Source organism: Amblyomma mixtum, chromosome 9 (genome assembly GCF_055824585.1).
Source record: "Amblyomma mixtum isolate Tamu chromosome 9, ASM5582458v1, whole genome shotgun sequence".
NCBI classification, from domain to species: Eukaryota; Metazoa; Arthropoda; class Arachnida; order Ixodida; family Ixodidae; genus Amblyomma; species Amblyomma mixtum.
In genome coordinates this window covers 62,220,766-62,276,878 of record NC_143020.1, presented here as the reverse complement: position 1 = coordinate 62,276,878, position 56,113 = coordinate 62,220,766, and the positions used below count along the sequence as shown (strand labels likewise).

At 44.8% G+C, this 56,113-nt stretch overlaps 3 protein-coding genes across 6 annotated transcripts; all 3 read left to right on the top strand.

The window, feature by feature from the left end:
- Nucleotides 1-2,055: 2,055 nt before the first annotated feature.
- Nucleotides 2,056-34,598, top strand: LOC149329299 (uncharacterized). Of its 2 annotated transcripts, none has more exons than XM_089561941.1 (3): nucleotides 2,056-2,769; nucleotides 28,735-31,951; nucleotides 32,656-34,598. In XM_089561941.1, exons 2-3 carry the CDS (start codon nucleotides 31,870-31,872, stop codon nucleotides 33,294-33,296), a joined length of 723 nt encoding a protein of 240 aa, XP_089418067.1. In that variant the 5' UTR covers nucleotides 2,056-2,769; nucleotides 28,735-31,869; the 3' UTR covers nucleotides 33,297-34,598. The 2 variants fall into 2 exon arrangements, with proteins under 2 accessions (XP_089418067.1, XP_089418066.1); XM_089561940.1 differs by lacking the exon at nucleotides 2,056-2,769 and adding an exon at nucleotides 21,941-25,889.
- Nucleotides 17,308-21,785, top strand: LOC149329300 (uncharacterized). Its single transcript, XM_089561958.1, has 2 exons — nucleotides 17,308-19,173; nucleotides 19,866-21,785. Exon 2 carries the CDS (start codon nucleotides 19,946-19,948, stop codon nucleotides 20,504-20,506), a length of 561 nt encoding a protein of 186 aa, XP_089418084.1. The 5' UTR covers nucleotides 17,308-19,173; nucleotides 19,866-19,945; the 3' UTR covers nucleotides 20,507-21,785.
- Nucleotides 34,599-40,361: 5,763 nt separating the features above from the next.
- On the top strand, nucleotides 40,362-50,175 carry LOC149329298 (uncharacterized). Of its 3 annotated transcripts, XM_089561945.1 has the most exons (5): nucleotides 40,362-41,364; nucleotides 41,696-41,749; nucleotides 44,280-45,370; nucleotides 47,476-47,520; nucleotides 48,192-50,175. In XM_089561945.1, the coding sequence occupies exons 3-5, from the start codon at nucleotides 45,340-45,342 to the stop codon at nucleotides 48,830-48,832; spliced, it is 717 nt and encodes a 238-aa protein (XP_089418071.1). In that variant the 5' UTR covers nucleotides 40,362-41,364; nucleotides 41,696-41,749; nucleotides 44,280-45,339; the 3' UTR covers nucleotides 48,833-50,175. The 3 variants fall into 3 exon arrangements, with proteins under 3 accessions (XP_089418071.1, XP_089418070.1, XP_089418069.1); XM_089561944.1 differs by having other exon boundaries at nucleotides 40,362-41,749; XM_089561943.1 differs by having other exon boundaries at nucleotides 40,362-44,393; nucleotides 45,294-45,370.
- The last annotated feature ends 5,938 nt before the right edge of the window (nucleotides 50,176-56,113 follow it).

Sequence of the window (56,113 nt, the reverse complement as noted above, 5' to 3'; positions counted from 1 at the left end):
ACAAGGTTTGTAGCGCTCCTTGCGAGTCCTGTGAAGATTACCCAGCATCCTGGGTTATGGCGCAGGATATAGGAGACAGCTGTTTTTATTCCGTATAGCTCTGCTGTGCTACAGGATGTCCTACGTTGTAGTCGCCATGAAAGCATTTGGCCTGACGAGGGCACGTAAAGGCTGCATAAAGAGGAGTCGTGAGAAGTTGAGCCATCAGTGAACATGTGTGTCTCTTGCGAATACTGCTTAGCTAAGTAGTTCAGAGCAGTTTGTAGCAGCACAGTTTGCGGCACACCATTCTTCTAAGTGACACCCGGTATGAACTGTTTGATTACAAGAGGTGAGAGAGTCCAAGGAGGAAAACTTGGAGCCAGTAGTTTACGTGGCTGACTGATGGCAGGAAGATGCAATAGCTGCACAGCTTGACCAAAGACGGAATTGCTGTGGGTTGTATGGACTCGGTGCAGGAAATGTTTATTCCCTTGAAGTACATGACGTAGATGGGTTAGTATCATTACCTGTGCGGTGAAGACTTCGAGCGGTAGACATCCTGCTTCCGTGTTCCTAAGGTGGAGGAGCTCCTTGGGAGGCCAAGACAGACAGGTGTTTCATGCTGCCTCCAGTGTCCTCTCATTTGTAGGTGACATTTTCTGCAATACTGGAAAACTATATCGCAGAACACCATGAACATAGGCCTTATAAAGGAGAACCATAGAGCGACAATTGCGGCCCCAGTGCATTCGTGCCATAAACTTGAAGATTTGTGATGCTGCTGCATTCTCGCACGGAGTTCTTTAACATGGGGTGTGCAAAAAAGGTTTCGGTTAATGACAATGTCGAGGGATCATTTTGTCCGTATATAGGGTAGCAGGTTCCCATCAAGAAGGAGCGGATATTTGATCATTTTTTTCCTGGTGAATGCAATGGTAACACTTTTTTCCGGGGAAAGATGCAGTCCTCGGAGACCCATGTACATGGAGGTGTTTAGTAATGTTTTCTGAAGAGATCGTTGCATGGCGTGGCATGATCTGGATTCACTCCAGATGCAGATATCATCTGTATAAAGCGTGATGTATGCTCCCTTTGCTAAGTTTTGTGTTATTTGTACCAGAGTGATATTGAACAACAGGGCTGGTGGTACACCCTTTTCTACTGCGTGAGGCAGTGTTGGGCCATGTGGGGTGCTCATAAACATTTGATGCTCTTTCAAATAGTTTTAGATCCACTTGTACAGGTTGCCTCCAAGTCCAAGACTGGCCAAGGCTGCTAGAATGGCATGGTGGAAAACAGAAGCCTTGATGTCGAAGAAAACAGCGATCGGGGTGCGCCCAGCATGTAGGTTTTATTCAAGTGATGTGACGAAGGCAATGACATTGTCAGTTGCAGATCTGTGCTGACGAAACCCGTTCATTTCTTGGGGGTACTCATTGCAGCTTTTGAGAAACCAAGTTATATGCACTTATGGATCATCCGCTCCATAAGTTTACTTACACTGCGCATGTGCTGCCTGCTCCTTTGCAGCTGCTTTTTTGTGTGCACCACCACGAGGCATAGACTCAGGTGCCTGTCTGATTCATTTCGTTCAAAGAATATAAAATGTATGCTCATGCCACCATCTTTTATTTGCCTGAGTAGTAGTGTTGTGTCTGACTGTTATGTCAACGGTTAAGCTCTAATTTCGATGAAGGCTAAATTCTAGAGGCCAGTGTACTGCGCGATGCCAGTGCACGTTAAAGAACACCAGGTGGTCGAAATTTGCGGAGCCCTTCATTACAGTGTCCCTCGCAGCCCGAATCGCTTTGGTAAGATAAACCCCCATAAACCGTGAAACTATTCATTCAGGTTCAAGGAAATGACATATGCAGGATGTTCCACCTAAGATTTCGTACAGTCTTTAAAAATAGGTCTTTTGAGTTAGACCACTTTTTTCGGCGTTGCATTGCCAAGAGGGAAAGACGACAATGAGCGTGCAGTGCCTCGGTAAGGAGCGCTCGCGCTAGGCCAGCTGCTAAGGCTGACAAGAGACGTTTGTGCTCGGGGTTCGTCCCCATCGGATAAGAGCTTACGCACTAATAGCACTAATAAACCGTCGTACGTGCAAGTTAAGCCGGCTATAAAATTCAAAGCCTGCAAGGATTGCGATCTGCCAAGTGCGATATCGGACCCAAGAGCCAACAGTGTCCAGTTTCGGTTTTTCTTTCGCTTGCGCTGGAATGTCACAACTGCAATAACTGACGGCCACTTTGCGACTGAAACTTTGCAGCGTTATAAGATATAGTTAATTTAGGTTGTCTACATGGTCCTCATAATGTTTATTCGTATTTAAAATGTGCATACGCCAACCATGCAGGTGCGATGTATAAAGGCGCAAGCTGCATCGCGGGCGGCATCATTCAACAATCGCACATTTTTCGTGTGTTGTCAGTTGTGTCAGTTCCTCAGTTTGTTGCCTTACATATTCCTTTTTGTGTGTTGTCAGTCTGTGAGAAGAAGAAGCTTTGCAGAAGAAAATCTGTGCGCATACAGAGCAAGGATAACTTCATTGCGACCCTGTGAACATCACTTTTGCAGCGTGCGCCTGTGAAGACGTGGTCCGTCTTTGTGCGCGCGTGCCGAAGTGTCACCGCGCAGTCACGAGATATTCGGGATTACTTGTTAATGCCTTACGTAACATGAAAGCCGCAGGAGTGTATAACCACAATAACAGCCAAATGTGCTCAAGTGAAACCTGCCGGATTTATTCCTATAAACCTGCTATTTCAACACTGCCATCGGCGGGTAAGTAAACGCAACAGGCTGCATGGCTGTAACGGACGTTAACCTGTCTAAATTCATTACGTGTGTGTATTCTGCCGTGACCGTGTCACTCACTCGGTCGCCAGTGAGCTTTCCATGCTTTGTTTCTCTTGTAGCGGGCTTTAGCACAGACAGCACGTTCGTGGCGATCGATGCCTGCGTTCTTCTGTGTCCGTAATCACGTGGAAAATGCTTTCATTAGTTCTTTCGGTGGTATGCAAAAAAAGTGTTCAGGTGCACTGTGGTGACTTGTACAAACTGGTGAACCATATCCAAAAAGGCGGTACCTGTAGCCAGCAGCCAGCGCCGAAAACTGGTACAAACAGCCACTAGTTACTGCATCTCGCCAGGCTTTTTTTTTTTGTATATACTGGTCGTCCCCCTTTGCATGCTGGTATGGCATGCAAACTGCGTCCCAATAGGCACCCTGCACCCGCCAGGCACCGCCACCGTCGAGGCTGCGTTCAGCTCCCCCGCGCGGCCAATTCCTCGTCCCTGTCAGGAAAGCTCGCCCCGCGACTGCGAAGGGATGGCGTCTGCTAGCGGCTGCCGCTGTTCGTGGAGACGGGATTTCGACCTATTCATTCATGAGGCTGCAAAATTCTTTCGAGGAGCGAACGTCAGGAAAGGAACAAAGCTTTTTGAAGCAGGCCATGTACACAATGTGAAAGAGGTGGTCGTGCGACGGGAGCGAAGTAGCAGCCCGGTGCATTGCGCAGACTAGCATCACTGCGCCACCGAAAACGATCAAATTAACGCTAATAAATATTTTTTATCTAATGCCAGTCAGCGTTGCACTCTCACTCATTTTTTTTTATGTAGCTATCTTTCAGTAGACTGCTTGTAGCCGCGAGCTGCAGTTGCAAGGCAGGCAAATGTAAACACGCTGCTGCCGTTACCGTGTTTTTGGAGCGGTGTGAAACGCTCTCCAAAACAAGCCACCCGCAAGCCTAGGGTGTTCCTGTATTTAGAAAGGCTTACCCTGAACTTTCAAAGACAGCCAGGCAGCGTAACATTGAAGGTAATTAGAAAATTCCAGTTTCTGAGCGAACGGCGCTAACCTGACTTCATAACATTCCTGTTTGCCGCACCTTGGGTGTTTGATGTGGAATACCCTGTTCAAACTACGCCTTGAAATTATGTGCCCATTGTGTAATCTGCCACTCATATTTTGTCTTTTTTCAGCCATTGCCATGCTGTTATTGCTACAACACGTGCGTCAGTATTTTGGTGATATGAGATGTCCAATGAACGAGCTTTTTCAAGCAGAAGAGAATGCAAGCGGCGGCGAAGCGCCTGTGCGCACTGAAACTCATGCGGAAAACATAAAACTTTTTGACTGGGATTTTGCAAAGAAAGATTATCCCGTCTATTTCATGCAGGATTCTTGCAGAAAGCTTGTGCTCAAAAATCGGAATTTCATTGCAAGGTTTGTTTAATTTCTATGCATTTAGCACAAGTGCCCTGACTCTTCGACATTAGGATATATGATTATTGCACTTAATTATCACCCAGTCGTTCAGACGTGGAGGCAAAGATTTATCAGGAGCATGTTGCCGTTGCCCCTGAAAACGTGCCTTTACTGTCGAAAAAGACGCTGGACGACAAGGCGCGAGCAAGGATTCTGCGCATAGCTTGAACTAAGGTAAACGATTATTTGCAGCGCAAAATTTGGGCTTCTTCCTAAGGTGTGACTGCGGGCGAGTTTCAGCGTGGCTTTAAGCCCACATATTGTTGACAGCCAGGTCAATGACCGGAAATCGTGGGTGTAAGAAGAGGGAAGGGTTCCCAGAGAGCCATTAGCAATCCTCCGAATTTGTCATGGGTCAAAAACCTGTCTAGGAGGTAATGCATGAGTCAAGTAAGTGTCTTCCGCACGGGTTTGACCATTGTTTGACCAGAAACCGCGCGCGCGTGTTGCCCGTCGCGATAGGTGGGCCGTCTCCCAATGTCGCGTTGGAAATCCATAAAACCTAGTCCGGGGCGAATTTATATATGTATTATTGCATCTTACAACACAGCAATGTGTCCTGCTGCTATGTGCCATTTTGTGCTCGGGAAGGAGGTGCACAACTGCTTCGCGACGGCGCGCGCAACACAGCGGCAGCTGTGAGTCTGCCCCGCCTTCCTGACAGGGATGCGCGCGCCGCCGCCAGTGGCGTGCGCGTCGCGCGGGAGTTAGATGCGCAGGGTGCCTATAGCCACTACACAGGAATGAAAAGTGAATGCTACCGTAGCATTGCACTAAATGGTCCGCTCTAAAATACAGGGCTGCCTGCATTATTGAATAATGCTGGTGTCGTTTCTCGCTTTTTTTTTTTTTGTGCTTGGCCTGTTTTCTGCGTTCTCTGTTTTGCAGGCACTGGAGGAGCACCAGTAGCCAGGGGAAGAACATTCCAGGGGAACTGCTGCCAACTTATGCAGACTCATAGCTCGATGCTCCTGTCCTGTAAAACAATGTATTGAGCGACATGTTTTTGTACCATGCACCAAGAAATTCCCCACTTCTCTCTGGGCGGTGTTAAGTGTGACGTTGCCTAGTAGATTATAGCGGTTAAGACGCGGGTTCGATCCCGGTCGCGGCGGCTGAATTTCTTTGGAGGAGAAATTCGAGGCCCATGTACTGTGCGATGTCAGTGCACGTTAAAGAACCCCAGGTGGTCGAAATTTCCGGAGCCCTCCACTACGGCGTCTCTCATAGCCTTAGTCGCTTTGGGACGTTAAACCCCATAAACCAAACCAAACCAGATTATAGCGGTTAATGGTTTTATTTGTTTTGTACTGTGGGACATGGTTTATTTGTTATGTGTTGAGGGACGTGTCATTGTACCGCACACCAATAGATTTCCCCTAGATAAATGGATAACTGTTGGCGTCTCCTTTTTATCAGGCCTGTGGCGAGTGCCACCTTGCCTAGTAAGTTAAAGTGGTCAAATGTTTTATTTTCATACTGCCCCTTCTTTATTTGTATGCTTTGGGTCCTGTTCTGTTTATTTGTTCCCATTGAAGGCTGTTTTGTGTATTCTACGGTGTATTCCTTTGGTTTCTGTGATGTGTTGTGCAATTTTTTGATTCTGATCTTTCTTTTATACCCCTGTCACACGGGCACTTTCGATCCTCATTGAGTCAATGCTCATCGAACTCAGTGCAGATCGACGGTTGTCACACGGCCACTTTCAAGCGCAATCGAGCTCGATCCTGCTTGACTCGATGCCGGCCCCTCAAGAGTGCTTGAGGTTCCAAGCACAATCGAAAGCACTCTCGCTCTTACGAAGCTATAAAAATAAACACTAGTTAACAAAACAAAACTACAACTGTTGTTGTTGTAATTGATTAAAATGCAAGACAGAACATTTTCAGGCACTATGCCTGCTTATATGCAAACATATTTATATATAATCTCGGCACCACGCTCCAAGCTTCGCCGTCAGTGTAGACAACAAAGATGGCGTCCTCCTGCTCGTCGACGCGCAAACTGTGGAGCGAGCGCGAGACAGCCGCTCTCATCGACTGCTGGCTAGACCGCCTAGATAATTTGCTGCACCAGAAGAGAAACGTCGCAGTCTGCGCAGAAATCGCGGAGGCGTTGCGGACCCTCGGGTTCCATCGCACAACAGCAGAGGCACAGAGGTGCGTCGCACGTCTGGCTACGGATTTGGCTGCCGCTGCCCCCGACTGCACAGTGTTGCCGGACATCACCTTGTTATGGCTGTTGGAGGAACATTTGGCGCCACCTACCAAAAATGAGGGAAACTTCTCAAGAAGCATTGAAAATGCCCGTGTAGCACCGGATGTTTCGAGCGTGCTCGAAAATCTCGATGCAGATCGAGTTCAATGAGCATCGAAAGTGCCCGTGTGACAGGGGTATTAGTCTGATGGCTCGTTTGCTATTGCGTGCTTTTCTAAGAGTTCCTTGCTTGTTATGCACTAGCTCCTTCAGGTTCACACAAATGTCCTGCCTTCCTTAGTTGTGGTAAGGCCTCTTTTTCTAGCCATCATTTTATTTATTCCATATCTGCTTTTTTGCCTGTTTTTTGCAGGAGTTTGGATATTCAGCTTGATATTGCAACTGAAGCATTCTTATCTTGGTTGAGCAAATCTTATAGTTTTTCATGCACGTTTCTTACTTCCCAGATTGAAAATACTTTATTAGCTATCACAGTGGCGCAGCGGTTATGGCTCTCAGCTGCTGACCCGAAAAATGCGGGATCAATATCGGCAATATCTGCCGTGACCATGTCACTCACTCGGTCGCCAGTGAGCTTTCCATGCTTTGTTTCTCTTGTAGCGGGCTTTAGCAAGGACAGCACGTTCGTGGCGATCGATGTATGCGTTCTCCTCTGTCCGTAATCACGTGGAAAATGCTACGATTAGTTCTTTCGGTGGTATGTATGAAAAGCGTTCGCGGTGCACTGTGGTGACTTGTGCAAGCTGGCGGACCATATCCCGAAGGCGGTACCTGTAGCCAGCAGTTTGCGCCGAAAACTGGTACAAACATCCGCTAGTTACTGCATCTCACCAGGCTTTTTTTTTTGTATATGGAGGTCGTCCCCCTCTGCATGCTAGCATGGCATGCAAGTATTATCTACGTCCTAATAACTGCTACACAGGAATGAAAAGTGCATGCTACCCTAGCACTGCATTAAATGGTCTGCTTTAAAATCAGGGTGTCGAACCGAAATTTTTTCAGGTTCGGTTCAGGTTCGGGTTCACATATTTCGGGTTGAGTTCCGGGTTCGGCTCCAGAGCGGCATTCCGTTCCGGTTCGAACCGGTTCGGACCATACTGAACCGGTTCAAACGGGTTCAGGGCAAAAAAAAAGATAGAAAGTAGATGGGTTTTAATCAACCTTTTTATTCTGTTTAGTTTTTTCTAGCGAATCGATATATCAAAATAAAAATGCAAAAATTTGTGTAATGCGATATGTTCTCACTTTACCCACTTTGTTTATTGTCAGTGGCAAAAAGACGTATTTGCGGCAAGAGCCGCAAAATGCAATGAAATCGAAATTAATGCATATCGGCTGTGTACGCTATAATCTGTCTGATTAGATTTAAGGCGAAAAGCTGGTGGATTCTGCATCTACAAAATCCACCAGCTTGAGCAGTTTCGGAGACCCCGTCGCGCGAGTAATTGGTCATCCTGAAGCTGGAGACAGTCAGGAATTTCTCGTCCGCAGTGCACTTACGCGGGAGCCGACATGACCCCCGCACGCGGCCTCTACGTTCCCGCGCCCTATTGAGAAACGAAGATGTCATGTATCGGCACCTGTATACAGACAGACACCTTTCCGTCACCCCGAAACCGACTTGCCAGTCACCCCCCAACCCCTCCTTTCCTACATGGTACGGGAACATGCGAGAACCCTTGAACCACTCATCTCTTACCCAATGAGAGCCTTTTGGGAGCACTGGCTCTCCCTGTCCAGAGCTTACCAAACATATTTTATTTAAATCATCTCTTTGATATCGCCTTTGTGACTCGTGTTATATATCTCGAGCCCCTATAGCTCAGTATCTTCAAAAACACAGCTAATCGTGGCTTCTCGCTAGTACAGGGACAAATTACAACTGTAGCTTATTATGATAACGTCGACGTCTTTTGTTCTGATAAAAAGAGTGTGATAAAAAAAAACTCTTGGATGGGTTGAGAACGCTTCTTTTCTGCAAATTGGTAACGTCTTCATTGGGATGTTGCGTTGCATCATTCTCGTAAATGCAGAATTCTGCTTGGAAGAAGCTATGCTTACACAACATAGAATTTTTGTAACTTTTTCTGGGGCGCTATCAAAGAGAGCCTGTGCGCCTACAGATTTTTTGGGCCCTCGATAGAGTCTGGTGGATCAGCCGTGCACCATTTGTCCGCCAACTTGTTTCAGAGGATTTATTTTCAAAACTACAAAACAACCTCTTTCTGGCCGCTGTGCTAAATAGGCTACTAAGTGCTCGTCTGTCTTTTCTGGACATGGGCGTGAGAGAACTTTATGCTGATACATTCGGGTTTTTCACTATTCGCTTTTCCTTCGGATACCTGTACGACCTCTCCACAAGGCAAATGACAAAGGTTGTGATCGGTCATTGCTTCCTCTACCCATATATCTGCAGTCTTACCTAGCCTTTTTGATACCTGTGTATTAAAGCGAATTCAGTGGATGTAGTCGAGCCCACTTATAACGGCCGCAGATATATGCTTGCTTATTACGAACGGGTACGGTGCTACCGTCAAAATATGCATAAGGGCAATGGCAATTCGTCACAGATACAACCAAAAACTTTGGCCGCGCCACTCGGTTATAGCGAACGAGGAGGCGTCGTAAACTACTCCCGGAGTTGAAGAGTTGGGCTTCCAGTAAGCGCGGATATGAGAGAGCGGCTCTCAACCTTCTCGACACCGCCCAGAAAATAATATGTCATCCAAAAATGCAATAAAAGGGGACACTGCAGTGCGCAGCGCTAACCGGAAAGTCGGGCGTCTGGAAAACTGTAAACGGTAGCGTAAACACGGTAACGGTATGGTATAACTATATTGAAGCAGTATGTAACCGCCGACCAAGCCCGCGTCGATGGCCTTCGAGGGCAATCATTTCCTGCGTTTTCGCTTGGTGACCAAAGCATCCCAGGCGGAAGAAGCGGTGCGCGTGGTAAAGTGACATCGCCGAAAGCGAAGCTACTGACCATGGTCATGGATCAACTAACAGCAGTGATTTGAGAATTTTGAAAGCCTTACTAGCCATGCTGGTCACGTGGTATGCATTGCCTGCCCACTGCCTGCCAAGTGCAGGCAGCGTCATAGAGCGGGCGCTGCAACTGATACACTCGGCGCCAGGAGCTCTGCACTAATTTCGTCGCTGCATGAGCCCAGGAACGAAACAAGAAGCTCGAAACACACGTGACCAGATGCATGTAGATTTGTGAAAACGCTTCGTTGACCCATAGCTGGCCAGATGTTTCCTCGGATAACTAAGTTCCTGCATACCACAAAATCGCAGAAGCGCGTGCTCTGACGAAGACGTTGAACACCAAGTGCGAGCCCTCCCATACTGCCAGGAATTTTATTTGTGTGGCCGGCATGCCACCAGCTGCCGTGGACACTTCCAACACGATTAGTTATACATAGTCCCTAAATTTGATAGTTGGCAGCAAGGGTGTCGACGAGGATTAAATGACTGCCCTAGATAGCGTGCAAAGAGCCGCTGCAGGCTCTTCTTTGCACAAGCAGGCACGCATAACGCAGTTCTATAAGAAGTAAACGCCACATTTAGCGGCCTTAGTATTTTTGGCTGTTATACAGAGAGTCAACTTACTACGAGCATCGTATATAACGAACGGAATCCGCGTGACCGTCAGATTCGTTATAAATGGGCTCGACTGTAGTTTCAAACGGCCGGTAAAACCTTTTTCACGCTTCAAACATGGACATTACGCGTTAGGCCGTACCTTCGCACCAAGTAGGCGTTTGTGCCGTGGTCAGTGAACTGCTACCTGTACAAGCAACGAGAAATCATTGAGCCACAAAATGGTTTTTTTTTGTCGTGATGCTGTGTTTTTTTTTACATAATTCAGCAATCTGTTAAAAAATACATTGAGATCATGCACTTCACTACAACATTTCTGTCTGCGATGGAAGACTCCGGAATTCCGTGCGAACTCTTCGTGTTTAAGGACCACTTAGCGTGTGGAAAACCCGCATGATGGATGAACACGCGAAACTGCCCCGTTCAACGAAGTCACTGTTCAGAGAACAGTTCTCTTTACCGCAGGAGGAGTATGCTGTGCAAGTTCAGCCTCCTGACTGGTTCTGGAATTGTGATGTGCGGGCGGAGTAAGGGAGTCTTGGTGGCGTGAGGACTTCTACCGAGATCTTTTAATTCGACGAGATCAAGCGGGGCACAAGGAGGGTCAGAAAGGTTCCTAATATGTCATGCAACCAAGATAACAAGAAGCCTAGGATACGGCCGAGTGGCCGAAGGCATCTCTAAACGGAGCTTTTCTGTTGCGCCGCCACTAGTACGAATCCAACTCGGAGTATGAATACTGTTTTAGTTGTTTTTTTCACTGCGTTAGCATGATAGCCATCTTTACCAAAAATAACCACACTGTGTTTGGGGGGGGGGGGGGGGGGGGGGCATGCGTGTGTGCGCGTGCGTGCGTGCAGCCTCCACCCTTGATGCACACCACACCCCGGTGGGCGCACATCCGGGCACTGGCTGGTAAAAATGCACTTTCAACAACCTTCACCGTCCCCCCACCCCCCCATCGCCCACCTGTGAGGCGGATTGTTGGGACTAACTTTCTGCCGCCCTAGTCTCAGTGTCGTCAGCTGTCGGAGACAACGAGCGCTTAAAAAGTAAATTGCACTACCTACTGCGGTGGCTCAGAGTTTAGGGCACTCGGCTAGTTATTCGATGTACCCGGGGTCGAACCCGGCGGCGTTTCGAAGGAGGCGAAACGCAAAAAGGCGCCCGTGTGCTGTGGGGTGTCAGTGCACACTAAAGGTCTCTAGTTGGTCCAAATTATTCCGGAGCTCCCCACTACGGCACCCTATTCTCTCTTTCCTCTTTTACTCCCACCTTCATCCCTTCCCTTACGACGTGGTTGAGGTGTCCATCGAGAAGTGAGACTATTACTGCGCCATTTCCTTTCCTCAAAATCTAACACCACAACGTTGTTGGATCGTTGCGCAAATGTTTTCGTAAATTGGTGGTAAATGACGCAAAGAACGGGAAGGTATTCTCAATAGGTGTTTAAAGTACTGTGCACAACTAATTTTATTGCGTGTTTTATTCTTTCAAATGATGCACTAGATAATAGAATATCTGTATTACCATGTGGTATTCGCGTACGGCCGCTGAATAATTCAGAAAAGAATTTATTTTCCCATGCTAGTTCGGTCTCGGTTTCATCAACCGAACGATGCTATAACGTGTAGTTGAACTTTAGGTCACGTGAGGCGTGGACAAACTGTGATATAAACGCTGATAAGTTTTTCTGAGTCACTACTGCATTTAAACCAGTGTGATTCATAGACTAGTATGGCAACAAACTACGTACTAGCAGTTTTATTGCCGTTTTTTTCACGCCTAATGTAACCTGTATTCAACTACAAGAAGAAATTTGTTGGTCGTAGGCGAATACCACGGGGTGCTCCATGAGCACCAATGTCGAAAGCATCATTTGGAAACACGCAAGCAAAAAATTGGTGTCTATAGAGCTTTATTGAGTTAGATCAGTGGTAACAATTTGATTACAACCATACACAATCATGTAAAGGCGGAGAAGTAATAACTCAAGATTTTTTATAAACCTGACGCACAATGTCTGTTTATGTCTATATCTATTTATGTTTATGTATACGTCTGTTTCGCAAAATTTACTTTTATAACCCTCATCCCAGAGACTCGCTACTTCTGCCACCTTCATATATTTCTTCCCTCAGCGACCATCAGTTCAAGGTTGAAGTGCCAAGCAGTCGCACCAACTTTCATTTCGCCTCATTCACCCCAAAACAGCTAAGGAATGTAACCACCCTCCTGCTTCCATCGGATGCGTTACAAACTGCCAGGTTAGCCGCCGCGGTGGCTCAGTGGTTATGGTGCTCGGCTGCTGACCTGAAAGACGCGGGTTCGATCCCGGCCGTGGCGGCTAGAATTTCTTTGGAGGAGATATTCTAGAGGCCCGTGTACTGTGCGATGTCAGTGCACGTTAAAGAACCCCAGGTGGTCGAAATTTCCGGAGCCCTTCACTACGGCGTCTCTCATAGCCTTAGTCGCTTTGTGACGTTAAACCCCATAAACTAAACTAAACTAAACTAAACAAACTGCCAGGTTAGTTAAGAATGCTGTTAGCGATTCTATAATCTAATTCCGCTGTACCAATATTCTTCCTGTATATTTCTTATTGCTACCCACTCCTCTCTGTAATGCTTCGGCCTTGCGAATAAATAAATAAATGCTTTAGAATTGGTGCCAGTACGTTACAGAAGCATCAATTAGGTTTCTTCCCAGACACCACACTTCATTCAATTCTGTTGCCGCATATACTGGGTGCCATTTTCGCACTTTCTTGCCGAGACAGCTTCGGATGGGTAAACCTATGTACTAGACTGTCTCTTTTTGTCTGAAAAAAAAAAAAATTTGCCGGGTTGAAAAAAAGTGGGGCTGAACCGAGTCCCGAACCGGTTCGGAGCGGTTCCTTTGAATCGTTCCGGTTCGGGTTCAGTTCCAAGATGGCGAAAAAAATATGGGTTCGGTTCGGCTCCGGTTCCGGGTGAAAATTCGGGTTCGGTTTCGGTTCCGGTTCGACACCCTGTTTAAAATACAGGACTGTCTTCATTATTGAACAATGCTGGTGTTGTTTTATTGTTTTTTTTTGTGCTGGCCCTTTTTTGTGTGTTCTCGTTTTGCACCCATTGGAGAAGCATCAGTAGCCAGGGGAAGAACATTCCAGAGGAACTGCTGCCAACTTATTCCAACCCATAGCTTGCTGCTCCTGTCCTGTAAAACAGTGTATTGAGGGACGTGTCTTTGTACCACGCACCAAGAAATTCTCCATTTCTATGTGGGCAGTGTCGAGTGTCACGTGGCCTAGTAGATTATTGTGGCTAATGGTTTTATTTGTTTTGTACTGTGGGACGTGGTTTATTTGCTTTGGATGAGGGACATGCCTTTGTACAACACACCAAGATATATCTCCTAGATAAATAGATAACTATTGGCATCCCCTTTGTTTCAGGCTTGTGGCGAGTGCCACCTCACCTAGTGAGCTAAACTGGTTCATTGTTTTATTTTTCTACTGCCCCTTCCTTATTTGTAAGCTTTGTATCCGCGTCTGTTTCTTTTTTCCATTCAAGGCCATTTTTTTTTTGTATTCTGTGCTATAATCCTTCAATTTCTGTCATGTGTTGTGCAATTTCTTGATTCTTATGTTTGTTGGAGTCTGATGGCTCATTAGCCATTGTGTATTTTGTAAGAGTTCCTTGCAAGTTATCGGCTAGCTCTTCCAGGTTCTCAAAATGTCATGCCTTCCTTATTTGTCATTATGCCTGTTCTAATTCTAACCATCATTTTATTTATTTCATAGCTGATTTTTTGTTAGTTATTTGGGAAAATATTTGTGCTTGGAAGTCTCCGATGAAAAGATTGTATAAAAGTAAGACAGCGTTGTCTTTGCAGTGCAGTTGGGTATTCAGCTTGAAATTGCAGCTAAATATTTTGCTGGTTGAGCAAATCTTGTTGTTTGTCATGCACGTTTCTTGCCAAATTGAAAATACTCTATTAGTCACTACAGTGGCACAGTGGTTATGGCGCTCAGCTGCTGACCCGAAAAACACGGGTTCAATCCCAGCCGCAGTGGTCACATTTCTATGGCGGCGAAATGCTAGAGGCCTGTGTACTGTGCAATGTCAGTGCATGTTAAAGAACTCCAGGTGGTCAAAATTATCCAGAACCCTCCTCTGCGGTGCCCCCATAGCCCGAGTCATTTACAAACGTTAAACCCTTTGAAACCAAACCAAAATACTCTTTTGAACTTGGTTTGGTTGGTTGGTTGTCATCCATCAGTATTGCCATATTTTTATGTTTAGTCATACCTCCAAAGTGACAATGGAGAGCATCTTCCTGACCTACGCACTTTGTTGTCGAATGCCACAGTGGTGACTATAGGCCACAGCGAGAGACGTGATGTGGCGTCAGAAGTCAAAATGTTTTTGTAGAAAAGCACAGGGTTGCATTGTAAGCTGCCGGTCTGGCAGTGGCATGGTTTCAAAACCTTAATGTTGGAAGCCCCAGTTCTCCTCCGAAATCCCTGCAGCCGCTTACATGGCCAGAAAGCATGGTAAGCGCCTGATCACTCATGATAAATGAAACTGTGAGATAGCATTTAATATTTCTGCAAAGCCAGCAGCGACAATGTATCAGTATTCAAAGTTTATTTCACAGCTTCATATCTCCTCCATGGTTGGTAATCTGCTCATACCTTTCTGCCACTTTTATATGTGTGTGTAATCTCCCATGACCAGTAACCTCTCACGAGCAAGCATTTACTTAAATGCCTCCTGCCATGGCGGCCAGTTTGCTCTCAATCTGGGGGGCAGGTTGTGATAACATCACAAGGTCACGTGACTCAGCTGGCTCATCTGCCACCTACGTTGCTGCTCTGGGGATTATTCATGGCCAGCAGTGCCAACGACAGTGCTGGTTTTTCTATGACACTGGCTTCTTAACGGGGTCGCATTAACAAATCATAGTTCAAGCATCCACGGCACGTGGTGATGGACTGACCACATTAATCAGATTGCTAGCGGTATGGGAAATGCTTTTACTTGGCATTCAACAGTTTCATCAGTGCACACAGCTAGGCTATGTTGTGGTCCACCGGAATGTAGTCCTCCGAGGAAACATCTGGCCAGCAATGCATCAATGACGCGTTACCACAAATCTCCATCTGTCTGATCAAGTGTGTTTTCACGAGCTTTGTTTATTGTCCGTATGCCCATGCAACGACTAAAGTAACATAGCACACGTGACACAGCATGTATCAGCTGCCCTGTTGTCCGCTCTCTGACGCTGCCTGCGTGTGGTAGCAGCACAAAAAATGAAGAGGTGGACTTGGCAAGCGGAGCATATCACGTCACCAACATGGCCAACGAGGTGTTCAAACTTCTCAAATCACTGCTCTTTTTTATTATTTTGTTTCTAGATGTTTGCCATAAGGCATAATGATAAAGCGGGAGAAAGTTAGATGAAAGAGTGTAAACAAGCCTCGCTTAAGAAGTGGCAAAAGTTCTCGATAAAGTGATTATCGTGTGTCCACTTGCGATAGTCGCCTGCAACGTCCCATCGCAGGCCTACCTTTCTTAGGAAGTGTCGCCTCACGGAGGCTGTAGCCATGGGGAGATGGTTTGCTTTCAAAATTTCCCTTTCTCTTGCTTCTTTTTCGACTTTGGATGCTGCCTATTCAGCGAGTGCACAGGCCCTTGTAGGCCGTCCAGTTACGGTTTCAAACCTGCCTTTTTATTTCTTTGTAAGGTCGTCATGCTCTTGCTACAACCAAGTGATGCGGCCAAAGGTGTGTTGTATCTGAAACATACTGCCATTGCCCAAGGCATACTTTGACGGTGGCACCGCACTTGTTCATACCAAAGCTAGTGTTTGTTGTGTCTGTGGCAGTTATAAGTGAGCTCTACTGTATTGCACATGCATCAAGCCACAAACACAAGCAGATGCTTTTAAAACGGGCAGGTTCGTGCTGCATGATACGTGCTCTATATACAAAGCATATCAACAATGCGGTTGTGGATTTGGAGACTCCTGCTTAGAGTACTGTGCTCTGTTTCTTTTTTCAGACATGAAGACCAGTATTATGAGGACAGGGTAAAATGTGCCTGAGGAACAACATTCAAAAGCAATGTACTGCTGCGAACACGGGCAGAGCCTTACTTTCACTTATTTGCATCTGCAAAGTTAGGTTCATGAGAATCCACCTGGATCTGCCAAGAGAACTAGTCCGACCAGCCGGACTGACATGTCAGGCATTGTTAAAGATATGGCAACTGACTTTGCATTTTAGCTGGTAGAAAACGTCAGTTTCAAATTTCTTTATTCGCAGTTAACAGCACATTGCCAGTTGCACTTCTTTTTTTCTATCCATATCCTTTCACATTTTGTGCCTAGAGTAGAAAGACTGCAGAAAGTGTTCTCAGACCTGGATTTTGTGCATTGTCATTTACACAAGAGCACACACGTTCCGATGCCTGTGGCATTTGTGTTCATTCTGAACTGACACTCCTTTGCTCTCTGTTATTTTTCAGGTCATCATTGATAAACCAATGCGTACAGGGTTCCAGAGGAAGAAACCTTCAATACCACCCCTGCCACCCTTTCATGACTCCGTTGCTTCATGTTCATAACCTGGAAAATTGCATGCGCAGTGACCTCAGTGCATTGTGTCCTTTCACAAAGTGGGTTGGAAATGGTTTTGATGCAATTGCTTGAATTACAGGGATCCTAATAACGAGGAAAATGGGCATCACCCTCAAAAGAAAAGTTTTGTTTGGTGAACTGGTTTCATGAACAATGTAATTCTCTCTCCAGAAATGACAACAGGCTTGCTCAAAGGAGCAGGAAAGAGGGTATAACGGATGGCTGCATAGTGGTCTCTCCAGTTACTGATTTTGAGGAAGCACTGGGTCCTTTTTGTTCGTTTTGACTCGATAGTGGTTGAGCAGAAACCATTGGTGTGCGTTGGTTGAACAGTTTAAACTAAGCTTTTGGTGTGATTCCCGTTTCTGTCATGGTACCAACGAACACCTGACCACGTACAGCTATCTAACGCAGCTTCCGAGCTGTCTACTCCTGTGACATGCACTCAGTAGACGTATTAGAATCATTATATTTGGTCACTCGGTATCAAGCACCAAGAAAGGATTACGCCTGTCATGCGTGGCCGAGTGGTCTTGCAGCTATCTTAGACAAGCCAGGCACTCCACGTAAAAAAGGTGTGGATAGAGGAGAGGATACTGAATGGCCATCTTGCATTCCACAAGACAGTGAATGAAATTGGCATATGTTCCAGGGTAGTTATAACATTCAAGGGATTTTGCATATTTTTGGAAGATAGCCTGTGCCAGTGCCTGTAGGACGTTTCATGTCATTTTGTAAAATAACTTTGAGAATTGAAAAAAAAAAAAATAACCAGCTGGTGCTCATCTTAAATTAGGGAGATGCATTGGCTCCCAACCATTGTGCTCGGTTAAAAATACAAACGGCAAAAAATGAAGCCTTTATTTTGGTGCAAAGTGGGGTGAATCTGACTCCATCCTATTATTCAGAGATCAAAGCAGGATCTCTGGAACTGAAGAGACGGTCATTGCGAAAGACGTGCGAGATCACATGAAAGAGAACAAAATGTAGTTATGCTGGACATTGTGTGGTTGCTCTGATAAGTGTGCAAATTGATTATTTCATTTATACGATATTCTTTTATGTTTTTCTCTTAAAGCAGAAACATCAGGGGTGATTATTGCATGCACTGAAATAATTTGCCTTTTGGTGCGTGTATTGTTGACACATAAATTTTTATATTGATTCTTGTTCTGTATAGCCGCACATATTTTCAAATGCTTGCTGTTGTTCAGTGTGACTCCACCAGATTGTGCTCTTGCTTTGCCTGCTAGTTGGGGCTTTATGAACTCTTGGGACTCTTCAGAACCCTGGCTGTCAGTATTGTGTGAAGAATTCTACATGGCATCGTATTTGCCGCCGTTCACTGGCTTATGGGCATTTTTATGGCTTTGCTAAAGAGTACGCTATGATTCCTTGTGGTTGGTCACTGGTGACTGACCTCACTTTGTCATGTGTGAAGCATTCCTGACTCTGTCCAAGCTATGTTTGTTGCTGTGTGCATTTACCCTGCATTCTGACATCTTCCATTCCGTTTTGAGGCTCTTTTAAGAGCAGGCAATGTTTGGGTGTATGGGGTGGATCGTGACAATGTTTTTTTTAGTTTTCTAATGCTTAATGCTGTTGTGCACATTTGTAATTCATCAAGTGTGGACTTCAATTCGTGATGATTGCATGTGCCTTGAATTATCTTTGAGGAGGAAATTCTTTTATTATGCGAAGCCATTCGAGAAAATTTGCTTGCCCAGTGTTTCTGTACAGCTTTGTCCTCTATGTATGCTTTACCCTGTTGCCCATGGCAACACCAGATTTACCAAATTCACTCATGTAAGACCCACATGGTTTTTTTTTTGGTTTTACCGGAGTTAGGTCCTGGAACGTGTCAGGTCTTCATGCCTGTCAAAATGCCTTTGAAACTGATTTAGTGTTGCAGCGATTCTGCTCGGAATAATGCAATAGGTGATGACAAGTTATACTTTTATTCTTTTTTATTTGCTGCATTCACTCTCCGTGCATCAGTGGCATAGTCATTGGAATGTGCACCTCGCATGTAGGATGTGCAGGGTTGGAATCTCAGTACTAGCACTGGGTACCCACCAGTGATGCAATGCGCAAGCTTTCCCTCTGGCTTTTGCTGGGTGCAGTGCTTGGAAATGGGCCTTTAACCCCAACCTGCTTCGAAGAAAGTTCCTTGAGCTGTGGCCCTCTTTAGCCAAAGCTGCCCTTGCACCACCTAACTTATTGTCATCATCAGCTTTCACTCTCGTTACTGTCTGATGAGCTCACCTCATCACTATGTTCCCTGGGATGTACTTTTTCCGTGCCATGTATGGTGTTGGAAAAGCCTATCCATTTTCACTCTCATCCACGTAACACCATGTGATTTAGTTGCACATGTAATCCTGTGTCTTATATAACTTGTCTTTCATACGCAGGCTTGACCACCAGAAGCCGCATATACGGAGAATTTTCCGGAGAAAACTCGTCAGGTTAGAATCTGCAGTTTTTCTCCATAAATACATTCCTGAAAGTTGTCTTTCAAAGAGCAGTATGAAGGATACAGAAACTTCAGTTCATAGAACTGTGGTGAATAAAACTGGTGAATTATGATGATATTTGTCCTTAATATCTGGAAAGTTGTTTTCCGTAATATATGAACTATTGACTAAAACTGTCACCCCTGTGAGTTCTACGCATTCATGTAAGGTGTAAAGGTGTCTAGGCCTCATCAGGTATTTAGCCTTTGGCTTTTGCTTTCTCTTATAGCCTGTCTGAAGAACAAATAAAGAAAAAAATAGCAGTATGCTTTGTGTTAAACATGGCTAAGTGCCATTTTTTTAGTTATTAGGCCCACTTGGGTGTGCTTAGGGCAGGTTTTGTTGTGATGGCAGTAATTCAAGGGCTTTGGATGGATTTCAAAGGCTACCCTATTTTGTTGGCAAGGATGACATTTTTTTGCAGCTGAACTTTTTTAAGCTGCTTGCAGAATTCATTTTAGGGATATCTTTCTTCAGGCCTGAATTTTGTTTAAGGCCGACCTATTGAATAAAACTTTTCATAAACATCCACAGCTGTTGACGAATATGTCTGCCACATTGATCTTTTTTTTCCCTAGCTCCGGGTCAGCTGTGCAATGTTGGTTCCTGCATTTGATTGAAAGTATTCTGCCTTTATGATGCAGGTTCTATCTTCAGAGAGACCGGACATGGCTCACCTCCTGTGCAAGATTCAGCCAGTCAAAGCTGCGTAGTGAGCCACTGCATGGAATCTGCGCCTTCTGGCAGGGGTAACCACAGGGGTAAACCTGCAAAAAAGAAGTTGTATGAATGCACGCACTGCAGCAAGGGATTCAAATACAGATCTCAGCTAGTGATGCATCTCCGAGTCCATACAGGTGACCGCCCATACCATTGTGATGACTGCGGTAGCAGCTTTGCACTAAAGTCCCACCTGGAGTCACACCAGCGCACTCACACTGGTGAACGTCCTTACCATTGCGAACACTGTGGTAGGAGCTTTGCACACCAGAACACCTTAGTGACTCACCAGCGCACTCACACAGGCGAGCGTCCTTACCATTGTGGCCATTGCGATAGCAGCTTTGCACAGAGGACCAACCTGGTGGTGCACATTCGTACCCACACTGGTGAAAAGCCGTATCAGTGCCAACTGTGCCCCATGGCCTTTGTACAACGTTCAAGTCTTGAGAGTCATGTTAGATCCCATAAGGGCGAAAAGCCCTACCAGTGTGACTTGTGCCAAAAGAGATTCCCTCACAGGCAAAATGTGGAACGGCACAAAAAGGCTATTCACAAAAAATAGCAGTGGTTTGGGATGCCCTTAGTCAATATGTTTTGCTTGCTACCTTTTTATATGCAAACTAACGAGATTCTAGCTGAATTTCCTATGAAAGGTGTTGGTAGCTTACCTTCATCATTTTTTATATTTGTAAGTTTTATTCACTTTTATGGAGTTTTCAGAAAATGACATTTGTTGTTCCCTTAGACTGCACACACACTCGCTCTAAGTATTTCCTGAACACAGAGTAAGCCTGCTATGCTTGTAAACTCTCATGAATGGATATGAAATCACGGTCATACGTGGATGGCATCGCTTCTTGTTGGAGAGAGAATTTCAAAAACTTTGTACCCAATATTAGAGAGAGATTTAGCACACCGGCGACGTAATATCATAGATGTATACCGGTTTACCGCAAATTGACTATGCATGTGCCATGGCATTTGTGCACCCAGGCGAGGTCACTGCGCATTCGGAGCGGGCGTGCAGTAAACCAGTCTACGCTACTACATCTCCGCTACACTAAATCTCTCCATTGCCTGTGCCATTTGTCAGCCTGTTAGTGGAGTGGTTCGGGGGAGTAAAACATGCACAACTATTTGTTGTATTCGTGCAGTCTGAGGGCGTATTTTTGTAACATTGCAAATTCACTTATTAATATCATTGAACCTCTTTTTTGTTTGTATGACAACACAGGAAAATCTGCTCTTGTGTTAATCTTTGTGAGTTTATTCCAGCAGTGCTAGTGGCAGGAATGAGGGGGGAAATTCAGGTGTCTGACGTCATATTGATATGTCTTGTGTTAGTCTGCAGTTTTTATAACAGTTCTCTGTTCTTTGGTACAAAAGCCAACAAAAAGGGTTCACGAACGTCTACATCACCATTTCACAGAGCGCTATCTCTGCTGGATATAAATGGTGTAATATTTCTGGAGCATTATGTTCGCCTCATTTTTAATCTGTTTTTGTTGAGAGAACATCAGCTGTTTATGACCATTTCATTTTGGGCTAGCTTCTGTGTTGTGTTTCTTGCAAAGGCCTTATTTTTTTACATAAGTTGTCCATGATAACTAGCTGCACAGGTCGTTGCTGCTGGAACAAAAAATGCTGTGATTGGTGCCTATGATAAACATTGCTGTTTTGTAGTCTATTGTAAAGGTGGCGAATTAAGTTTGTTGTGAGAAATTGCCCATGAGTGTTTTATTACAGTTGCCATTACCAAATGTTGAATACATTGGACCTGTTTGTAAAACTTACTTGACGTATTGTGCATTAAATTCAAAAGCAGTGCAGTTCTTTGGTTAGCCGGTCTCTTCAAATAGCTGAGTTTCCTTGTTTTTTCTGTGTTGCTTCAAGCAGCCACAGACATCATTGTGCCTTGCATGCAGGAAAGAATTTTTATCGTCACTTGCTTCAGCACTTGGTGCTAGTCCCCACAGCAAGGCTAACCTGTGTAATGGCATTGCATTTCCTGTGGCACAACAATGGGGGGTAGTTTTTTCGGTTGCTTTGGAGGAAACTTTAAATCTCTATTTTTTTCAGCCACTGTGCATTTACATGCCACTGCATTGCATCCATTCTGAAAAACATAGAGGAACCTTTTCGGTGAATTCTAATTGGATAGCCTCCGCTTTTTTTCATTGCATTTTTTGCAGTCCTCATCATGTCCTGCATTCGCAATCTTTGAAGCTCAACCGCAGTTAACCGATATATGCCTCGCATTCTATATGTAGAGCACCACTTTTTTTTGTGCAGAAACTCAATATTTATTCTGTAAAAGCTTGCGCCTGCTAACGTAGATTCAAGAGGGTCTAAAATTTTTCTATGTGAGGATCGTATTGCGTTCGTTGAGTTTTTTGCGTTGTGTGCATTCAGAAAGATTGTGCAGTCTTTTCTGCAGGCCTGTTTTGAAATTTGGCCTCACTGACTACATTGTAATTCTTCAAGAAAGACGAATAATATTTTTGCACTGTCATTTGTGGATAACCTGTTTCCCCCCCTTCATTACGACGTGGCCAACCACCTTCATCGTGCGTCAGGACAGCCACGCTGGGCTAGGAGGGAAGTTTTCCTCATGGGGTAAGCGGAAGAAGCGACAGGAGCACCACCTCGAGGGCTACGCGGAGCTCCGCAGAGCCGTTGAGGGTCTCTTCGGGATCCGGCCAGCGTCACGAGCGGTTGCAGTCGCACGCTCTCGTCACCTTCCGCAGCAGGTGCACGGAGATCGGTCGCATCTTGTCGGTGAACTTCTGGTTCCAGGCGGTGAAGAGAGTGCAGCAAACGCGCTCTCTCCTCACCTCCCCCATAAAATGCTCGGGGGATGGCTTTGCCCCAAAAAATACAGCGCACACGGGAAAACCTGGCTGTCATTGTCGGCGCGTACAAACGTTCGCCGCCGATACCCCCAAAGTAGCGCTCCTGCCCCAGCTGGTAAGTCAGAAACCCTTCTTACGTTAGCCTTCTATCTTCGAGGAATGGCTCGCTGATGTTTTGTAGCTAGCTGGCCTGCTCTATGTATTCATTGCAAGTGTAATAAATAAGATATGAGTGTCCACGCTTTGTCGTCCCTCCCTTTGTTCCCTCGAGCACGAACTCCTCCACGTTTAGCGAGCGGGAACACTGCATCCACGGAGTGGAAGTGCGGGGGCTGAAGGCTGTCCCTCCCCGATATTTCCACACATTAAAGGAAACCACCGCGCGTGATGAGAAATGTGATTTTTGTGCTACAAGATCACAACTGTCCTAACTGATGGCCAGTTTCCAATTGACAGTTTCCAATCAACCCCCTATGTAATACCCTCCCCGGAGGGGCTTTAGGGTTTTTGAATAAATAAATAAACTATAGCTTGTGAACGAATTAAACTTTGCAGTATCATACGATATAGTTAATTTAGGTTGTCTACATTGTCCTCATAATGTTTATTTGTATTGAAATGTGCCCATGCCAACCATGCAAGGAAGATGTACGATGGCGCAAGCTGCATCGCGGGCGGCATCAACAATTGAACAAATTTCGTGTGTTGCCGGTCGTGCCAGTTCCTTAATTCATTGCTTTATGTATTCGTTTTTGTGTGTTGTCATTCTTTGAGAAGAAGAAAGAAGCTTTGCAGAAGGAAATCTGCGCATGCAAAGCAAGGATAACTTCATGCGGTCCGGTGAACATTACTTTTGCAGTGTGCGCTAGTGAACACATGGTCTGTCTCTGTGCGCGCATGCCCAAATGTTTCTACGCAGTCACAAAAGATTCGAGCTTATTAAAGGGACAGTGAGGAGAGCTCTATTAATATCTTTTTTTTAGCAAAATCCGATAGTTTGGCAATTCATGGCTTTGTTGCCACTTGGCCGGCAGCGAAAGATGCATTTATTTCTAAGAAATTTGAAAAAGTTTTTCCCGCCGCTCTGATTCAAACTTGGGACTCTCTTATTACGGCACAGGACTAAGTGACGTGCACATGACGTAACGCAGACTCCGTGATTTCTGGCGACTAGCGGTGCGGCCTAGCAGGAGTCGAAATGAAAGCTACCGCCAGCCGCACGTTGAAGGCATCTATTGGCTATTGCGGCCGTCGCTACCGTCGCTTCGTTTACATTTGCACCGGCGTTTTGCCAGCATTAGGATGGATCCCGTTCTCGAAGTCGTCAAGGAAGTTCTCGAAAATAGACACCTTTAGCATACCGTGTACCTTGTTACCGTTTGCAGAGTAGCGGGAGGCCGCCTACCGCCGGTGAGCAGGTACTGATTGGTCCCGATGCTACAGGTGCGCGCGTAGCTGCCGGGTACATGGCACCATCTGGCGACTTCAAGGAGATTTGCGCATGCATTTGCGCATGCACTAGCATTTGCGCATGCACTAGCATTTGGAGCAGCACTTGGAGTTCCTCTGCTGTTTCGCGCTTGTAAATCGAGGCGAGTCAAAAACGAAACCACGCGGGCATGCAGAGCGCATAGACGCGAAGCGCCATGATATACCAAAACTCAACTGCCCACCTGTGGCGCTGCTAAGTATTGATTTTCTTCGCTTACAACATTCAGGTTGTCTTTTGTCGGTCTTCCTTGTGTGATAAAAAAGCGCACTATTAGTTTCAAAATAACACTTTCTTCAGTATTCAACCGCGCAACCTTCGTTTGTCAACCTCAGTGATTCGTGGCTTCTTGTGTCCCTGTGTTGGTAGAACCATTGGTTCAAGCAACACTGTCTTGTCCTATGACGTCATCGCGCTTGTACTTGCGAGTTTGGCCTGTGGCGGCGATACCTGTATTTTGGTTCTTACTCTTCTCTACGTTACAAGAGCTTTGTTGTCAGTATGAGTGGCGTTTTTGTAATCAGGAGCTGGTAATTTATCGATACAAGCCAACTTCAAGTTCTCCTCAGTGTCCCTCTAAAGCCTTTACCAGTAACATGAAAGCCGCAGAAGTGTATAAAAACAATATAGACAAATATGCTTCAGTGAAATCTGCCGGAGTTATTTCTTTGCTATTTCAGCCCTTGCATCTGCGGGCAAGTAAACGTGCAACAGATTGCAGGATTGTTACTAACGTTAACCTGTCTAAATTCATTACGTGCGTTTCTTCTGCCGTGACCGTGTCACTCACTCGGCCGCAGTGAGCTTTCCAAGTTTAATTTCTCTTGTAGCGGGCTTTAGCAAAGACAGCACGTTCGTGGAGATCGATGTCTGCGTTCTTCTGTGTGCGTAATCACGGAAAATGCTGAGGTTTCTTCGGTGGTATGCATGAAAAGCGTTCGCGGTGCACAGTGGTGACTTGTGCAAGCTGGCGGACCGTATGCCAAAGGCGGTTCCTGTAGCCAGCAGTTTATGCCGAAAACTGGTACAAACATCCGCTAGTTACTGCATCTCACCAGGCTTTTTTTTTTTTATATGGAGGTTGTTCCCCTCTGCATGCTGGCATGGCATGCAAATGTTAAATCCTTTTTCGACGTCCTAATAGCCGCTACACAGGAATGAAAAGTGCATGCTACCCTAGCATTGCACTAAATGGTCTGCTTTTAAAATGCAGGAATGCTTGCATTACTGAACGATGCTGGTGTCGTTTGTTGTTTTTTTTTGCTGCTGGCCCCTTTTTGTGCGTTCTCGTTTTTCAGGCATTGGAGGAGCACCAGTAGCCCGGGGAAGAACATTCCAGAGGAACTGCTGCCGACTTATGCCGACCCATAGCTCTATATTCCTGTCCTGTAAAACAACGTATTGGGGACGTGTCTGTACCGTGCACCAAGAAATTCCCCACTTCCGTCTGAGCGGTGTGGAGTGTCACGTTGCCTAGTAGATTACAGTGGTTGTTTTATTTGTTTTGTACTGCAGCACATGGTTTATTTGCTGTATATTGCAGGACATGTCTTTGTACCACACATCAAGATATCTGCCCTAGATAAATAGAGCCACCTCGCCTAGTAAGTAAAAGTGGTTCATTGTTTTATTTTTCTAGTCCCTTCCTTATTTGTAAGCTTTGGGTCCTGTTCTGTTTACTTGTTCCCATTGAAGGCTACTTCGTGTATCCTACGCTGTATACCTTGGGTTTCTGTTATGTGTTGTGCAATTTTTTTATTCTGATCTTTCTTAGAGTCTGATGGCTCATTTGCTATTGTGTGCTTTTCTAAGAGTTCCTTGCTAGTTGTGCACTAGCTCCTCCAGGTTCACACAATGTCCTGCCTTTCTTAGTTGTGGTAATGCCTCTTCTTCTAGCCATCATTTTATTTATTTCATACCTGCTTTATTGTCTGTTTTTTGGCATAATATTTGTGCTTGGAAGTTTCAGATGACACGATTGTATAAAAGTAAGGCAGGAGTTTGCATATTCAGCTGAAATCGCAACTGAAGCATTCCTATCTTGGTTGAGCAAATCTTATAGTTTGTCCTGCTCGTTTCTTACTTCCCAGATTGAAAATACTGTATTAGCTATCACAATGGCACAGTGGTTAAGTCGCTCAGCTGCTGACCTGAAAAAAGCGGGATCGATATCGGCTGCGGCAGTAGCACTTTGATGGAGGCAGAATGCAAGAGGCCTGTGTACTGCGCAATGTCAGTGCATGTTAAAGAACTCCAGGTTTGGAATTTCTGGAGCACCCTACTGCGGCTTCCCTCATAGCCTTAGTCGCTTTTGGTCGATAAACCCCATAAACAAACAAACCATCTTTAAGTTTAATGCAGATGAGTGCTATCTTTGCTCTTTTTATGCCCAAATTTTTCAGACTTAGGTAGTCTTGACCGTTTTGAGATGGAGTTGTGTTGCATAGCAGCCTTCTTCAAGGTTTTTCTGAGGCTGTTGTAAGGTGGTTTGCTTTGTTTATGCAATCACTTGCGGCCATAGCCAACTGTGCAGCCTGAAAGTATTGTACTCGATGCAGTGGGCATGAGGATGTGCTCTGGTGATAACTTCATTGTTATTAGTCTTATCGACGCCATGTGCCTAATTAGGGGGGTAGACACTTATGCTGTCGTTGCCTAGAGCTGTGACGGCTTGCCAAAAGATACAATGTGTGCAGTTTCAGCGCCGTAGTGGTCATTGTCCGGTGTCGCACAAAAGTCGGTGTCATTGGCCATGAGCAAAATATCCACACAAAATCCCTAGGGAAGCAACCTAGGTGGGCCATGTAGGTCGCTTGACCTTGTGACTTCATTACAATCTGCCAGCCATTGCAGTTCACTCTTACATTAATGGTTAGTCATGAGGTTGCTCAGGAAGAGCGACCTGAGTGGCTCTGCCATGAGTGGTATGAGGGCTCTCAGGGATCTGCACGCCGCGGTGGCTCAGTGGTTATGGTGCTCGGCTGCTGGCGCAAAAGACACTGGTTCAATCCCGGCCGCGGTGGCAGAATTTCTTTGGAGGAGAAATTCTAGAGGCCCGTGTACTGTGCGTTATCAGTGCATGTTAAAGAATCCCAGGTGGTCGTAATTTCCGGAGCCCTTCACTACGGCGTCTCTCATAGCCTGAGTCATTTTGGGACGTTAAACCCCATAAACCAAACCAAACCACTCTCGGGGATCTGTGAGTGTAAAGTAGGGAACGACCAATGCTGCATATATTGGCATTAATCCAGTAATGCTGTCATGTCATACACTTAAAGTGGAGCTTAATTGCCCTCTCCAATTGTTTTGCCGCAGCAATCTTAAACGTTGTTTTCCAGCATGTAGGTTCAGTCATGGGAGTGCTGCTAGACATGACGAGTGCAGGTAGTGGCACTGCTCTGCATTAGAAAGTTTTACATATTACGACTCATGTTTTTTTTTAGAACGTTCTGGGACACAACAGCTGTCTAAGGATGTCTTTATGATTCCAGTTATTGTACACTCACTGATTCTAGGGTCTGTAACATTCACCTTAGCTGCATGGTCCATCGATTTCCTTCACTTATCACTTCCTTGAAAACAAAGACGTGTTGGGATAAAATAGCACCAGCAAAGTAAAAAAAAACGGTTTGTTTCTAAACAGAGATGATTGCCGCGTGGTGTTGTGTCTGTAATTGGACATTAATTCTACATTTACCAGCACACAGCCAGACAGTATGTGGTCAGGTAGAAGGGGAGTGGCATTTCATAGAAGATGTTGTTTTCCTTTCAGCATTGCCTTGGCCACCTTATGTTGCATGCCAGAGTTACCACCTTTAAGAACTATCGTGAACGAATGGTCCCTCTATGCTATGATGTAAATAATAAATAACTATGCAAATAATATCCTCAGGCTCATATCCTTTCCATCTGTGTGTCTGGTGCTCTGAATTTCTATGTGCCAAGTTCGGGTCACCAGAATCCTTCTCACTGATTTGTGACAAGAACACAATGGGTCTCGATTTGGCAGCACCTCCACATGGTCTGAAGAGCATTTTGGAGCTTAGGCTTACAAACTTTTGTGGCATTTCTGTGGTGTTCATTGCTTTCGCTTTTGGCTGTGTTGGGCTGCATGGAATGAGAGTTTTTTCCAGCCAAGATTATCAAATGAAAAGCATTGCTAAAGATACCAGAACTGAAATTGCATTTTAGCTGGCAGAAAACACGCAGCTGGCAGAAAACACGCAGTTAACAGCGCATTGCCGATTGCACTTCTTTTTTCCTATATGTATTCTTTCACATTTTGTGCCTAGAGAAAAAAGACTACGAAAGTGCTGTGAGATCTGGTTTTTGCGTATCATCCCTACCACTTTGTGCATTGGCATTTACACAAGAGCGCACATGTTCCGATGCTTGTGGCATCTCTGTTCATTCTAAAGTGACACTCCTTTGCTCTCTGTTACTTTGCAGGCCATTATCGATAAGCCAATGTGTGCAAGGTTCCAGAGGAAGAAACCATTAGTGCCACGCCAGCCAGCTTTTGATGACTCCATTGCTTCATGCTTGTATCCTGGAAATTGCATGTGCAGTGACCTCAGTGCATTCTGCCTATTCACAAAGTGGGATGGAAATGGTTTTGATGTAATTGTTTGAATTACAGGGACCTTAATAGGCATCACCCTAAAAAAGATTTTGTTTAGTGAACTCATTTCGTAAACAATATAGCTCTTTCCTGAGAAATGACAACAGGCTCGCTTAAAGGAGAAGGAAAGAGAGACTAACGGGCGGCTGCATAGTGGTCTCTAACAGTTGTTACTGATGTTGAGGAGGCACCAGGTTCTTTCTGTTTGTTTTGACTCAATAGTGGTTGAGCAGAAACCATTGGTGTGCATTGATTTACCAGCTTAAACTAAGCTCTCGGTGAGATTCCCATTTCTGTCATGGTGTTAACAGAGCACCTGACCTCGTACTGCAGTCAAACATAGCCTATTACCTATGTACTGTTGCAGTGTGCACTCAGTAGTAGAAGTATTAGAATCACGATATTTGGTCACTCAGAACCAAGCACCAAGAAAGGATTATGCCTGTCATGCGTGTGCGAGTGGTCTTGCAGCTATCTTAGACAAGCCATGCACTCCACGTAAAAAGGGTTGGACAGGGAAGGGGAGGATACTGAATGATCGTCCTGCATTCCACAACACGGTGAATGAAACTGGCATATGTTTCAGGGCAGTTATGGCATTCAGGGGATTTTGCATATTTTTGGAAGAAGGCTTGTGCAAGTGTCAGTAGCACATCGCATGTCACTTCGTCAATTAACTTTGTGACTTGGGGAATTGAAAAAAAATAAGCAGCTGGTGCTCATCTTAAGCAAAGGAGAGGCATTGGTTCCAAAAAATTATGCTCTGTTAAAAACACAAATGGCAGAAGATTACACCATAATTTTTTATGCATAATGGGGTGAATCTGACTCCATCCTATTATTCAGAAATCGAAGCAGGATCTCTGCAACTGAAGTGATGGTCATTGCGAAGTAAGGTGTGCCAGATCACACGAAAGGGAACAAAATGTAATCATGCTGTACATGGCACACATATCACAGCAACCATGCAAATTGATTATTTTACTTATACGATATCCTTTCATGCTTTTCACAAGCAGAAACATCATGGGTGAATATTGCATGCATTGAAATAATTTGCCTTTTGGTGCAGGTGTGTATGACACATCAACCTTTATATTGATTCTTGTGTTGTATAGCCGCACATATTTTCAAATGTTTGCTTAGGTCGTTTGTTGTGATTCTACCACATTGTGCTCTTGCTTTGCCTGCTAGTTGGGGCTTTATGAACTCTTGGGGCTCTGCAGAACCGCTGCTGTCAGTATTGTGTGACTAATTCTACATGGTATTGTACTTGCTGCTGCTCACTGGTTTATGGGCACTTTTGTGGCTTTGCTGAAGAGTACGCTGTGATTCCTTGTGGTTGGTCGCTCGTGACTGACCTCACTTTGTCGTGTGTGAAGCACTCCTGACGCTGTCCAAACTATATTTGTTGCTGTGTGTGACATTTAGCTGTATGGGGTGTGCCGTGACTGTTTTATTTGAGTTTTCTAATACCGAATGCTGTTCTGCACATCTTTAATTCATCATGTACAGACTTCGATTGATGATCAGTGTATGGACCTTGAATTATCTTTGAGGAGGAAATTCTTTTATTATGATGTGAAGCCATTTGAGAAAATTTGCCTGCCCAATGTTTGTGTAGAGCTCTGTGCTTTATGGACCCTGTTGACCCTGTACTCCCCTATTACCTCTGCTGTGTTGACCTATTGAAGCTGTGCTCTTTACCCTGTTGCCCAAGGCATCACAAGATGTGTCAGATTTACTCATCTAAGACCCACAATTTTTTTCTTTATTTTTTGGTTTTGCCGGAGTGAGGTCCCGACACGTGTCAGGTCTTCATGCCTCATAAAATGCCTGTAAAACTGATTTAGTGTTGTTGCCATTCTGCTTGGAATAATGCAGTAGGTGACGACAAGTTATACTTTTATTCTTTATTTCTTGCTACGTTCAGCTTCCCTACAGCAGTGGCATAGTCATTGGAGTGTGCACCACGCATGTAGGATGTGCAGGGTTGTACTCTCAGTACTAGCACTGGGTACCCACCAGAGATGCAATACGCAAGTTTTCCCCCTGGCTTTTTCTGGGTGCTGTGCTTGGCAATGGGTCCAAGTTGTGTCGAAGAAAGTGCCTTGAGTCATGGCCCACTTTAGCCAAAGCTGTGCTTTCACCATCTAACTTATTGTCATCATCAGCTTTCACTCACCTTATGTTCCGATGAGCCAACCTTATTAGCATATTTCCAGAAACTGTTTTTTCCGTGCCATTCATGGTATTAGAAAAGCCGGTCACCTTAAACATCTTTCACAGTAGCATATTGCAAAGCTTAGTCGTGACAGTTTCGTCTTTTTTTCCTCCAATTTTTCATCCATATTTTAGGTGTGGGCCTTGCACGAGTAAATATGGTATGCTCTAGCTGCACTCGACACAGTAGTGTGCAGTTTAATATGTGCTTCTACTGATTTGGTTAATGGCACTCTTGGAGGTGCTGCAGGGGAAACACTGTGTTGGACATGTTGGCCACACTCGTGGGCAGCTGTAGTCTTGGCTGCAAGCAAGACTGCTGTCAATGTTTTACCAGTTGTCATGCTCTGAAAGGTTTTTTCCCCTTGTGCGGTACAAAAGGTGCAAGAGGTCTTCAGAAAAAAAAGGGAATCCTGTACCAATGTGTTTTTTCTCTAAGCATAACTGACACTCGTTAGTTCTTAAGCCTGCTTAGGCAGACTTGTACAGTCCTTCCCATAAAGCCAGTCACCGTGCAAGTGAACAGGTCTATGAAGTGGCTGTTGGTATGCTTGCATCAGCTTTCTGATTTTTTATTAACCGTAATTTTTTCATGACCATAATTATAGTTCCCATCTGCGTTCAGATTTTAAACTGAATTTACACAGCCTAGCAGAACTATTGTTTGAGATTGTATTCCATTTTCACTGTCTCATCCACATAGCACCATGTGAGTTGTTGTACATGTAATCCTGTGTCTTATGGATATAACCTGTCTTTCACATGCAGGCTTGACCACCAGAGGCCGCAAATACGGTGGATTTTCTGGACAAAACTCATCAGGTTAGAATCTGCAGGTTTTCTCCGTAATGCGTTCCTGAAGGTTGCCTTTCAAAGAGCAGTATGAAGGATACACAAGCTTCAGTTCATAAAACTGGTGAATTATGATGACATGTGCTCTTAATATTCTGAAAAGTTGTTTTCCGTAATATGTGAACTATTTGCCAAAACTGTCACTCCTGTGAGTTCTACGCATTGATGTAAGGACTTGTACAGGGGGTCCAAGGCCTCATCAGGTTTTTAGCCTTTAGCTTTTGCTTCGTCTTATACCCTGTCCAAGCAGCAAATGAGGAAAACAAAAGTGGCAGTGTGCTAAACAGCTTTAGCTTAACATAGCTAACTGCCATTCGTTTAGTTATTAGGCCCACATGAGTGGGCTTAGTACAGTGTCTGTCATGATGGCAGTAATGCAAGTGCTTTGGATGGATTCCAAAGGGTACCCTGTTTTGTTGGCAAGGATGACATTTTTTGTAGCTGAAATGTTTTGTGAAGTGTTTCCAGCTGCTTTTAGAATTCGTTCTGGGGATATCTTTCTTCAGGGTTGAATTCTCTGTTAAGGCCGACCTATTGAATAAAACTCTTCATAAACATCCCCAGCTGTTGATGAATATGTCCTCCACATTAATCTTTTTTTTCCATATCTCCAGGTGAGCTGTGCAATTTTGGTTCCTGCATTTGATTGAAATTATTCTGCCTTTATAACACAGGTTCAATCTTCAAAGAGACCGGACATGGCGCACCTCCTGTGCAAGATTCAACCAGTCAAAAGCATGTAGTGAGCCACTGCATGGAGTCTACTCCTTCTGGCAGGGGTAACCACCGGGATAAACCTGCAAAAAAGAAGTTGTACGAATGCACCCACTGCAGCAAGAAATTCAAAAGCAGATCTCAGCTAGTGCGGCATCTCCGAGTCCATACAGGTGACCGCCCATACCATTGTGATGACTGTGGTAGCAGCTATGCACTAAAGGCCCACCTGGAGTCACACCAGCGCACTCACACTGGTGAACGTCCTTACCATTGCGAACACTGTGGTAGGAGCTTTGCACACCAGAACACCTTAGTGTCTCACCAGCGCACTCACACAGGTGAGCGTCCTTACCATTGTGACTACTGTGATAGCAGCTTTGCGCAGAGGAGTCACCTGGTGGGACACATCCGTACCCACACGGGTGAAAAGCCATATCAGTGCCAGCTGTGCCCCATGGCCTTTGTAGTACGTGCAAGTCTTGCGAGGCATGTTAGATCCCATAAGGGCGAAAAGCCCTACCAATGTGACTTGTGTGAAAGGAGATTCCCTCAGATGCAAAATTTGAAACTGCACAAAAAGGCGATTCACAAAGAATAGCAGCGGTTTGTGATGCCCTTAGTCAATATGTTTTCCTAGCTACCTTTTGTATGCAAGCTAATGAGGTTCTAGCTGAATGCCCTATGAAAGGTGTTGGTAGCTTACCTGCATCATTAATCACCTTTGTAAGCTTTGTTCACTTTGACAGAGTTTTCAGAAAACAACATTTGCTATTCCCTTAGCCTGCACACTCTTTCTCCTTTAAGTCTTTCTAGAACATAAGAGTGAGCCTACTATGTTCATAAACTTGTATGAATGGAAATAAAATCACAGTCATACGTTGATGGCATCACTTCTTGTTGGAGAGAGACTTTCAAAAACATTGTTCCCAATATTAGAGAGATTTAGCATACCGGAGACGTAATAGCACAGATGTATGCCGGTTTACAGCAAATTGACTACACACGCGTAGTGGTATGGGTACAGGCAGGCGGGGTCACTGCGCGTTTGGAGCCGGTGTTCAGTAAACCAGTCTACGTCTACGCTATTACTTTTCTGCTACTCTAAATCTCTCTAATTGCTGTGCCATTTTTCAGCCTGCCTCAGTGAAGAGACTCAGGGCGTATTTGAGTGACGTTCATTTCTAATTCACTTATTAATATCATTGAACCTATTTCTGTTCGTATGGCAGGACAGGAAAACCTGCTCTTCTGTTAATCTTTGTGTGTTTATTTTGGCCGTGCTAGTGGCAGGAATGAGTGGGGAAAGGCAGGTGTCCGACCTCGTATTGATGTGTCTTGTGTTAGTCTGCAGGCTTAATAACAGTTCTCTGTTCTTTGGTATGAAAGCCAACTAAAAGAGTTCACAAATATGTACGTCACCATTTCTCAAATATTGTAATCTTGTAGTGTGTTTTAATACTCGTAATATGGGTCATTTTTGTAAATTGCTTAGTGTGCATAAGTATAAGTATTTTATTGCAGTTTCTTTTACCCATTGTTGAATACATTCTGGCTGTTTTAAGGTGATGCTGTGATTGATGCCTATGGAAAACATTGTTATTTTGTAGTGTATTGTAAAGTTCGTAATTTAGGTTGTGTGAAATTGCACATGAGTATTTTATTACAGTTGCCATTACAAGATGTTGAATACATTGTGCCTGTTTCTAAAAATTACTTGACGTATTGTACATTAAATTCAAAAGCTGTGCAGTTCTTTGGTTAGAGATGTGATTTTATAGTTGTCAAAGGCTTGTTTAGTGCACTTAACAAATAGCGGATTTGCCTTGCACCCTACACTGTAGGACAGCTTGAATTTTGGTGTTGAAAAAAACATTGCCGCCAATAAAAGTAAGATTCTGAATTGTGAACTGCAATAAATATTTTATATAAAAGTTATTTCAATCTTTGTCATATTTCTGAAGTTTCGGTACATACGTGTTAAGCTGTGTACTCGGAGGATGTGTACAGCCTTTGTCAAAAGTATACAGCCCGAGGGGTCTCCTTTTGGAACCTGCAGTGCAGCTCCTCTTGCTTACTCAGGGACTCTAATCTTACGAAGGCAAGTGGAATTTAAGTCCTCCACCCTCCCAAGCTTAGGACTGTCAGATATGCTAAAGAGCCACGCTATACTGCTTGGAAGCAAACTCCTTGTGCTGTATATTTTTGACGAAGACTGTACCTTGTGTACTCAAATAATGATTACAGAGCACGCAACGGCTGCATGCCCAACTTTGTTCACACAACGCCGTCTGTGTGACTGCAAAAAATCAATTCTCGTGCTTTTCTCTTCTAGCTTAAGATTTCATGAAAAAAGTAAGGGCAAGTAACCGGGGGCACTAAGGTCATGCTTCTCATTTACGGGGATTCCAGCAGTTGTTTTAAAATTGAATGGACAAAAGAGGTATTGCTTCCGACTCTGCGCAATGCAGGACTGAATGTCTTCAGTGTACACTCCACAACCTTGAAATGTTTTGTCATCCCAGGTGATGTTAAGTGAGTGCTCACACGTCCACACCAGATTTCTGATACCGCAGAGCCATAAGAGAGGGATTTTAACACAATAGCGTTTAGGGCCCCATGTCGCAGAAAAGCCGGTGTTGTCGGCGGCGGCGTTGGCTGTGAGCGAAAAATCTCGGAAGCATTAATAAATACTAAAACCCGAGTAGGAAACTGGTCGAGTTGGGGAGTCGAACCAGGGCATCCGGAGTGCGAGACGAGCATGCGAACCACTCCGCCATAGCAGCATTTGGAATGAACAATGGCGCGTCTGGTGAATACGGTGTAGTCTTAGAAGGTTGCTTTGAAGACATGTACTGGGGTGTATATTAGTAATTATGAGCGTCCACTTTGCAGAGTTCACATTTCGCTTTATTTTTCTTTTTGAAAGCCACATAGCCTGCCAAATAGTACAGGACTGTTTCTTCTGGTGATGGAACCCTGTATCTGTGGTCGTTGGAGGCATTGGAGAGGTCCCTGAAAGGTATTGCCATCAGCTCCTGCCAGATCTGTTCTTTCTAGCCTTTTTCTGGATGAGGGCGGCGCGACGCTTTTCTCCGAGGCTTTTGAAGGCACTAAGTAAGACACGATCAGTTCCCGTGTCACAGCTCCCTTTCACAGCTACTTCAAGAGGTGTGTAAAGAAAAAGCAGCTTAAATAATTGGCTAAACTTCGTCACTGTAGGGTGGTCTTCGTCACCTCCAAATGACCTCACTAGGCCAAAAAACCTCTGGATTAAAAAAAAACATTATATATGAGCATTTCTAGGCTTTTTCAACGTGCCAGTCTAATTACCTCAAGCGGGTCTTGGTTTAACTTCGCTGTGAGAATATAGCTGACGCCCTTGTTGTGTAGGAAGTCTATAATGGACAGCACTGACATCAATGTCACCCGCAAGGACTCAACGGTTTGATTTGATGCAATGAGTTTGATATTTTCTCTTGCTTCCGTCCGGGTGGCGTTTCTCCAGGTTGCTCTTGTACCCGCTGGTACAGCTGGGCACGAAGCAAGTTGGCATCGTCGCATTCGAAAGCTGCTTCACGGCCAGCAGCGTTTGTTGTTCTGAGCGCACGATGGGGACCACGTGTTCGCAAAGCGCACAGGAACACAAATGGACAAAAAAAGGCAGCGACAAACCCGGGCACGGGCTAAGACAGTAACTGCAGGAGAGGAGCTGCGCGCGCGCCGGCGACGGCGCAAACCTTGACTGCAGCGCCCTCTCACAGCCCGGGTACAAGCAGCGCCCGCTTTCAGAGGAGGAGTTATGGAACTAAAAAAATATCTATAAACGTTGGTTCATAGTGTGCACATTCATTGGCGTGCTCTGGACATTCGAAGAGAATATGAAGCACAGTCTCAATTGAGCCACAGTTGTCACAATGCAGACTGTCTGCTTGCTTGAAGCGGTATCCTCGAATGTTCGTAGATGCAACATTAAGACAAAGGTGATTATAAAATGTTTCTAGATGACGCAGAAGCCCAAGCGGCAGTGCTTCATTTGAGCTATGGGACGATGGAATGGAGAAAGGGGTGATGATGACTTGGCGAGTTCCAGGGGTGGTTCTTTTCATCCTGGGTATATCGTTTGGCGAGTTGGGATGCATCTGATCTTGTCAAGAAGATGTGCTTGTAGTTATGGTGCTGTAGACCTTTGTGGTCCGCTTCATCTGCTCTCTCATTGGCCGAGATGCCGCAGTGAGCTGGAATCCACTGTAATATTATACAGTGGCTTTCAGCAACAGCCAAGTGGTGCAGGCATCCAGTGTCATGAGAAATGGGCTGGTGATTTGTTCTCTTCAGTAGGCTGGACAAGGTTTGTAGCGCTCCTTGCGAGTCCTCTGAAGATTACCCAGCATCCTGGGTTATGGCGCAGGATATAGGAGACAGCTGCTTTTATTCCGTATAGCTCTGCTGTGCTGGAGGATGTCCTACGTTGTAGTCACCATGAAAGCATTTGGCCTGACGAGGGCACGTAAAGGCTGCATAAAGAGGAGTCGTGAGAAGTTGAGCCATCAGTGAACATGAGTGTGTCTCGCGAATACTGCTCAGCTAAGTACTTCAGAGCAGTTTGTAGCAGCACAGTTTGCGGCATACCATTCTTCGCAGTGACTTTGGTATGAACTGTTTGATTACAAGAGGTGAGAGAGTCCAAGGTGGAAAACTTGGAGCCAGTAGTTTTCGTGGCTGACTGATGGCAGGAAGATGCAATAGCTGCACAGCTTGACCAAAGCCGGAATTGCTGTGGGTTATATGGACTCGGTGCAGGAAATGTTTATTCCCTTGAAGTACATGACATAGATGGGTTAGTATCACTACCTGTGCGGCAAAAACTTTGAGCGGTAGACATTCTGCTTCCGTGTTCCTAAGGTGGAGGAGCTCTTTGGGAGGCCAAGACAGATCTGCAGGCAGGTGCTTCATGCTGCCTCCAGTGTCCTCTCATTTGTAGGTGACATTTTCTTCAATACAGGAAAACTATATTGTAGAACACCATGAACATAGGCCTTATAAAGGAGAACCATAGAGCGACAATTGCAGCCCCAATGCATTCGTGCCATGAACTTGAAGATTTGTGATGCTCCTGCTATTCTTGCACGGAGTTTTTTAACATGGGGTGTCCAATAAAGGTTTCGGTTAATGACAATGTTGAGGGATTATTTTGTTCGTACATAGGGTAGCAGGTTCCCATCAAGAAGGAGAGGATATTTGGTCTTTTTTTCTTGGTGAATGCCATGGTAACACTTTTTTCCGGGGAAAGATGCAGTCCTTGGAAACCCATGTACGTGAAGGTGTTTAGTAATGTTTTCTGAAGAGATCGTTGCATGGTGCGGCATGATCTGGATTCACTTTAGATGCAGATATCATCTGTATAAAGCATGATGTACGCTCCCTTTGGTAAGTATTGTGTTATTTGTACCAGAGTGATATTGAACAAAAGGGGGCTGAGCACAGTGCCCTGTGGTATGCACTTTTCTACTGCATGAGGCAGTGTTGGGCCATGTGGGGTGCTCATAAACATTTGTTGCTCCTTCAAATAGTTTTAGATCCACTTGTACACGTTGCCTCCAAGTCCAAGACTGGCCGAGGCTGCTAGGATGGCATGGTGGAAAACAGAAGCCTTGATGTTGAAGAGTGATTGGGATGCACCCAGCATGTAGTTTTTTTCAAGTGATGGGACGAAGGCAATGACATTGTCAATTGCAGATCTCTGCTGACGAAACCCATTCATTTCTTGGGGGTACTCATTGCAGCTTTTGAGAAACCAAGTTATATGCACTTATGGATCATCCGCTCCATAAGTTTACTTACACTGCGCATGTGCCTGCTCCTTTGCAGCTGCTTTTTTGTGGGCACCACCACGAGGCATAGACTCAGGTGCCTGTCTGATTCATTTCATTCAAAGACTATCAAAACTATATATGGTCATGCTACCATATCTTTTATTTCTCTGAGGAGTAGTGGTCTGCCTGACTGTTATGTCAACAGCTAAAGTCGAATTTCGATGGAGGCTAAACTCAAGAGGCCCGTGTACTGTGCGATGTCAATGCACGTTGAAGAGCACCAGGTGGCCGAAATTTCCGGAGCCCTTCACTACAGTGTACTAGAAAGCCTTTCTAAGACTTTCTACAATTTCTAAATATAGGCTTTTTGAGTAGAAACGCTTTTTTCGGCGTTGCATTGTCGAGGGAAAGACGCCGATGCGCGGGCAGTGCCGCTGGACGGAGTGCTCGCGCTAGTCGCGCTTCTAAGGCTGACAAGGCACGATTTTGCTCGGGGTTGGTACCCATCGGATAAGAGCTTATGCACTTATAGCACTAATATACCGTCGTACGCACAAGTTCAGCCGGATATAAAGTTCAAAGCCTGCAAGGATTACCATCTGCCGAGTGCGATATCGAAACCAAGAGCCAACGGTGTCCAGTTTCGATTTTTCTTTCGCTGGCGCTGGAAGGTCGTAGCTGCCACAACTGACGACCAGTTTCCAATCAACTTTACCTTGTGCATGAATGAAACTTTGCAATGTCATAAGATATAGTTAATTTAGGTTGTCTACATGGTCCTCTTTATGTTTATTTGTATTTAAATGTGCTCACACCAAACATGCACGTAAGATGTACGATGGCGCAAGCTGCATCGCGAGTGGCATCAACATGTGTACACTTCTCGTGTGTTGCCGGTTGTGCCCGTTCCTCAGTCTGTTGCTTTGCATATTCGTGTTTATGTGTTGTCAATCTGTGAGTCTGTGGAAGAAGCAGCTTTGCAGAAGGAAATCTATGCGCATACAGAGCAAGGATAACATCGTGCGACCCGATAACGTCACTTTTGCAGCGTGCGCTAGTGAAGAAATGGCCCGTGTTTGTGCGCGCGCGCAGTCACGAAAGTTTCGGGATTGCTTGTTAACGCTTACTTAACATGAACGCCGTAGGAGTGTATAACCACAATACCAGTCAAATGTGCTGCAGTGAAACCTGCCGGAGTTGTTCCTATAAACCTGCTATTTCAACATTTGCATCGGCGGGCAAGTAAACCCAACAGGCTGCAGGGTTGTAACTGACGTCGGCTCTTTCCTTGTTGGCGTTGCATAACCCTCCTCGCAGCGCCGCCCCTCCTCCTCCGCTTTAATGGTGTGTTCCTCGTATTTTCCCGTTTTCATTGGTTTACTGGATGTTTCTATTGCTCTGATCTGTGCAACTTGTTTGAATTATTCGTAGCGGCGACTTGGGCTTTCTTATAATGTTTGCACTCCTTACTTTGCAGCAGAGGAAAATAAATTTGTGTGCAGTTGACCTACTGCTCGCCACTGTCCTAGAAGGAATGAATCCAGCTCTGAAAAAGTCTATAGAGAAAATACTGATGCTGCATCTAGTTTGTTTCATTCGTGCTGCGTTTGCTCAAAACCAATTAATTTCTTGTCTTTTCCCTCGAATGCCGAATACAACACTTATCCGGCAATTCCTGAGCGTGGAAACGTTTTCGCGGTATCAGTGTAAGTTCAAAGCGGGGAAAACCCAAGTCGCCGCTACGAATAATTCAAACAAGGTGCACAGATCAGTGCACTAGAAACATCCAGTAAACGAACGAAAGCGGGAAAATACGACAAACACACTCTTAGAACGGAGGAGAAGGGGCGCCGCTGTGAGGAAGGTTATGCAATGCCAACGAGGAAAGAGCCGGAAATTCCTTGATCGCCCGCAAGTACCTGCAACGCCAGGCAATGGTGTCACTTCCCTCGATCAGCGCAGGGTTCCATTTTTTTTTTCAAATGTGAATCGGATGTACTCACTCGGTCGCCAGTGAGCTTTCCAAGCTTAATTTCTCTTGTAGCGGGCTTTAGCAAAGACAGCACGTTCGTGGCGATCGATGTACGCGTTCTTCTCTGTCCGTAATCACGTGGAAAATGCTGTTTAGTTCTTTCGGTGAAGTGTTCATGGTTCACTGAGGCGACTTGTGCAAGCTGGTGAACCATATTCCAAAGGCAGTAACTGTAGCCAGCAGTTTACGCCAAAAACTGGTACAAACAGTACTTACTGCCTCTCATGAGGCTTTTTTTTTGTATATGGAGGTCGCCCTCTCTGCATGCTGGCATGGCATGCATGTATTAAATCCTTTTTCTAGGTCCCAATAGCCACCACTCAGGAATGAAAAGTGCTTGCTACCCGATCATTGCACTAAATGGTCTGCTTTAAAATACAGGCCTGCTTGCATTATTGATGAATGCTGGTATCATTTGTCATTTTCTTATTTTTTTTTGTGCCGGGCCTGTTTTCTGTGTTCTCGTTTTGCAGCCATTGGAGGAGCATCAGTAGCCAGGGGAAGAATGTTCCAGAGGAACTGCTGCCATCTAATGTTGACTCATAGCTTCATGCTTCTATCCTGTAAAACAATGTATTGAGGGGCGTACCTTTGTACAATGCACTAAAAAGTTCCCCATTTCTGTCTGGGCTCTGTCGAGTGTCACATTGCCTAGTAGAATATAGTGGTAAATTGTTTTATTTGTTTTGCACTGCGGGACATGGTTTATTTGCTATGCATTGAGGGACATGTCTTTGTACCACACACCAAAGGTCTCCGTTAGATAAATAACTGTTGGCTTCCCCTTTGGATCAGGCCTGTAGCGAGTGCCACCTTTCCTAGTAAGTTAAAGTTGTTCATTGTTATATTTTTCTACTGATCCTTCCTTATTTGTAAGCTTTGAATCCGTGTCTGTTTTTTTTCCTATTCAAGGCTATTTTTTTGTATTCTGCGCTATATGCCTTCAATTTCTGTGATGTGTTGTGCAGTTTTTTGATTCTTATGGTTGTTGGAGTCTGATGACTCATTAGCCATTGTGTGTTTCGTAAGATTTCATTGCAAGTTATCTGCTAGCTCTTCCAGGTTCTCAAAATGTCCTGCCTTCCTTATTTGTCATCATGCCCGTTCTAATTCTAACCAGCATTTTATTTATTTCATATCTGCTTTTTTCAGTTATTTGGCAAAATATTTGTGCTTGGATGTCTCAGATGAGAAGATTGTATAAAAGTAAGATAGTAGCTGTCTTTGCTGGATATTTAGTTTGAAATCGCAACTGATGCAATCTTTTTCTGATTGAGTGAATCTTATTGTTTGTCATGCTCGTTTCTTCCCAGATTGAAAATGTTCTATTAGTCACCACAGTGGTTATGGTGCTCAGCTGCTGCCCCGAAAAACACGGGTTCAGTCTCGGCCATGGTGGTCGCATTTCTATGGCAGTGTAAATTCCGGAGGCTTGTGCGCTGTGCAATGTCGGTGCACGTTAGAGAACTCCAGGCCATCAAAATTTTCCAGAGCCCTCCTCTGCAGTGTCCCTCTTAGCCTGAGTCGTTTTAGGAACGTTAAACCCTTTAAAACCAAACCAAAATACTCTTTTGAATTTGGTTTGGTTGGTTGGTGGTCGTCAGTCCGTATTGCCATATTGTTATGTTTAATCATCATACTTTCAAAGTAACAATGGATAACATCTCTTCCTGACCTACGTACTGTGTTGTCATATGTCACGATGGCAACTATAGGCCAAATAGTCAAAATGTTTTTGTCGGAAAGCACAGGGTCGTATTGTAAGCTGCCAGTCTGGTAGTGGCATGGCTTCAAAACCTTAAGGTTGGAAGCCCCAGTTATCCCCTGAAATCCTTGGAGTCGCATACTTGGCCAGAAAGCATGATCAGCTTCTGATCACTCATGATGAATGAAACTGTGAGATAGCATTTAACATATCTGCAAAGCCAGCAGCGAGAGTGTATTAGTATTCAATGTTTATTTCAGTGCTTCATACTTCTTCCATGGTTGGTACTTTTCTGCCACATATATGTGTAACCTCCCATGACCAGTAACCTCTCACGAGCAAAGCATTCACTTAAATGCCTCCTGCCACGGCGGCCAATTTGCTCACAATCTGGTGGGCTGGTTGGGATAACATTGCAAGGTCACGTGGCTTAGCTGGCCCATCGGCCATCTAGGTTGCTTCTGTGGAGATTATTCGTAGCTCTTTTGCACATGGCCTACGACGCCAGTGACAATGCTGGTTTTTCTGCGACACTGGCTCCTTAGTGGTATCGCATTAACAAATCATAGTTCAAGCATCTGCGACGTGTATAGATGGATTGGCCACATTAATCAAATTCCTAGCGGTAGGGAAATGCTTTTACTTGGTGTTCAACAGCTTCGTTAGTGCACATAGCTGTGTGATGCTGTTGTCCGCCGGAATGTAGTCCTCCGAGGAAACATCTGGCTAGCAATGCATCAATGACGCGTTGCCACAAACCTCCATGCGTGTCATCACGTGTGTTTTCAAGAGCTTCTGTAGTCCGTATGCCCATGCAGCGTGTCTAAAGTAGCGCAGTGCTCGTGGCACAGCATGTATCAGCTGCACTGTCCGCTCTCTGACGCTGCCTGCGTGTGGTAGCAGAACAAAAAATGGAGCGGTGGACTGGGAATGCGCAGCGTATCACGTGACCAATGTAGCCAGCATTGCATTCAAACTTCTCAAATCACTGCTTTTTGTTGATTCGTGACCATGGGCAGTAGGTTCACTTCCAACAATACCCCTTTCTTGCACTTCTTTTTCGAATTTCGATGCTGCCCATTTGGTGAGCGCACATGCCTTTGTAGGCCATCGAATTCCTGTTTCAAAGCTGCCTTTTTATTTCTTTGTAAGGTTGACATGCTCTTTCTGGGGCCGTCTCGCGAGGGCTGAGACGCTATTCGATATCCGCTCTTACTTGAAGCGCGACCTCTTCATATTCGTGGGATTAATGGCACCTCTTTGTTTACTATAACCAAGTGATGCGACCAAAGGTGTTTGTTGTATCTAAAGCATATTGCCATTGCCCAAGGCATACTTTGACGATGGCACCACACTTGTTCATGCCAAGCAAGTGTTTGTTGTGTCTGTGGCAGTTATAAGTGAGCTCTACTGTATTGCACGTGCATCAAGCCACAAACACAAGCAGATGCTTTTAAAGCAGGCAGGTGCCTGCTGCATGATACGTGCTCTATATACACAGCGTATAAGCAATGCTATTGTGGCTTTGGAGACTCCTGCTTAGTCTACTGTGCTCTGTTTCGATATGTAGACATGAGGACCAGTATTAGGAGAAGGTAAAACGTGCCTGAGGATAACCTTCAAAAGCAATGTACTGCTGCGAACACGGGCAGAACCTTACTTTCACTTATTTGCATTTGCAAAGTTAGGTTCATGAGAATCCACCTGGCTCTGCCAAGAGAACTAACCCGACCAGCTGGGCCGAAATGACAAGCATTGTTAAAGATACCGCAACTGACATTGCATTTTAGCTGGTGGAAAACATCAGTTTCAATTTTTTTTACTCGCAATTAACAGCACATTGCAAGTTGCTCTTCTTTTTTCCTATCCATACCCTTTCACATTTTGTGCCTAGAGAAGAAAGGCTACAGAAAGTGTTGTCAGATGTGCTTTTTGTGCTTTGCCGTCTACACAAAAGCGCACATGTTCCGATGCCTGTGGCATTTGTGTTCATTCCAAAGTGACACTCCTTTGCTCTCTGTTATTTTGCAGGCCATTACCGAAAAGCCAATGCGTACAAGGTTCCCGAGAAAGAAACCTTCCATACCAATCCTGCCAGCCTTTGATGACTCCATTGCTTCATGTTCATAACCTGGAAAATTGCATGTGCAGTGATCTCAGTGCATTATATCTGTTCACAAAGTTAGATGGAAATGTTTTTGAAGTAATTGCTTGCATTACAGGGACCTTAATAGGCATCACCCTAAAAAAGATGTTGTTTAGTGAACTCGTTTCGTAAACAATGTAATTCTTTCCCCAGAAATGACAACAGGCTCCCTGAAAGGAGAAGGAAAGAGAGACTAACGGGCGGCTGCATAGTGGTCTCTAACAGTTGTTACTGATGTTGAGGAGGCACCAGGTTCTTTCTGTTTGTTTTGACTCAATAGTGGTTGAGGAGAAACCATTGGTGTGCATTGATTTACCAGTTTAAATTAAGCTCTTGGTGAGATTCCCATTTCTGTCGTGGTGTTAACAGAACACCTGACCTCGTACTGCAGTCGAACACTGTCTATGACCTATGTGCTTTTGCGGTGTGCACTCAGTAGTAGAAGTATTAAAATCACGATATTTGGTCACTCAGAATCAAGCACCAAGAAATAATTATGCCTGTCATGCAAGGGCCAGTCGTCTTGCAGCTATCTTAGACAAGCCAGGCACTCCACATAAAAAAGGGTGGATAGGAAAGGGGACGATACTGAACGATCGTCCTGCATACCACAACACGGTGAATGAAACTGGCATATGTTTCAATGAAGTTATAGCATTCAGGAAATTTTGCATATTTTTGGAAGAAAGTCTGTGCAAGTGTCTGTAGGATGTTACATGTCAGTTTATCAGTTAACTTTGAGAATTAAAAAAAAAATAAGCAGCTGGTACTCATCTTTAGTAAAGGAGAGGCATTTGTTCCAAACCATTATGCTCGGTTAAAAATACAAATGGCTGAACATGACGTCCTTTTTTTTGGTGCAAAGTGGGGTGAATCTGACTCCATTCTATTATTCACAGATCAAAGCAGGATCTTTGTAACTGAAGTGATGGTCATTGCAAGAAGATGTGCGAGTTCACAGGAAAGAGAACAAAATGTAATTACACTGGACATTGTGTGGTTGCGCTGATAAGTGTGCAAATTGATTATTTCATTTAAACCATATCCTTTGGTGCTTTTCATTTAAAGTAGAAACATCGTGTTGGATATTGCATGCATTGAAATAATTTGCCTTTTGGTGCATGTGTGGTGATTTACACATCAATCTTTATATTGATTCTTGTGTTGTATAGCCGCAGATATTTTCAAATGTTTGCTTTTGTCATTCGTTGTTATTCCACCACATTGCACTCTTGCTGTGTCTGCTAGTTGGGGCTTTATGAACTCTTGGGGCTCTTCAGAACCCCTGCTGTCAGTATTGTATGACTAATTCTACATGTTATTGTATCTGCCGCCGTTCATTGGATTATGGACATTTTTATGGCTTTGCTGAAGAGTACGCTATGATTCCTTGTGGTTGGTCACACGTGACTGACTTCACTTTGTCATGTGCGAAGCATTCCTGACTCTGTCCAAGCTATGTTTGTTGCTGTGTCCATTTAGCCTGCATTGTGACGTCTTCCGTTCCGTTTTGAGGCTCTTTTAAGAGCAGGCGACATTTGGCTGTTTGGGGTGACAATGTTTTATTTTAGTTTTATAATACCGAATGCTATTCTGCACATTTGTAATTCATCCTTTTTGGACTTCAATTCATGATCATTGTATGGACCTAGAATTTTCTTTGAGGAGGAGAGTATTTTATTATGATGTGAAGCGATTTGAAAAAATTTGCTTGCCCAGTGTTTCTGTACAGCTTTGTGCTCTATAGATGCTTTACCCTGTTGCCCATGGCAACAGAAGGTTTACCAGACTTACTCTTCCACGACGCACACTGTTTCTTTCTTTTCTTTTTTGGTTTTGCCGGACTGAGGTGCTGACACGTGTCAGGTCTTCATGCCTCACAAAATGCCTGTAAAACTGATTTAATGTTTGCAATTCTGCTTGGAATGCTGCAATTGGTGATGATAAGTTATACTTTTATTCTTTATTTCTTGCTGCATTCACTCTCCCTGCATCAGTGGCCTAGTCATTGGAACATAGGTCACACATGTAGGATGAGCAGGGTTGGAACCTCAGTAGCACTGGGTACCCACCAGTGATGCAATACGCAAGTTTTCCCCTGGCTTGTGCTGGGTGCAGTGCTTGGAAATGGTCCTTTAATCCCAACCTGTGTCGAAAGAAAGTGCCTTGAGCCATAGCCCTCTTTAGCCAGAGCTGCCCTTTCACCATCTAACTGTCATCATAAGTTATCACTTTAGTTACTGTCCAATGAGCTCACCTCATCAGCATATTCCAGAGACGGTTTTTTCCTTGCCATTCATGGTGTTAGAGAAGCCGGTCACCTTAAACATCTTCCAGAGTAGCGCATTGCAGAGCTCAGTCATGACAGTTTCTTTTTTTTTTGCTCAATTTTTCATCCATATTGGAGGCGCGGACCTTGCGCGAGTAAATATGGTATGCTCTAACTTCACTCGACCCACAGTAGCATGCAGTTTCAGATGTGCTTCTACTGATTTGGTTAATGGCACTCTTGGAGGTGTTGCAGGGGAAACACCTTGTTGGACATGTTGGCCACATTCGTGGGCAGCTGTAATCTTGGCTGCAAGCCAGCATCCTGAGAATTTTTTGCCAGTTGTCAGGGTCTGAAAATTTTTTTCCTGCGTGCGGTACAAAGGGTGTGAAAGGTCTAAAAAAAATCTTGTACCAGCGTGTTTTGTCTCTAAGCGTAACTGACACTCGTTAGTTCTTAAGCCTGCATAGGCAGACTTGTACAGTCCTTCCCATGAAGCCAGTTACTGCGCTAGCAAACAGGTCAATGAAGCGGCTTTTGGTTTTCTTGCAACAGCTGTCTGATTTTTTTAGGCAACCTTGATTTTTTCATCAGCATGATTATAGTTCCCATCGGTGTGCAGAATTGAAACTTTAGAATGTTTGCGTTGGAACTAGTTTGTGTTTAAGCCTGGCCTACTGAATTTACACAGCCTAGCACAACTGTTGTATGAGATTGTATTCCATTTTCACCATCTCATCCACATAACACCATATGAGGTGTTGCACGTGTAATCCTGTGTCTTATGCACGTAACCTGTCTTTCACATGCAGGTTTGACTACCAGAGCCTGCAAATTTTCTGGACAAAACTCATCAGGTTAGAATCTGCAGTTTTTCTCCATAAATGCATTCCTGAAGGTTTTCTTGCAAAGAGTAGTATGAAGGATAGACAAGCTTCTGTTCATAGAACTGTGGTGAATTATGATATTTGCCCTTAATATTCTGGAAAGTTGTTTTCCGTAATTTGTGAACTATTGACCAAAGCTGTTACCCCTCTGAGTTCTACGCATTGATGTAAGGACTTGTGCAGGGGTCCAAGGCCTCATCAGGTATTTAGTCTTTAGCTTTTGCTTCCTCTTATACCCTGTCTAAGGTGCAAATAAAGAAAACAAAAGTGGCAGTGTGCTAAACAGCTTTAGCTAAACTTTGCTAACTGCCATTTGTTTAGTTATTAGGCCCACTTGGGTGGGCTTAGTACAGTGTCTGTCATGATGGCAGTAATGCAAGTGCTTTGGCAAGGATGACATTTTTTGTAGCTGAAATGTTTTCTGAATTGTTTTCAGCTGCTTTTAGAATTCGTTCTGGGGATATCTTTCTTCAGGGTTGAATTCTCCGTAAGGCTGACCTATTGAATAAAACTCTTCATAAACATCCCCAGCTGTTGGCGAATATGTCCTCCACATTCATCTTGTTTTTATCTAGCTCCAGGTGAGCTGTGCAGTATTGGTTCCCTCATTTGATTGAAAGTATTCTGCCTTTATAACGCAGGTTCAATCTTCAGGGAGACCGGACATGGCACACCTCCTGTGCAAGATTCAAACAGTCAAAGCTGCGTAGTGAGCCACTGCATGGAATCTGCTCCTTCTGGCAGGGGTAACCACAGGGGTAAACCTGCAAAAAAGAAGTTGTATGAATGCACACACTGCAGCAAGGGATTCAAATACAGATCTCAGCTAGTGATGCATCTCCGAGTCCATACAGGTGACCGCCCATACCATTGTGATGTCTGTGGTAGCAGCTATTCAGTGAAGGCCAACCTGGTGTCACACCAGCGCACTCACACTGGTGAACGTCCTTACCATTGCGAACACTGTGGTAGGAGCTTTGCACACCAGAAGACCTTAGTGAATCACCAGCGCACTCACACTGGTGAGCGTCCTTACCATTGTGACTATTGTGATAGCAGCTTTGCGCAGAGGAGTCACCTGGTGGGACACATCCGTACCCACACGGGTGAAAAGCCGTATCAGTGCCAGCTGTGCCCCATGGCCTTTGTAGTACGTGCAAGTCTTGCGAGGCATGTTAGATCCCATAAGGGCGAAAAGCCCTACCAATGTGACTTGTGTGAAAAGAGATTCCCTCAGATGCAAAATTTGAAACTGCACAAAAAGGCGATTCACAAAGATTAGCAGTGGTTTGTGATGCCCTTAGTCAATATGTTTTTCTAGCTCCCTTTTTCTATGCAAGCTAACGACATTCTAGCTGAATTCCCTATGATAGGTGTTGGCAGCCTACCTGCATCATTAACTACATTTGTAAGTTTTGTTCACTTTGACAGGGTTTTCAGAAAACAACATTTGCTGTTCCCTTAGACTGCACAGTCTTTCTCCTTTAAGTCTTTCTTGAACATAAAGAGTGAGCCTGCTATGTTCGTAAACTCGCATGAATGGAAATAAAATCACAGTCATACAGGGATGGCCTCACTTCTTGTTGTAAGAGACTTTCAAAAGCGTTGTACCCAATGTTAGAGAGATTTAGCATACCAGAGTCGTAATAGTGTATACGTATACTGGTTTACCGGACATTGGCTACACTCTTGTAGTGGTATGGGTACAGCCAGGCGGGGTTGCTGCGCGTTTGGAGCCGGCTTTCAGTAAAGCAGTCTACGTCTACGCTGCTACGTTTCTGCTACTCTAAATTTCTCTATTGCTAGTGCCATTTTTCAGCCTGCCTCAGTGAAGAGATTCGGGGCATATTTTTGTGACGTTCATTTCAAATTCACTTAATAAATATCATTGAACCTATTTCTGTTTGTATGACAACACAGGAAAACCTGCACATGTGTTAATCTTTGTGTGTTTATTAAAGCCGTGCTAGTGGCAGGAATGAGTGGGGAAAGGCAGGTGTCTGACCTCGTATTGATGCGTCTTGTGTTAAACTGGAGGCTTGATAACAGTTCTCTGTTCTTTGGTATGAGAGCCAACTAGAAGAGTTCACGAACATCTACATCACCATTTCTCAGAGTGCTATCTCAGCTGGATATACATGGCGTAATATTTGTTGAGCATTATGTCCACACCATTTTTAATCTGTTTTGGTTTTGGAATATCATCTGTTTAGGACCATTTCACTTTGTGCTACCTTCTTTGTTGTGTTGGTGTTGCTTGAAAAAGCCTTATCAATTTACATAAGGTGTTCTTGATAACAAGCTGCAGGGGTCGTGGCTGCTGAAACAAAAAATACTGTGATTGGTGCCTACGACAAATTTAGTAATCTTGTAGTGTATTGTAATACTCGTAATTTGGGTCATTTTTGTTAATTGCTTAGTGCGCATAAGTATTTTATTGCAGTTTCTTTTGCACATTGTTGAATACATTCTGGCTGTTTTAAGGTGATGCTGTGATTGGTGCCTATGGAAAACATTGGTATTTTGTAGTGTATTGTAAAGTTAATAATTTAGGTTGTGTGAAGTTCCACATGAGTATTTTGTTACAGTTGCCATACAAGATGTTGAATACATTGTGCCTGTTTGTAAAACTTACTTGACGTGTTGTGCGTTAAATTCAAAAGCAGTGCAGTTTAGAGCACTGCACAGGCCTGAATTTGAGGCCCGAGCCCGGCCCGGGCCCGCGACCTGGAGCCCGAGCCCGGCCCAGGCCCGCGACTTCAAGCCCGGGCCCGGCCCGGGCCCGCTAAATTATCGCTCTAGTGAGCCCGGCCCGGCCTGTGAATCCTGGAGTGAAGCCCAGCCCGGGCCTGGCCCGGCCCGTTTTACAGTAACTGAGCAAGTAGACTGCTACTACACCGATAAGGAACTGGCCGACAAAGGTTCTGAAACCGCAGTTTGGCTTAAAGAAAGTTCGTTCTTTTTAACCCAGAAGGAAGTGATGAAGAGTAGTTCTCGCCAGGCCAGTCTTTTGGAGACTGATCTCGTGTAGGTGGGCAAAGATAAACTCGGAAGTTCCGAGAGCCAAATAAAAAGGGCTGCATACACGCGTATTGGTCTACTCTGCGTTCCCCCATGATTGTAATCAGATATATTTTGCCGCCTGTGAAGTATAAATATTAAAGCTGCCTAGCAAGCAGTAGGATGACATTTTTTTTACTGAACGCGATCTCACAGGTTGAGCTCATAGCCGAACTGGTCACCTTTCAGCAGGAATGAAAAGCTAAAAGGCTTGAGTATTTCATGGCATGTGCTTGAAGACCATAAGCGTCCTAACTAATGTGTTCTTCCCTAATGCATTTCTAATAGTGTATAGGTATGTTTTGGGAACGCGAATTATCAATGGCCAATTAAGGCCGGTTGAATTTTACTCTTACTGCACCGCGGCGTGGAAATAAGGAAATAAATAAGTCAGTAAATAAAGCTTAGTTTTTTTCTCAGCGCGTACTATAACTCATAGCTCATCCGTTTCGCTGCTTCAGTGCCGCAGTTCTGCACTTCACTCTGCAATATTGAATGAAAAGTCGGACACCAGCCCTTTCTGTACGGACCGAAGCCTGGCTCGGGCCCGCAGCTTTAAGCCCGAGCCCGGCCTGGGCCCGCAACTTCAGGCCCGGGCCCGGCCCAAGCCCGGCAAAATAAATCATGTTCCGGCCCGGCCCGCGGGCCGGGCCGGGCCCGGGCTTTCGGGCTGGCCCGAGCCCGTGCAGTGCACTAGTGCAGTTCTTTGGTTAGAGATGTGGTTTCATAGTTGTCAGAAGCTTGTTTAGTGCACTTAACAAATAGCAGATTAGCCTTGCACCCTATACAGTAATCCATGGTAGAGAGAGGGTGTGGTAGATGGTCCTTGGTGATCACAAAATGAACAAGGGAGGGGAAAACCTCAGGTTGCTTGAGCCAACGTTTCGACAAGGGGACTTGTCTTCGTCGGGGCAAAGCGTTCATCATTGGCAGGGATTAAATAGGGCCTTCGCTCCGAGGAGGAAGGCCCCGGGGGTGGGGAAGGAAAGTGGTGTGAGAGGGGATGCGTGTCAGGAAGGGGAGGGAGGTGAATCTTGATTCGTTAAGCTGCAATAGTGGAAAAACTTATATCCGGAGGGTATGTAATGAACAAAGGCTTTGAAGGGGCTGCGACGGGGGGGGGGCACTGGGTGGACCTGTAAAACTCAGATAAGAGGATTAGTCAGCGTGGTACAGGGAAACGAGAACAAGGCAAACAAAATAGGCTGGCACTGGAAGGAGAAAGAAAGGGGGGGGGGGCATTTCCAAGGAAGGACAAGGCAGGGGGAGGGGGAATGGCTCGAGTTCAGAGAAAGCCAAAATGTGGGGGCGGAGGGGGTAACAGGTATGTCGTGGTTTCCGAGAACTGATAGTAGGGGATTAGGAGAGAAAAAAAAAGGTGAACAAAGGGAGAGGGTGAGAAGGCCGGAAATGTGGTGGAAGATATCACGTGGGAAGGGTGCAAAGAGCGATAATATACTTATGCGAGGTTCTAGGAAATGGTCTCACCACGTGCAAGACATTTGTTAATTTAAAATTATGCTAACCCTGGAATGTACCTGAGAGATTCCAGGTTTCCTCTGGTTAATCCCTGTTGGTTGCAGTGTTTTAAATTTGTGGATTAGGAATGCTTCTCTGTATTTTCTGTCCCTAGTTGATTTGAAGCCTGACTGAAGAATGAACAATTTGAGTTCGTCGAATTTCTTATGGCGTTGATTAAAATGGGTCGACACTGCCTTCTTTTCATTCCGTGTTGTGTCAGCCCGGTGCCCGTTTAATCTGGCACTCATTGTTTGCCCGGTTTCTCCGATATATTGTTTCTGGCAGAAGGAGCACTGGAGCATGTAGATAATATTGGACGGTGTGCAGTCAAAACTGGTCTTGATATCGAAACTGAAATCGCTTGCCGTACTTTTAACCGTAGTGTCCCTTTGTAAATGTTTGCATGTCTTGCATCTAGGTCGAGAGCATGAAGTTAGTGTCGGTGGTGGTTTCTATACTGTAGGAGAGCTTGAAATTTGGTATCGAGAAAAACATTGCCGCCAATGAAAGAATGATTCTGAATTGTGAAGTGCAATAAATATTTTATATCAAAAGTTATTTCAATTGTAGTGTAGCAGCCGCGCTCTCCTGCTGTGGTGAACTGTGGTAGTGAAAGACGACGACGATCCGTAGGTGTGAAGCTCGCTCGCAGCCCGAACGTTTCTCTGTACCTTTGCTGAACTTTGCAGAGCACCTAGGTTCTGCTGAGTCACAACCCCCTCCTACATTTGGTGGAGGTGCGGGGTAGGAGGGGGTTGTTCCCCCCTACCCTAAAATAGAAGTTCCCCTATCTTCTTTTGTTTCTGTGGCTGTTTTCTTCCTATATATATAAACACATCAGGGCAGGTGGGCAGCCTGCCACAAAGGTCACATCGGCTTCACACATCAGATATTTGCGATTATGCCAGTACTAATGCTAACGCTCTAGAAATTATCTTCAAGGATTGTGCCCCCAATAAACCAATAGCTTTGTAATAAAGTGGGGCATACTTAAAAGCAATATAAAATTCACTGCGAAGGGAAGAAATGTGCGTCTTGTTTCCATGATATACGTATATAGTCAGCACCGGATGCTAACTGATACTTATTGTTATGCCAGACGTTTCGACTAGGTGGTTATGCATTTACTACTGCGCACATGAAAACGTTCATCCTATCAACCGCCAGTACATCCCGAATCAGGCAGTAGTTCATATTTATAAGTGCGGCTGTGTTTACTGTCGGTGTTTATGAAAGTAAGCGTTGCTCGCAGCAACATCTTTGATTTCATAACATATGCGAAAGTCAGGGAACTTCCAAGATTCATAAGACAAAACGGATCTTATTCGAAAATTGTGCTTCATAAGCAGTTTTTAACCCATTTTGAGCAATACATTTTAAGGCTTATTTGGATGACAAACTAAGCGCCGTAGTACGCCATGTCAACTTTTCGCTGTCACCGAGTAGTGTGTTTTCTAAGCAAATAACAGGTGCCACCAGTTCAGCGATCCGTGACCATGCGGCGCCGCTCATACAGCGCGGTTCCTTCGAGCGGATCTATTGAACTTCATCCACTGCGGTACCGAGAGAAAAAAGTGTGCTGATCAATTCTTGTCAGTATCTCACCTGCTGCTGCACCGCAGAAAACTGACGGCTAATTCATGCAGAAAACTAAGGCAGCTGTACCATTACGGTAGGATTATCTAGACTTAAAAAACGAAGTTGTCAGCTTTTGCAATCTGCGGATAAGCGCCCGCACCATGTAGGGCCATGAAAATACGCTGGCACCTTCACAGGAAGAAGCTCCATTGGGTGCAAGGCGCAATTTTTTCAACTCAAAGAGGAGACGATGCCCCTCTACTAGTATAGCCGGTTACACAATCATAATAAGCACGCATATAATATAGCGCAAAACACGGGGACAGAAGTAGGAGGAACACACGACGAGCGATACCACACAATAGAAGTTTATTCACAGGAAACAAGGCAAATATAAAGAAGCGCACGGATATAATCAGGTAACCAAACATAATGAACATGTAGGGATCAGAAAACACGACTTTCTTATCATGTAGACAGATAGAGGGCTGCCAGACGGACAATCTTCGTTTTTCTTCATGTGGTAAGCTTCGTTAATCTATCTTGCTAATCGGGCAAGGTGTTTGTACAAGATATCACGATGATGTAATGAAGAAAAAGACTCTTCGGCAATGGTCCACTAAATTAGCGGACTTAGCTGGAACTAATGAATCCAGGTGTTCTTTCAAACATCTTTTCAAACATCTTGAATACAGGGCGAGGTGGTTTCGACAAACTTCAATGGTCTTGCGTATAGGTAATGTCTGCATTTCAATGTTACCCATATGATGGCCAGGCACTACTCTTATTGTCGTCGAATAGCTGGCTCCGGCCTCGAAAAGAGCGCCGAACGTACACGATTACTTTCTCCAGTCCGCCGATTTCAAGGGCGGCGCCTAGGCATACGCTTTTTGTGCCATATCAGTTTCAATGTCGGGGTTTTGGTTTAAGTGCTATAGTACCGCAGGGGACTATAAGTTTTTTTAAAGGTCCATGAAGGCTTGCGATTTCCGAGTGTACCATTTAAACTGCATTTTTGTACAAGTCGGTTGTGTCAGAAAATCAGCGATGGGGAAAAATATGTTACAAAACGTCGCCAGTGTGCGCTGAGTCACAGGAAAAATTCAGGGGGCACTTTGGCTCTCTACAGTGCTGCAAGGCGAAAGCTTTTCCTGGCGCTCTGTTTATTTTTATTTACTTTTCTATTTTTCATATTTTTTATTTTTGCTGCTTTTCTTGTTTTTATTGTTTTTTTTTATTTTTATTTTCATATCCTATTCTATTTTGTTTTTAGTTGCTTATTTTCTTATTTTTATTTTCCTTTTCTTGACTTTATTCCTTTCATTTTATTTATGAAACCTATGCATTCACTAGATGTGCCTTTATTCATGCTGGAACCTTGAGCCTTCGTGGCGGAGTGGTAGCGTCTCCTCTTCAAATGCCAAAGGCCCTGGTTCGATTCCCACCCTCGGCGCAGTTTCTTTTTAAGCAGTGACGCCGAAAGGCGGACAAATCTGCCGACGCGTCTGTCGACACGGCTGCCGACGCGTCTGTCGACACTCCTGCCGACGCGTCTGTCGACACTCCTGCCGACGCTTCTGCTAACGACAGTATGAGGCATTTTAAAGGCTTTCGCCTTAATATGGGCACAACTTCGCTGTCGCTCGCTGCTGCAAACTGTGCGACAGTAGGCATTTATTGCGGATCTGCGAACACTCCGCGAAACACCAAGGGACAACAGCTTCCCAGAGGTGAAGTGGCAATAAACTGTTTTCAATGTTTGCCCTGCCGGTGTTTTTGCCTCCAACACTCTCCTAAATGGTCATCAAATATGGAAGCGAACAAAAATAGGTCATCTTACTATCTAAGACAAACTTCTCACTTCATTCCTGCAAGTACTCTATTACTCGATAGGCCATCGGTGGGGAGGGAGAGAGTCAAAATGGCATCAACATCAGGCATTCAAACATGATGTATGCGGTCTTTTCTCGGTAACTTCTATAGACTTCTTTTTGGAAGTAGTCGGTCTTCAGGTCCAGCGAGAAGTACTAGATGCCACAGAGCCGCTCCAGTATGTAAATGCTGGAGTGGGCTACGCATCCTTCTTCCTTTTGTTCATGTAGCTGCAATCGACTAAGACCAGAAGTCTACCGACTTTCCTTGTAACCAAAAGAACCAGTGCAGCCCAGGAGCTCCCGGATTGCTTACCGTTTTCGTGACAATACAAGGTAGGGTCTTTTGCGGTGAGGTCGGGCGTGCTCGGGTTGGCTTCGGTCTAAGACCACGAAAAACATACGGACTAAATCTGAAGAAGACTGCGGGTATGACCTTGTTATGTCCTGGAACAGTGTTCGGCTGAATTTGAATGTGGGCGTGTGGACTTGGTTAGGGAAGTCATTTCCGACTTTTTTGGATAAGGCGAAAA

What these genes read in the sequence shown, in the direction of transcription:
- LOC149329300 (XM_089561958.1), top strand. Translation starts at nt 19,946, where the DNA reads ATGGAATCTGCGCCTTCTGGCAGGGGTAACCACAGGGGTAAACCTGCA.
- LOC149329299 (XM_089561941.1), top strand. Translation starts at nt 31,870, where the DNA reads ATGGATATAACCTGTCTTTCACATGCAGGCTTGACCACCAGAGGCCGC. An exon ending in TTCTGGACAAAACTCATCAG is followed by an intron (nt 31,952 to 32,655) that starts GTTAGAATCTGC and finishes TTTATAACACAG; the next exon opens with GTTCAATCTTCAAAGAGACC.
- LOC149329298 (XM_089561945.1), top strand. Translation starts at nt 45,340, where the DNA reads ATGTGCGAGTTCACAGGAAAGAGAACAAAAT. An exon ending in CACAGGAAAGAGAACAAAAT is followed by an intron (nt 45,371 to 47,475) that starts GTAATTACACTG and finishes TTTCACATGCAG; the next exon opens with GTTTGACTACCAGAGCCTGC. An exon ending in TTCTGGACAAAACTCATCAG is followed by an intron (nt 47,521 to 48,191) that starts GTTAGAATCTGC and finishes TTTATAACGCAG; the next exon opens with GTTCAATCTTCAGGGAGACC.